Here is a 72,089-nt window from a genome sequence, read left to right on the forward strand (position 1 = left end):
CCCCACCAGGCCCCCACTCATGTCTCCCACCACCCCACCCCCCTGCCACCATGGGCAGCCCCCACCAGGCCCCCACTCATGTCTCCCACCACCCCCACCCCCCAGCAGTGCAGGGTCACCCTCCACCAGGCCCCCACTCATGTCTCCCACCACCCCCACCCCCCTGCCACCATGGGAAGCCCCCACCAGGCCCCCACTCATGTCTCCCACCATCCCCACCCCCCTGCCACCATGGGCAGCCCCCACCAGGCCTCCACTCATGTGTCCCACCACCCCCACCCCCCTGCCACCATGGCCAGCCCCCACCAGGCCCCCACTCATGTCTCCCACCACCCCCACCCCCCGGCAGTGCAGGGTCACCCTCCACCAGGCCCCCACTCATGTCTCCCACCACCCCCACCCCCCAGCAGTGCAGGGTCACCCTCCACCAGGCCCCCACTCATGTCTCCCACCACCCCCACCCCCCTGCCACCATGGCCAGCCCCCACCAGGCCCCCACTCATGTCTCCCACCACCCCCACCCCCGGCAGTGCAGGGGCAGCCTCCACCAGGCCCCCACTCATGTCTCCCACCACCCCCACCCCCCTGCCACCATGGGCAGCCTCCACCAGGCCCCCACTCATGTCTCCCATCACCCCCACCCCCCTGCCACCATGGGCAGCCCCCACCAGGCCCCCACTCCTGTCTCCCACCACCCCCACCCCCCAGCAGTGCAGGGTCACCCTCCACCAGGCCCCCACTCATGTCTCCCACCGCCCCCACCGCCCTGCCACCATGGGCAGCCCCCACCAGGCCCCCACTCATGTGTCCCACCACCCCCACCCCCCTGCCACCATGGCCAGCCCCCACCAGGCCCCCACTCATGTCTCCCACCACCCCCACCCCCCGGCAGTGCAGGGTCACCCTCCACCAGGCCCCCACTCATGTCTCCCACCACCCCCCCCCCCCAGCAGTGCAGGGTCACCCTCCACCAGGCCCCCACTCATGTCTCCCACCACCCCCAGCCCCCTGCCACCATGTGCAGCCCCCACCAGGTCCTCACAATCCCCAATCATGTGCGTAATGGTCAGCCTCCACAGCCAAAAAGCCCTACCAAGTAACCCATTCACCCACATGGAAATGGAAATCATATGTTACACCCCCAATGTTCATGAAGCTAATGAACCCATGTCCGTCACACAAATTTTTTGCAATGGAATGGGAAAACACACAACATGACATGCATGAAACCAATGAGATGAAACCACACAGTGAACAATGGCAACAAAAATGTATTGAAAAAACTTACGAATGCTAAAGAAAGAAAACTAACTACAATGTAAATTTGAAAAAATAAGCTGCATGTCCGCATAAAAACACAAAACTGGAAATCCAAATCAAAAAAATTTTGTCCAAAGAGAAATGTAAAAACTCTCCATGCAACAAAGAACTATGTACAAAAATAACAAGGTTCCATCATCCCAACTGAACTAAGGAAACCTCCTAAAAAACCTACCTAAATATCAACTACATACAAAAAGTGGAGCAGTGTCCGTCGACTCCAAATCATAATAAGAACGAAAGGAAACCTAAAACTAAAGAACTATATACAAAGGCGGAGGGCAAGTCCAGCGGCTCACTCTGTGGTGTCCCGGGCCAGGGCATCATCGAACTCCTGTTCGATGTCCCGGAGGCGGTCCAGGTCCATGGCCCCGAGGGTCCGCAGGGACGACGCTGTGTCCTCCTCCAACCCCCTGCGGATTGCCTCGAGGCACTCGGCCCGCCTCAGGGCCCTCCGCATGGAGTTCTCCGCCCTGACCATTGTGAGCGCGCCTCTTCCGCCCGCCGCCGCTCCGCACCTATGGCGTGGCCCAACCGCTGCCACACGGAAGACACTCTCTGTCCTGGGTCCCCCTGCCCTCCGGCCGATGCCTGCCCCTCCGATGTTGAAAGCCCTGAGCCTTCATGTCTCCCACCATCTTGCTGCTGCTGCTGCTCTGCCTCTGCCCGTGCACTGCCTCCTGCTGCCTGCACATCCTCCGCCGGCTGGGGTGCACTTGTTGATGTGGCCACCCCTGCTGGACCTCCGACTCCCGACTGTGGCAGGGATGCCTCCTCCACCAGCCTGGCCGCACTGTCAGAGGCAGCTCCACAGGGCACCCAGGTGACTGATGGGTGGGAAGATGGCACAGAGGACGACTGGCGCGTAGGGGGTCCAGTTGAGGAGGGGGTCGGAGCAAGCCCCATCAGACAGCGGAATCCGGCCTGGGTGACCTGTCCCAGAAGGCTGATGTGGTCAACGAGCCATTCGAGATGACGTGCAGTCTCTCCATGAAAAGACTGCAGGTCACCTCGCATGGCCCGTTGACGCAACGCCACACCAGCCAGGACAGGCTCAACCCGGACCTGGATGGCCACGTCCGCAGGCAGAGGAAGGCCAGTTGACGTCAGCTCATCCCCTGCCTGAAAACGGGTCTGGACGTAGGCATCCCTGCTGGTGCAAGATGATGCAGGGACAGGATCGGGGACAGGATTGCACACAGGCACCTCCGCGGCCGCCCGTGCTGCCTCCTGTCCCTGGTCCTGCACTGCACCACTAGCACCAGTGGGATCCCCACCTCCAGACCCTGTCTCTGGTGCTTGCGCGGCCCCCTCCTCCACCAAACCCCCCACCAACCTGGATGACTCTGTGCCATCTTCCGCTGTTGGGCCCTGTGGGGTCCCAGCTGCCCCTTCTGCTGCCGAGGAGTCCAACTGCAACCTCCGCCTCTTGGACCTCCCCCCGGCAGCTGCGGCCTGGGACGCGGCACCGGACTCCTCACTCCCCGACGAGATGACAAAACAGGAGGGGAGCCGGGCCTTGCGTCTCCGGCTGGTGGTCGGATCCCCGCCGCTGTGCTCCACAGCACCTTCTCCGCCCTCTTCATCAGTTGACGCTGCAGACAGGGAGAAACAAAACACAGGCATCAGGGCACTGTACAATGGACACATACACGCATGACAGTTGCACATGGGTTGCATTGGCAAACCTCAGACATGTCATCACAATCCCCAACACACATGTCATTGCAACTGGCACACATGAGCCATACCACAGCCATATCGCAACTGCCAGCACCATCCCTACACATACAACAGCATCAGCATCCAAAGGGGAGCCAGACATCACATGCAACACAGGAAGTGCACCACACATGTACACACACCACCACACTTGCATGCATGTCTACACCTCTGCCAAGTGTTGCACTGTTCAGACGGGCATCCATGTCACATCTGCCAATCAGGCTTCCACATACCGCTGTCACATGCATCCATGTAGCATCACTGTTGCACCCTTGTCAAATACACACACATGCACATGTACACAGTGCTCATACATGCAGTCGAAAACAACATACATGCCTGACATCACGGACATGTCTACTTACATACACATTCATCCAAACATGTGTGCACGCACAACTGCATTTGCCATGCAAGCCCACACACACAAGCACCATCCATGTCTCACACATTACAGCCCTCGCATGTGTCAGCCCCACGGCCCTGTACACCCCCACCCATACTCCACCCCATACAAACAGATGTGCAACCGGCACAATTGCGAATGATCACCACACGCCCTGCTCACAACCAGGATGCATGTACACTCACCGCTCGACTCCAGACGGCTCTGCTTCTCTAGGACCTGGACGTGGAGCGCTGGGGATATGCGTTCCAGGACCCCCATCTGTTCTTCCGACAAGTGGCCCCGGTGCCCCTTGGCATCCGCTGCCTTCAAGAGGCGCCGGGCCTTGTTCAGGGTCCTGGACCTGAAGTCCTCCCAGCGCTTCCTGACATGTTGTAAGTCCCGGACTGCCACCCCCTCCGCGTTGATGGCAGTCACGATGTCAGTCCAGATCCGAGTCCGTCCTTCCTTGTCGGCGCGGGAACTTCCATAGAGGGCATCATACTGCCCCAGGACTTGCTCCACCAGGACACCAACTTCGGTGGCACTGAAGCTGGTGCCCCTCTGCCTCTCTGGCCGGGGGTTGTCAGTGGTCACAGATGGTGTTTGCCCCGACATGACAACCCCAGAGGCAGGAGTGGGTGTGCAACTGGGTCCTGGGGCTGGGCTGTGGAGCGATGGAATTCCAGTCGGGAGTCTTCTGTTCCAGCAGGGGTGGCAACAGCACCCCTGGCTGATGTGCAGGCAGCAAATGGCAGTGCACGTGGGCAGCATGCAGTCAGGCAGCAGCAGATAGCAGGTGGGAGCGTGCTCGGTGCTCTGGGGGGCAGTAGTTCGGCCTTCTGGGCAGGAGCGTGGTCTTCCGTGTGCTTACGCGTGGCCAGCTTGGTACGGAGTGATTTGGCACGTGAAAATCCTGCACGTCAGCGTGAAAAACGAGGAAAGGGCCTTAGCGCGTAAGCGCGTCAGCACGCATACGCGATTCTATTGGACCAAAGGCCCTCAGCGCGTAAGCGCGTCTGTGACGTGACCCGCACGGGTGTTTCCCACACAGCACGTGATGACAGAGCACACGTGGAAAGACTGCACGTCAGAGTCTCATCGCGTGTGATTGGTGGAAATGGCCGTACACGCATAAGTCACAAAGCGTGTAATTGGTGGAAATGGCCGTACACGCATAAGTCACAAAGTGTGTAATTGGTGGAAATGGCAGTACACGCATAAGTCACAAAGCGTGTAATTGGTGCAAATGGCCGTACACGCATAAGTCACAAAGCGTGTAGTTGGTGCAAATGGCCCTAGCGCGTACACGCCGCGTAAGTGACGTTGAACGTGTGGGCCTGTATAAAAGGTACGCGTAGAACACCATTTCCTTGCACGTGCTTTTCGTGGAGAGCGAGTGGGTGAATTCTGTACTTCTTGTCGTTTCACACGCGATTTACTTCACAGCGTTTCAAGTTCGTATTCCCTGTTACCTCTGACAGATTTTTCTCTTTTTTCTCTTTTACTGGTTTACCTGGGCCTGTTCCCTCAAACAGTGTTCCCTTCTACTGTTGTCCTGTCTCCTCAGACAGCGTACAAATCTTATTTTGGCGGGGGTGTTGCCAACCAAACGTGCTCCTTTTTCACACTCTTTTACCTGGCAGACGGTGAGTCACGCACGTATCTAACATCTGTGCTTGCCCCGTGTGTAGTCTACCCCTTCAGAGGTCATTCTAGGCTGCGTGTGACACGCATACGTTCATTCTTGTGTTACTGGGTGCCACAGCGTAGTGCAGGTTTTTCTTTCTGCACACGTGGTCTAGGAGGCGTTGCGTGCACGTCATCTCCCTTTTTTGGGGCTCCTGTGCGTAGCGTGACCCGTCATCTTTCCCCAGGGGTTACAATCAGCCTTGCAAGAGCACTAGGGTACAATTACCATCTGGTACCCAACCCCTTTGACCCCCAATTGCCCAGGACAATATTTGACAGCCACTCCCATACGCACATCACCATCAGTGCCATGGTTGGGAGGCGAGGATTCCGTAAGGGTGGCAAAGGTGGAAGAGCCACAAGTGGTGGCCGTGGTGGATCCGGTAGGGGACGTGGTCGTTACTTGCAGGGTGAGCCTGTCCCCCCATGTGTGGAGGACCAGTCAAGGGCACCCATAATCCCCCCCTCCCCCCCTCCCGTTGAGGCTGATGTGGCTGACACCATCCATGCTCAGCCCTTGTTGGACCAGCCCATTGTGGCACCAGACCTGGCTGACTCCATGGCTGACTTCCAGGTCAGCAGGCCTATGACACGTGCGCTGGTGCACGTTGATGTCACCATGCCACGTGCATCTGGGGCAGCAAGGTCATCTGCTGCACCAAGTAGGCAGGGCGGAGAGGCATCCACCCCAGCCCTCACACACCCAGCCAGGACAGTGTCGGTCCTAGTCCATGCTGCTGATATTCCCCCTGACACCATCACACTAGAGCCAATGCGTGCACCAACTCCCATGCTGAGTGTGCAATCCCACACTCCTGATACAGAGTCCACCAGGGCTCCTGCCCCTAGTGTCCAGAGCGGCGCAGGACACTCAAGATCACCACCACCTTCCAAGCGGAAGAGGAAGAGTGCTCGTCCGGCACAGGCTGATGCCCCAGACACGGATACACAGTCCGGCCCGTCCAGGAAGCCCAGCTTCACGGATGACGAACTGAATGCACTTGTCGAGTATGTGTCCGGACATGATAACGAGATGGTCATTGTTGCAGGATCCAAGACCACACCTGCACAACGCCAGGCACACTGGCAGACCGTTGCGGACATCGTAAGTGCCCTTGGAATCGTGTGGCGCACAGCCAATGATTGCTATAAGCGCTGGAATGACCTAAAGCGCAGGGCAAAGAGTAAGCTGGCCTCAAGTCATGCCGCAACTCTAGTGACTGGAGGTGGGTCTCCAGTTGTAGACAATGAACTCACTCCACATGAGTCAGTCGCTGGGACCTACGTCACGGAGGAACAGATCCAAGGCGTGGGAGATCTCCCTGATTACGAGGCATTGTCCGGTGAGTGCACATGCATGTGTGTGTCATCCATGTGCATGGTGTGTGTGAGGGCTTCTGCTTGTGTGCCAGGTGAGAGTGTGTGCGCCTGAGTCGTATGGGTCATCCATGTGCTTCATGCAATACATCCAGCGCAGCTGCATTTGGCCATAGCTGTATCCCTTCTGCCAACAGTAGACATGTAGTCCAACTGCACGCCAGTTGCCCTTGAAGTGTCACCTTGCCACAACATTGTTGCAAAATTTAGCACTGTTCATTTAGTCAGATATTTACCATTCCACCACTTTTACTAGGCATGTCGCATTCCTCTAGTCACATGTCTGACATGGCTATGGTAAAGTTGAGTGACTTAGTTACCTGGATATCATTTGTTCAAACATGTCCCTGTGCAATTGCACCATTTCGGACTGGCAGCTCCAGGTGAAGAATCTGACCTGTTAGAATTAGAAAAGCTATTACATGCGGGAACTGGACAGTATGCATAGGTGCTGCCCTCCTCTCCATCTTCACTCAATAGCAATGGTACATGCCATCTGTCTGATGGCATGTGTGTTTCACCTGCCAATCACAGGCCAATGTGTGATGCCACTGCCAGGCAGCATGCAGAAAATGTGTTCATCTCCAATCTTGGTGTCATCAGTGTGTGCCATTTGCCTGCCCTTCATATGCAGTGAGGCTGCATGCATGGGTGGGTTTTAGTCATGTGGGACATGTGTCAAACAAGTACTGTTTCTCTTGCTTCTCAGCCCTCATTGTGTGCCATGGTGCTAATGCCTGTTTCCATTTCTTTGTTTTTATGTCTTTGCAGGGGAAGACGCACCTGATACTGCTGGGGTTGTGGAGATGGTGCTGACCCAGGAGAGGCCCGAGGGCCGACCAACCACCAGTGAGGGACGTGGTGTGGTGGTGGGTGAGAACCCACAAGTGCTGCAGGTCCTGCTCTCAAGGGGTGTCTCTGGCTGCACCTCCCCCGAGCTGTACTCAGGTGTTGATTCGGATGAGACCTACGTGCCGTCGCAGGTGAGTGTTCCAGGGAGGGATTCTGTTCTGTCTCACCCACCTGCATCAGGGTCAGAACCCTCAATGGGGATGTCAGTGTTGGCAGCTACGCCTTTGGTGGTTACGGATGCAGGGTCACACTCCGCGACATCTGATCCTGTACCTGGGCCAGCAGATCAGAGGGGGAATGCAGTCCTGCAGCCTCAGGCAGTGCCGGCACAGCAAGGCGCAGTTCGCCTTGCCCCAGACAGGTGTGGTGCCCGCCGACGTGGTGGCCGTACGCCACCTGGCAATACCGCATGGGAGCAATCCATTTACGGTATGGCAACCCAACAGGCAGCATCATCCGAGATGATGGCTCAGGCCATGGATAGGGTGGCCACTTCCATTGTCCCCCCTGAAAGGCTGATGGAGCGACTAGAGCAGGCAACCGACTCCATCTGCCAGTCACACAGGGAGGAAATGTTGGGGTCCAACAGGGACAGGCGGGCGGCACTGGCGACTCTGCAGGAGGCCATCTCCATTGAGTCTCAGGGCCACAGGGAAGCCCTGAGGCAGGAGCTCCTTCACCTCAGGACGACTCTTGTTGAGCTTGAGGCTTCTACACACCAAAGGACAGAACAGCAGCTGGAGCGTCTCACCCGTACGCTCTCAGCTGAGATGCAGGCAACGAGGGCGGAGGTCCGGGCATCCCGTGAGTTGTTGCATGGGGACCTCCACACACTCATCCTCCAGAACCAGACCTACCACACCCGCATGCTTGCAGCCATGGAGGAGCAGACTAGGGCCTTGCGTGGGCTGCCTCCCATAGTGCAACCACCTCCGGGTGCAGCTGCACAGGGTGATAATAGCGACGGCAGTGATACTCCCACAATAGGGTAGCCGTGTGGGCCATGAGCCCATGGAGGTGTTTTTTTTTTCCCAGGATCCACGCAGGTGGGTTCTGGTGTGCATCCTGTCCTCGGACGTCCTGGGTGGCCTCCCCAACCCCCCCGGGCCCTTCAATGGCCATTTTTGATTTTTAATTTTTAATTTTTTTTTTTTATTTTTATTTCTTTTATTCCCAAATTTTTTGGGACAATTTGTTGGCTTCCGTGGTTCCTGTGGGCATACACTGCATTGTGGCTGGGCACATGCAGGCTTGTAATGTATTTGGTTCAGATGCTTGGGTTTGAGTCACACACACCCCTCCTGCTTCCCGTTTCCATGGGCTTGCAAAGGGTGTGCCCAAGTGACAGTGAATTACACAGTGACGTTGGACTCCCATGAGCTGTGTGGGCAGTCTGTATTCAATACTGTGTATACATTCCTAGTGTATACTGCTGTTGTGTTGTACACTGCATGTTGCATTGATGTGTAACTCATCTTCTGTGTCTACCTCCAAATTTGCAGGTCCCTTCCTCATGTCTACACAAGGACCTCTACTCTGGAGATGTGGTCCATGTTGGCAGCAGTGCACCTACAACTCTACAGGCGCCAACACTGCACAGTTGGTAGTGGTGGGAGTGCAGGCATTTCCAGGTGGTGAGACTCATAATATTATACATTAGTGATGTCATGTTAATGGTAGTACATGCTCAAGTTTGTTGTTGGTCCGGCATTACTGTGAGCAGTTCAGGTGTTGCAAGTTTCTAATAGGGACACCGTGCATTGTGACACTAGTGTCATGTTGTGGGGATTAATTTGTGTACGTGCAAATAGCATGACATGGCACGGTGTGTCGTGTGGCGGTGCTGGGGTTGGGTTGGCTGACATGGCACAGTCCTCTTGTTGCATTTTGCAAGTGGGTATTCATTTCAGCTGCTTGAATTTGTAACTTCACAAAACTGCATTGGTGGTGTCAGTGTGGGTAGGGATGCACACATTGTGACACTTCCAGGTGAACAATCTCAGGCTGATATAGTTTTCACGGTTCTTTCTCCAGACATTCAGGATCAGTGTCAGGTTGAGTCATCATTGATTGCCAGATGGAATGTGCCAGGGCAGTGTGCACTCCACAGGGGTGTGATTTCTATGTGAAGTAATTAGCCACTAGCTCTATACGGGCTGCCTCCCCCCGTGCCCTTTCCCCTCCCATGCGCAGCGGCTGTGCATGTGGTTGGGGATGGGGGGGCACCAGCATGTCCACGGCCAGGCCCCGGCGTGTTGCAACGTTGTGCAGGACACATGCTGCCACTATGATCCTGCACACTACTGGGGGAGTGTACAACAGCTGACCGCCAGAACGGTCAAGGGAGCGAAAGCGTGACTTCAGCACTCCAAATGTGCGCTCCACTATGCCCCGGGTTGTAATGTGGGCTGGGTTATATCTTACCTGGGGTGGCGTGGTGGGGTTCCGAATTGGCGTCATCATGTGGGGGCTGAGAGGGTAGGCACTGTCCCCTGTGGAGGTGGTGATTGGTATCATTGGTGGGGTTGTGACCTTGCTCAGTATCTGACATGCATGCATGTGCAGTGGCGTTCATACTCACCAAGCAGCCATGTATCGCCATGCCGGCCAGCATCTAGGTCCCGGCTTAGGGTGGACATTCGGTAAATGAAGCTGTCGTGGGTTGACCCAGGATAGTTGGCATATAGTGAGGTGATGATTCCCTTGGCATTACATACTACCTGCACGTTGATGGAATGCCAGTGCTTGCGGTTCCTATAGATGTGCTCAGATGCCCTGGGGGGACGTAGAGCCACATGGGTGCAGTCAATGGCACCTAGCACTTTGGGGAATCGTGCCACAGCGTAGAAATCCAGGGCGGCAGCATGCCTTTCTGCAGGTGTTCTGGGCAGGTATATGTGCCTACGGACTGATGGGCGTGCAGTGATGATGTTCAAGACCTGGTGTAGGCACCGTGACTGGGTGGCCTGTGATACACCACCCACAATGGCACTTGTCCGCTGAAATGATCCAGTGGCTAAGAAGTGCAGTACATTGAGGACCTTCTCCAGGGGGCTGAGTGCTTGGGAGCACAGGGTGGGTGATGTGAGGTCGTCCTCCCACTCACTCGCCAGGTCCAGTATGATGTGTGGTGGAAACCTGTACCTCCCATGCACCTGGTCATCAGGCATCCCGAAAAGGCTGGTTCTGGGTGTGAATATTCTGGCCCTGACTATCCTCCTCCTCCTCCTTTGGTAGGCCACGCCCACTGCTGCTAGGAACGGTATGTTCATCCTGGGTCTGAGCTAGTTATTTTGTTAGCGCGCAAATTAATGCGTTGCGCGTGTTGTAGGCGAGCGTGTGACCCGCGCACCCTTCCAATCCAGTGCCGAGTACAATAGCGTGTGGAAATTGGCGCGCACACCGGGATACAGGTGCGCTGATGTACTTGCGTGTGTAAGTGTCCGCGCACACCTCATATACACGTACATAGACCAATCGCGTGTACACGCACTTTTGTCCAATTACACGCGATGAGACTCTGACGTGCTGTCCAATTACACGCGATGAGACTCTGACGTGCAGTCTTTCCACGTGTGCTCTGTCACCACGTGGTGTGTGGGAAACACCCGTGCGGGTCACGTCACAGACGCGCTTACGCGCTGAGGGCCTTTGGTCCAATGGATTCGCGTATGCGTGCTGACGCGCTTACGCGCTGAGGGCCTTTGGTCCAATGGATTCGCGTATGCGTGCTGACGCGCTTACGCGCTGAGGGCCTTTGGTCCAATGGATTCGCGTATGCGTGCTGACGCGCTTACGCGCTAAGGGCCTTTCCTCGTTTTTCACGCTGACGTGCAGGATTTTCACGTGCCAAATCACTCCGTACCAAGCTGGCCACGCGTAAGCACACGGAAGACCACGCTCCTGCCCAGAAGGCCGAACTACTGCCCCCCAGAGCCCCGAGCACGCTCCCACCTGCCATCTGCTGCTGCCTGACTGCCTGCTGCCCACGTGCACTGCCATTTGCTGCCTGCACATCAGCCAGGGGTGCTGTTGCTGTGACCACCCCTGCTGGAACAGAAGACTCCCGACTGGAATTCCATCGCTCCACAGCCCAGCCCCAGGACCCAGTTGCCCACACACTCCGGCCTCTGGGGTTGTCATGTCGGGGCATACAACATCTGTGACCACTGACAACCCCCGGCCAGAGAGGCAGAGGGGCACCAGCTTCAGTGCCACCGAAGTTGGTGTCCTGGTGGAGCAAGTCCTGGGGCAGTATGATGCCCTCTTTGGAAGTTCCCGCGCCGACAAGGAAGGACGGACTCGGATCTGGACTGACATCGTGACTGCCATCAACGCGGAGGGGGTGGCAGTCCAGGACTTACAACATGTCAGGAAGCGCTGGGAGGACTTCAGGTCCAGGACCCTGAACAAGGCCCGGCGCCTCTTGAAGGCAGCGGATGCCAAGGGGCGCCGGGGCCACTTGTCGGAAGAACAGATGGGGGTCCTGGAACGCATATCCCCAGCGCTCCACGTCCAGGTCCTAGAGAAGCACAGCCGTCTGGAGTCGAGCGGTGAGTGTACACGCATCCTGGTTGTGAGCAGGGCGTGTGGTGATCATTCGCCATTGTGCCGGTTGCACATCTGTTTGTATGGGGTGGAGTATGGGTGGGGGTGTACAGGGCCGTGGGGCTGACACATGCGAGGGCTGTGATGTGTGAGACATGGATGGTGCTTGTGTGTGTGGGCTTGCATGGCAAATGCAGTTGTGCGTGCACACATGTTTGGATGTATGTGTATGTAAGTAGACATGTCCGTGATGTCAGGCATGTATGTTGTTTTCGACTGCATGTATGAGCACTGTGTACATGTGCATGTGTGTGTATTTGACAAGGGTGCAACAGTGATGCTACATGGATGCATGTGACAGCGGTATGTGGAAGCCTGATTGGCAGATGTGACATGGATGCCCGTCTGAACAGTGCAACACTTGGCAGAGGTGTAGACATGCATGCAAGTGTGGTGGTGTGTGTACATGTGTGGTGCACTTCCTGTGTTGCATGTGATGTCTGGCTCCCCTTTGGATGCTGATGCTGTTGTATGTGTAGGGATGGTGCTGGCAGTTGCGATATGGCTGTGGTATGGCTCATGTGTGCCAGTTGCAATGACATGTGTGTTGGGAATTGTGATGACATGTCTGAGGTTTGCCAATGCAACCCATGTGCAACTGTCATGCGTGTATGTGTCCATTGTACAGTGCCCTGATGCCTGTGTTTTGTTTCTCCCTGTCTGCAGCGTCAACTGATGAAGAGGGCGGAGAAGGTGCTGTGGAGCACAGCGGCGGGGATCCGACCGCCAGCCGGAGACGCAAGGCCCGGCTCCCCTCCCGTGTTGTCATCTCGTCGGGGAGTGAGGAATCCAGTGCTGCGTCCCAGGCCGCAGCTGCCGGGGGGAGGTCCAAGAGGCGGAGGTTGCAGTTGGACTCCTCGGCAGCAGAAGGGGCAGCTGGGACCCCACAGGGCCCAACAGGGGAAGTTGGCACGGAGTCATCCAGGTTGGTGGGGGGTTTGGTGGAGGAGGGGGCCGCGCAAGCACCAGAGACGGGGTCTGGAGGTGGGGATCCCACTGGTGCTAGTGGTGCAGTGCAGGACCAGGGACAGGAGGCAGCACAGGCGGCCGCGGAGGTGCCTGTGTGCAATCCTGTCCCCGATCCTGTCCCTGCATCATCTTGCACCAGCAGGGATGCCTACGTCCAGACCCGTTTTCAGGCAGGGGATGAGCTAACGTCAACTGGCCTTCCTCTGCCTGCGGACGTGGCCATCCAGGTCCGGGTTGAGCCTGTCCTGGCTGGTGTGGTGTTGCGTCAACGGGCCATGCGAGGTGACCTGCAGTCTTTTCATGGAGAGACTGCACGTCATCTCGAATGGCTCGTTGACCACGTCAGCCTGCTGGGACAGGTCACCCAGGCCGGATTCCTCGGTCTGATGGGGCTTGCTCCGACCCCCTCCTCAACTGGACCCCCTACGCGCCAGTCGTCCTCTGTGCCATCTTCCCACCCATCAGTCACCTGGGTGCCCTGTGGAGCTGCCTCTGACGGTGCCGCCAGGCTGGTGGAGGAGGCATCCCTGCCACAGTCGGGAGTCGGAGGTCCAGCAGGGGTGGCCACATCAGCAAGTGCACCCCAGCTGGTGGAGGATGTGCAGGCAGCAGGAGGCAGTGCACGGCCAGAGGCAGAGCAGCAGCAGCAGCAACATGTTGGGAGCCATGAAGGCTCGGGGCTTTCGACATCGGAGGGGCGGCCATCGGCTGAAGGGCAGGGGGACCCAGGACAGAGAGTGTCTTCCGTGTGGCAGCGGTTGGGCCACGCCATAGGTGCGGAGCGGCGGCGGGCGGAAGAGGCGCGGCTCACAATGGTCAGGGCGGAGAACTCCATGCGGAGGGCCCTGAGGCGGGCCGAGTGCCTCGAGGCAATCCGCAGGGGGTTGGAGGAGGACACAGCGTCGTCCCTGCGGACCCTCGGGGCCATGGAACTGGACCGCCTCCGGGACATCGAACAGGAGTTCGATGATGCCCTGGCCCGGGACACCACGGAGTGAGCCGCTGGACTAGCCCGCCGCCTTTGTATATAGTTATTTAGTTTTAGGTTTCCTTTCTTTCGAATTATGATTTGGAGTCGACGGACACTGCTCCACTTTTTGTATATAGTTGATTTTTAGGTAGGTTTTTTTAGTAGGTTTCCTTTGTTCAGTTGGGCTCATGGACACTTGGTAGTTTTTTATACGGACATGCATGTTTTTTGTTCTCATTCACATTGTAGTTAGTTTTCTTTCTTTTGCATTCTTAATTTTTTTAAATACAATTTAGTTAGCATACTTCACTGTGTGGTGTCATCTCATTGGTTTCATGCATGTCATGTTGTGGGTTTTCCCATTATATTGCAACCATTGTGTGTGACGGACATGGGTTCATTAGCTTCTTGAACATTGGGGGTGTAACATGTGATTTCCATTTCCATGTGGGTGAATGGGTTACTTGGTAGGGCTTTTAGGATGTGGAGGCTGTCCATTACGCACATGATTGGGGATTGTGAGCACCTGGTGGAGGCTGCCCCTGCACTGCTGGGGGGTGGGGGTGGTGGGAGACATGAGTGGGGGCCTGGTGGAGGGTGACCCTGGATGCTGGGGGGTGGGGGTGCAGGGAGACATGAGTGGGGGCCTGGTGGAGGGTGACCCTGGATGCTGGGGGGTGGGGGTGCAGGGGGACATGAGTGGGGGCCTGGTGGAGGGTGACCCTGCACTGCCGGGGGGTGGGGGTGGTGTGAGACATGAGTGGGGGCCTGGTGGGGGCTGCCCATGGTGGCAGGGGGGTGGGGGTGGTGGGAGACATGAGTGGGGGCCTGGTGGGGGCTGCCCATGGTGGCAGGGGGGTGGGGGTGGTGGGAGACATGAGTGGGGGCCTGGTGGAGGGTGACCCTGCACTGCCAGGGGGTGGGGGTGGTGGGAGACATGAGTGGGGGCCTGGTGGAGGGTGACCCTGCACTGCCGGGGGGTGGGGGTGGTGGGAGACATGAGTGGGGTCCTGGTGGAGGCTGCCCCTGCACTGCTGGGGGTTTGGGGGTGGTGGGGGACATGAGTGGGGGCCTGGTGGAGGGTGACCCTGGATGCTGGGGGGTGGGGGTGCAGGGAGACATGAGTGGGGGCCTGGTGGAGGGTGAACCTGGATGCTGGGGGGTGGGGGTACAGGGGGACATGAGTGGGGGCCTGGTGGAGGGTGACCCTGCACTGCCGGGGGGTGGGGATAGTGGGGGACATGAGTGGGGGCCTGGTGGGGGCTGCCCATGGTGGCAGGGGGGTGGGGGTGGTGGGAAACATGAGTGGGGGCCTGGTGGGGGCTGCCCATGGTGGCAGGGGGGTGGGGGTGGTGGGAGACATGAGTGGGGGCCTGGTGGAGGGTGACCCTGCACTGCCGGGGGGTGGGGGTGGTGGGAGACATGAGTGGGGGCCTGGTGGAGGGTGACCCTGGATGCTGGGGGGTGGGGGTGCAGGGGGACATGAGTGGGGGCCTGGTGGAGGGTGACCCTGGATGCTGGGGGGTGGGGGTGCAGGGGGACATGAGTGGGGGCCTGGTGGGGGCTGCCCATGGTGGCAGGGGGGTGGGGGTGGTGGGAGACATGAGTGGGGGCCTGGTGGAGGGTGACCCTGCACTGCCGGGGGGTGGGGGTGGTGGGAGACATGAGTGGGGGCCTGGTGGAGGGTGACCCTGGATGCTGGGGGGTGGGGGTGCAGGGGGACATGAGTGGGGGCCTGGTGGAGGGTGACCCTGGATGCTGGGGGGTGGGGGTGCAGGGGGACATGAGTGGGGGCCTGGTGGAGGGTGACCCTGCACTGCCGGGGGGTGGGGGTGGTGGGAGACATGAGTGGGGGCCTGGTGGGGGCTGCCCATGGTGGCAGGGGGGTGGGGGTGGTGGGAGACATGAGTGGGGGCCTGGTGGGGGCTGCCCATGGTGGCAGGGGGGTGGGGGTGGTGGGAGACATGAGTGGGGGCCTGGTGGAGGGTGACCCTGCACTGCCAGGGGGTGGGGGTGGTGGGAGACATGAGTGGGGGCCTGGTGGAGGGTGACCCTGCACTGCCGGGGGGTGGGGGTGGTGGGAGACATGAGTGGGGTCCTGGTGGAGGCTGCCCCTGCACTGCTGGGGGGTGGGGGTGGTGGGAGACATGAGTGGGGGTGTGGTGGAGGGTGACCCTGGATGCTGGGGGGTGGGGGTGCAGGGAGACATGAGTGGGGGCCTGGTGGAGGGTGACCCTGGATGCTGGTGGGTGGGGGTGCAGGGGGACATGAGTGGGGGCCTGGTGGAGGGTGACCCTGCCCTGCCGGGGGGTGGGGGTGGTGGGAGACATGAGTGGGGGCCTGGTGGGGGCTGCCCATGGTGGCAGGGGGGTGGGGGTGGTGGGAGACATGAGTGGGGGCCTGGTGGGGGCTGCCCATGGTGGCAGGGGGGTGGGGGTGGTGGGAGACATGAGTGGGGGCCTGGTGGAGGGTGACCCTGCACTGCCGGGGGGTGGGGGTGGTGGGAGACATGAGTGGGGGCCTGGTGGAGGGTGACCCTGGATGCTGGGGGGTGGGGGTGCAGGGGGACATGAGTGGGGGCCTGGTGGAGGGTGACCCTGGATGCTGGGGGGTGGGGGTGCAGGGGGACATGAGTGGGGGCCTGGTGGGGCCTGCCCATGGTGGCAGGGGGGTGGGGGTGGTGGGAGACATGAGTGGGGGCCTGGTGGAGGGTGACCCTGCACTGCCGGGGGGTGGGGGTGGTGGGAGACATGAGTGGGGGCCTGGTGGTGGGTGACCCTGGATGCTGGGGGGTGGGGGTGCAGGGGGACATGAGTGGGGGCCTGGTGGAGGGTGACCCTGGATTCTGGGGGGTGGGGGTGCAGGGGGACATGAGTGGGGGCCTGGTGGAGGGTGACCCTGGATGCTGGGGGGTGGGGGTGGTGGGAGACATGAGTGGGGGCCTGGTGGAGGGTGACCCTGGATGCTGGGGGGTGGGGGTGCAGGGGGACATGAGTGGGGGCCTGGTGGAGGGTGACCCTGCACTGCCGGGGGGTGGGGGTGCAGGGGGACATGAGTGGGGGCCTGGTGGAGGCTGCCCCTGCACTGCTGGGGGGTGGGGGTGGTGGGAGACATGAGTGGGGGCCTGGTGGAGGGTGACCCTGGATGCTGGGGGGTGGGGGTGGTGGGAGACATGCATTGTTGATCAGTAGTGCAAGGTGACATGTGGGTTGGCTGGGGGCATGCCCATGGTGGATGGGCTGCCTGCGGGACATGAGCAGGGGTGCAGGGTAGTCCCCCGTGGTGTGGGCTGCCTGCAGGGGCCGTGGAGGTTGTGGAGCGTACACCTGGGAGGACCCACAAGGCCAATTCACGTGTAGTACTCCCCAGAACCCCTGAAATACACGTACCCTGATGGAATAGCGTGTGCAACTTCCCGCGCACCCATGTAATACACGTACCCTGCTCGCAATGGCCCATTTGCGTGTGGAACTTCCCGCGCACCCTTGAAATGCACGTACCCTGCAGAATTTGCGTGTGGAACTTCCCGCGCACCCCTGAAAGACACGTACCCTGCTCGCACTGGGACTATCGCGTGTGTAACTTCCCGCGCACACATGTAATACACGTACCCTGCTCGCACTGGCCCATTCGAGTGTGTAACTTCCCGCGCACCCCTGAAATCCACGTACCCTGGTGGAATCGCGTGTGGAACTTCCCGCGCACCCATGTAATACACGTACCCTGCTCGCACTGGCCCATTCGCGTGTGTAACTTCCCGCGCACCCCTGAAATCCACGTACCCTGATGGAATCGCGTGTGGAACTTCCCGCGCACCCATGTAATACACGTACCCTGCTCGCACTGGCCCATTCGCGTGTTGAACTTCCCGCGCACCCCTGAAATCCACATACCCTGATGGAATCGCGTGTGGAACTTCCCGCACACCCATGTGATACACGTACCCTGCTCGCACTGGCCCATTCGCGTGTGTAACTTCCCGCGCACCCCTGAAATCCACGTACCCTGATGGAATCGCGTGTGGAACTTCCCGCGCACCCATGTAATACACGTACCCTGCTCGCACTGGCCCATTCGCGTGTGGAACTTCCCGCGCACCTCTGAAATACACGTACCCTGATGGAATCGCGTGTGGAACTTCCCGCGCACCCATGTAATACACGTACCCTGCTCGCACTGCCCCATTCGCGTGTGTAACTTCCCGCGCACCCCTGAAATCCACGTACCCTGATGGAATCGCGTGTGGAACTTCCCGCGCACCCATGTAATACACGTACCCTGCTCGCACTGGCCCATTCGCGTGTGTAACTTCCCGCGCACCCCTGAAATCCACGTACCCTGATGGAATCGCGTGTGGAACTTCCCGCGCACCCATGTAATACACGTACCCTGCTCGCACTGGCCCATTCGCGTGTGTAACTTCCCGCGCACCCCTGAAATCCACATACCCTGATGGAATCGCGTGTGGAACTTCCCGCGCACCCATGTAATACACGTACCCTGCTCGCACTGGCCCATTCGCGTGTGGAACTTCCCGCGCACCCCTGAAATCCACGTACCCTGATGGAATCGCGTGTGGAACTTCCCGCGCACCCATGTAATACACGTACCCTGCTCGCACTGGCCCATTCGTGTGTGGAACTTCCCGCGCACCCCTGAAATACACGTACCCTGATGGAATCGCGTGTGGAACTTCCCGCGCACCCATGTAATACATGTACCCTGCTCGCACTGCCCCATTCGCGTGTGTAACTTCCCACGCACCCCTGAAATCCACGTACCCTGATGGAATCGCGTGTGGAACTTCCCGCGCACCCATGTAATACACGTACCCTGCTCGCACTGGCCCATTCACGTGTGGAAATTCCCGCGCACCCCTGAAATACACGTACCCTGATGGAATCGCGTGTGGAACTTCCCGCGAACCCATGTAATACACGTACCCTGCTCGCACTGGCCCATTCGCGTGTGGAACTTCCCGCGCACCCCTGAAATACACGTACCCTGATGGAATCGCGTGTGGAACTTCCCGCGCACCCATGTAATACACGTACCATGCTCGCACTGCCCCATTCGCGTGTGTAACTTCCCGCGCACCCCTGAAATCCACGTACCCTGATGGAATCGCGTGTGGAACTTCCCGCGCACCCATGTAATACACGTACCCTGCTCGCACTGGCCCATTCGCGTGTGTAACTTCCCGCGCACCCCTGAAATCCACGTACCCTGATGGAATCGCGTGTGGAACTTCCCGCGCACCCATGTAATACACGTACCCTGCTCGCACTGGCCCATTCGCGTGTGTAACTTCCCGCGCACCCCTGAAATCCACGTACCCTGATGGAATCGCGTGTGGAACTTCCCGCGCACCCATGTAATACACGTACCCTGCTCGCACTGGCCCATTCGCGTGTGGAACTTCCCGCGCACCCCTGAAATCCACGTACCCTGATGGAATCGCGTGTGGAACTTCCCGCGCACCCATGTAATACACGTACCCTGCTCGCACTGGCCCATTCGCGTGTGGAACTTCCCGCGCACCCCTGAAATACACGTACCCTGATGGAATCGCGTGTGGAACTTCCCGCGCACCCATGTAATACATGTACACTGCTCGCACTGCCCCATTCGCGTGTGTAACTTCCCGCGCACCCCTGAAATCCACGTACCCTGATGGAATCGCGTGTGGAACTTCCCGCGCACTCATGAAATACACGTACCATGCTCGCACTGCCCCATTCGCGTGTGTAACTTCCCGCGCACCCCTGAAATCCACGTACCCTGATGGAATCGCGTGTGGAACTTCCCGCGCACCCATGTAATACACGTACCCTGCTCGCACTGGCCCATTCGCGTGTGTAACTTCCCGCGCACCCCTGAAATCCACGTACCCTGATGGAATCGCGTGTGGAACTTCCCGCGCACCCATGTAATACACGTACCCTGCTCGCACTGGCCCATTCGCGTGTGTAACTTCCCGCGCACCCCTGAAATCCACGTACCCTGATGGAATCGCGTGTGGAACTTCCCGCGCACCCATGTAATACACGTACCCTGCTCGCACTGGCCCATTCGCGTGTGGAACTTCCCGCGCACCCCTGAAATCCACGTACCCTGATGGAATCGCGTGTGGAACTTCCCGCGCACCCATGTAATACACGTACCCTGCTCGCACTGGCCCATTCGCGTGTGGAACTTCCCGCGCACCCCTGAAATACACGTACCCTGATGGAATCGCGTGTGGAACTTCCCGCGCACCCATGTAATACATGTACACTGCTCGCACTGCCCCATTCGCGTGTGTAACTTCCCGCGCACCCCTGAAATCCACGTACCCTGATGGAATCGCGTGTGGAACTTCCCGCGCACCCATGTAATACACGTACCCTGCTCGCACTGGCCCATTCACGTATGGAAATTCCCGCGCACCCCTGAAATACACGTACCCTGATGGAATCGCGTGTGGAACTTCCCGCGCACCCATGTAATACACGTACCCTGCTCGCACTGGCCCATTCGCGTGTGAGACTTCCCCCGCACCCCGGTATACACGCACACGTATTTTTTGTCAGCGGGTCCGTGTTTGTCGGTACCCCTTTGCACGTCATTTGTCCTGGAGGGCCACAGTATAGGACATTCATCATGGCAGTATATAGGTGCTATTTGTTGGCGCACCTTTTGGCGCACATTTCTTACAGCCGCAGAGACGCTACCGCCTGCTTTCTTGTGGAGGTCGTGTTTGTGCCTGTGCGCTGGTTTGAGCGTGCGCTTTTTTGCCCTATTCTATTCCATGAATACGTGTTGTAGGCTAGCGTGTGGGCGTTCCGCGCACTTGTGCCCTGTACTTCCCCCGTGACGCCCACGTTTTGGCAAGTTGTTCCCCATTCCGAGTGTTACGCCCGTGTTCCGCCTACTTTTGTTGCGTGCGCCGCGCTATGTGCGATTTTCGCTCTGGCCTGTGCGATTTTCGCTGTGACCTGGCGCACGCTGTTAGATGGCCTGTGCGCCAACGTGCGCCGCGCACTTTTTTATCGCACATCTGCTGGTTTTCTGGCGCACGGACTTCCATGAATCGATGTGCGCTGCTTTTCGTGCGATTTTCGCACTTGCACTGCGATTTTCGCTATTCCACTGCGATTCGCACGTTTTTGCCCACTTGCGCCGCGCAAATTATTCCATGAATCGGCCTCTTAATGTTTTTCAATAGCATGCTCAAATTAAAATTGTGTCCTCATTTAACATTTCGCAACAGCATAACAAACACTGCTCTCTTTGATGACATAGTGCTTTCTGTTTATACTGATGATGTCACGCGTGATGTCATTACGTTTTGGGTGCCATTTTGAATTTGGAATAGCCGCATTTGCGATCGCGGCAACGAAACTAAGAGGACTGATGCAGAGCAGCCAATGCACCAGGAATTTGTTCTGGGATCTTTCCCCAATAAGAAGGTAAACTTCTTTTTGGTAGCATACCTGAGCATTATTAATTGGGAATCATGGTTCTATCAAGATACCAATTGGGTTTCAATACCAATTCAACATATGGATTAGTCTTGAAATAATTTAACACAACGTTATAAAATAATTTCAGAAGCCATATGTTTAGGCAGGATTATTAATGAATACTCCAACCTATTTTGTTGGTAGTGCCATAAATATGCAACTAATATATAATTTTAACTCAGTATACATCAAAGTACTCACACACACTGAAATCCTTTTCTCCATAGGATTTCCATGAAAAAAAATGCAACCAGAAATGATTTTCATGCAATTGAAGCCTTGTAGTTACTAGTCACAGCAAGCTAAATATCTACATCATTACTGATTCTAAGGTAAGAATCTCAACCTACTATGAGTCCCACAATATTGTGCAATGTCTCATATCAATAGGTTGTATGTAATATTTCTGGAAATGGTATCACAAACAAATTCCCCTAACTTTGGACCTAGGTGTATCAGATTACCAACTAGTCACCAAGACTAGTACTGGTGACGCCGATTGAGATCAGTGCACCACGACATTTGCCAAAGGGTTCATGACCTTGGACATACTCTAGGTTGAGTCAGATTAAAACATTACTATTTTGTTTCAACTTTCTTCTTCTTGGTCTGACCCAGATTCCTTGGGTAACTTGTCTTCAGCCCTTTGGAGATTTCAACTGAATCTCAGGTGTTTCTAACACAGTCTATAACGGGGAACTGGTGTGTGTGTGTTATTCACGATCTCACAATATTGGCAAATAATGATAACAGAATTCATTTTGTACAATGACTATTTATGTTGAGCCCTTCTTAGGGTCACTATCACATTAAGGGCACGTGGTGCAGTTTATGATGACTCATAAGGACTTCTTTGAAAACTATGAACCATAAATTATGTGAGATTCACATATAATGGTTGCGAATATAACACATTTAAATTTTGCTCAATGTATTTTTCCCTTTTCTTTCTGTTCTCTGAATTTTTATTCTTATCTACAACTGATCCCATCTCTCCGAACCTGGCCTGATGTGTGACACAATATGGTATGGTTTATCCAATGTAATAGCATTTCTTGCAACACATTTATTATGTTGTCATGTATTATATTTGTTACACTTAATGGTATGTACCACATTGGTATTTTCATAATTTGACTATTGCATATACAGCCTTGACAACGACCATAGGTCGAAACACCTGTCGGCTGGCTTTTTTCATATTACTGAAGAATAAAACACAACACATTTCAGGAATTGGACTGTTGTAATAATTGGTTGGACTACTCAAGAGCTTCACCAAAAGACTGGTTTCAGCGTGAGGTACTCTCCCAAATCATAATAATCTTTGTGTACATTTATTCACAAACCTTTGTGGGAAGTTTGAGGGAGTTGGTCATTCTTGCAGCCAAACGTATGCATTTAATTTTCAGGCATTGTTAGTCTTTTTTTTAGGTTGGTGATTAGCGCACCTATGTAGATCGATCCCACAGGTTCAATTCTTATGAGTTATTTATGGTGCCCACGGTTGATGGAGAGGGAAGAAAAGATAAATAGAAGAAAGAAGTAAGTGAACTTGTACAAGTTGGGAAGAAATCCAGGAGAGAAGACTTTGATTAAATGCGTTCTCAATGTTCTTCCATGCTTATTAGATTGTATGCCCTATTCAGGCTCCTATTTTTGTACTAATGGAGTACTTTATTTTCAGTTTCTCCCACATTCTCCTGTTGTGGAAGCCCATGCCCTCGTAAGAGAAGAAATCATAAATCACTTCACTTTTTCCCTGATACATTAGAATAAGTTTTCAATGAGCTATGGACAATAAGATGGGGCTTGCATTTGCAGACCTTCTTCCAGAGACTCTGGAGTGTCTGTGAAAAAAAACATTCCAACGAATAGAGCAATTTAGAGATAGGAGGTTCCTGAGGCATTCCAGTCATTCCCCGAAGTCTGCAGGGATGTAATTAAGGAGTAACTAATGTGTGATGAAGTGAGCAAGAAGACTTGGAAGAATACATCAGTTTATTAAACTTTCCACCATTATGATGATTTGATGACACCAGGCACAGCACCTCAGGATTGAGGACAGACTGGGCAATGATAGAGGGCATTTCCTGCACACACTGAAATGAGAGATAACATTTGTGAGCTGTGAGTCCTTTGTAAAGCCAGATCAACACTCTGTACAGAGGGTAATGGTCAACTCGGAGCCAGTGTGCAGTAGCAAGTGAGAACAACACCACCACCAATCAAGCAAAGACATGCTTGTTTTGTTGAGTGAGAACAGAGGAACAGGATTGCAGAGTGATGCCAGATGTTCGAGAAGCACATATCCACCAAGGAGATCCATGCAGGAGAGGGATGAGTGAGCAGTTGGAAGTTGAAATGATGGGATAGCAGGGAAGTGGCCCAAGAGGGTTTAGGGTTTTGTTGAGGCTGGTTGTTGGAGTAGAGAAAATGAAAGATGTCCAGGGGTTTCCAGTGTGGTGAGGATTAGAGTGGACTCATGCGGCAGTAGGGAGAGATAGTTCCTACAGTTATTTGACACATTACTTGAACAGATAATGGCTCCCTGCTGGAACCAAACGAGAACAGTATTAGAGCTGGCATTGTGTGATTAATCTGGTGGAACAATGCTGGCTGCTCTCAATGCTGGTGTTGTTCTACCAGTCTGTCTGGATGCCAATGATGGTGGATCTATGTGCTACCAGTGTGTTTTTCATTTTAGTGTACTTTTATTTTGAAGACAATACAGTGTAGCCTCTTTAGTATATTGGTACTGGTAGCCACTTGCTCACTGAAAGGGAGAAAACTGACTACCAAGTGATTTTTAAGTCCTTTGATCAGACCATGTTGTTTTTACCCCTCATGTTTGTGGTTTTCACCATTGTGATTTTGGTTGTTCTGCCTATGGGAGCTCAGAACGGGACCTTTATGTGATAGTAATCGAAGCACAAAATTAGCCCACAGGCATGTGTGAATGTTTGTTTGTAGGTGTATCTGTCGGTATCTCAAGCCATTCAACCAACCCTACCTATTATGTATGGCTACTCATTATGTGGCCCTCCAGATGTTTTGGACTACAGCTCACAATACCGCACCATGGACCATGTTGGCTAGTGCTGATGGCAGTTGAAGCCCGCAAAATTCGAACATTCTCCAAAATATTCTACTTCATGTAGAACTAGAATGTAGAAGGTGTTATGAGGGAGGTGGAGACGTGAAAGTAGAGGTGGTTGTAGAGGGAGGTTGCAAAACGAGCAGGTGGGGCTTTTTGCATTTACAAAATAAAGACGTCAACTCACGATTTGGGTGAAGCCTCCTATTTCACTGATGGTGATGGATTCTGTGAACAAATATATTGTGTCGGACATTCCTGACATGTTGGGTAACATAAGTGGAGTGAAAGTGCTAAGAATGATAGACTTGAAATCGGTGTAACATCAGATTGTTTTGCATCTGTCAATAAGGAACATCACTGCGTTTATTTTGAAGAATGCTGGGTTGACACTCAGCAAATAAAAATGCATGTTCCAAAAGGAGTGATAACGTATTTAAGTAATGAGATTTCAGAGTTTGGTATTCACTCAAAGAAAGAGCTGGTTGATAATATTTTGCATTTTTCCAGTCCAAGAAATAAAGAACAGATTGTTTCATTCCTTGGGATGGCAGAGTACTATTTTAAATGTATTCTGAATCTCTCTGCCAAGACTCAAAACATAAGGAAATTGGTGAAGTAGGGAGGGAAGTTTGAGTAGGATCCGGGATGTGACTCTGAGTTTCAGGAGGTCAAGTTGGATTTGAACTGAGTTCTTACCTGGAGAAATTTCAGTCCTTTGAGAAGTCGCATATTGGCCATTGATGCCAGCAATCGTGGGCTAGGAATTGTTCTGTCTCAGAGAAGTGATACACAAGATTATATTATATAATTTGCCTCCAGAGTGCATAAGGATGTAAAAAGGAACTGCTGAACTATAGAGAAGGACTTGTTGATGGTGAAATGGGTGATTGATAAGTTTAGGCCCTTTTTGTAGGGCACAAGATTTACAATTCGCTCTGACCACAAGCTGTTGAAGGAGATAATGACTACAAAGGGTTTGGACAATGTGATTTTCAGAATAAGGAAATGGATTACGGGTTTAAAGGAGTATACATGGGATATGGAGCATGTACCAGGTTTTAGGAATAACACTGCTGATTGTCTTTCATGTCCGACCAATTTGTTAGAGGAGCAGGATGTGAACGAGGAGAGGGAGGATCAGATACTGAAGTTCGATCAAGAAGTGGTATCAGTAGAGGAATGGGAAGATGCTATGATTGCAGATGCTGTGATGATGGATATAAAGGAGAAGTTAGTGGTTTTAGGGGTGAACAGATATGGAAAGGGATGGTACCCAAGGCTATGATAATGATTCTTGATGAACTGCATGCGAAGGGATGCATGATTTTGTGAGGTGATAAGTTGTTTGCTCCTGTGGGAGTGCGGAAAAACATTCTTATTGTATCGCACAAAGAACATCAGGGAATGTCCAATACTAAAAAGCTAACGAGGCAAGACTATTGGTTGACGGGGATGGATGTAAAAGGGGAAAGATTAATAAGAGAATGTAGTGATGTAGTGTGTGTGTGAGGACTCTTCCAAGGGTTTCACCAGCAGAACCAAGCCAGTGACATTAATGACTGTTCCATCCATATAGGTAGGGAATTTATGGGACTGGATACTGTGTGTCCTGTGAGAAGTCAAGGAACTCCTAAATAGTGTATAGTGTTAGTGGATATGTTGTCTCGATGGGTAGAGACATCTTGGGTACACAATATATATACCAGTGATATAATTTGATTTCTGGACACAATTTTTAAGAAGGAAGGATATTCCTCTATAGTATTGAAGGACAACAGGCTGCAGTAGGTGTCTGAGGCGATGGAGCCAGTTTTGAAAAGTAACAGCAAAGAGCATAGCAACAGTGCAGTTTATCATCCAGAAACAAATAATATTATGGAAAGATCCAACAGGGTAACATGGTTATTAAGGACAACATCCAGGGTTCTATCTCGGAAGTGAGAGTTTGGAGGAAGGCAGCTGATGATATGGCGGTGGCTTACCAGTTTACTCCTCAGTCAACCACCGGTGTATCTCCCTTTGAGATGCAGAGAGGGAGAAAGCCCAATGCTGGGGTATGTCTGCCGTGGTTAGGGAGGGCTAAGTTGAGCAAGATTAATATTCATATGGTCAGGAAGAAGGTTAAGAAGCCATAAGAGAATAAGGTTCATTTTGATCTGAGAAAGGCAACCAAGGAAAAGGTTATCAGTGTAGGAGATTGGGCGCAGATAAAACTTCCTCCTGAATGGAATGGAGGAATGCAGGATTAGCTTGATCTGAGGATATCAAGGTGGTGGAGAGCTTGTATGGAGCAGAAAAGACTTCAGATGGCAGAGTTTGGAATGTGCCTAGGGTATACAGGAAGTCTGGAATGAGTAGTGTAGAAAGGGTTGTGATGCGAGTGTAGTTAAAATGGGGTGAAAGTAAGAATGATCATCCCAAGTGAGAGTGTAGCAAACAGAGCTACTTGAGGAAGTATGTGCAGTGAATGTACCAAGGTGAATGTATGATTTATGAATCTGCTAAAAGGTTTATGTATGTTATTAAGGTTTGATGTTTGTTATAAGGTTCTGCACATAGTTATTTTAAATGCTCAGAATTGTTAATAGGTTGTTTATCCTTGTTGTAAGGGATTTTACACAGTTCACACCATGTCAATTGTTTGGGTTATAAGGAAAGGAGGTGTGTACCATTCTGCTTTATGAAGAACTAGAATGGAGAATGTGGAACACGGTATGAGGATGGTGCAGGCGAGAAAGCAGAGGCGGTTGTTGAGAGAGGTCCCAAGAAGAGCTGGTGGGGCATGCAGCAAATACAAAATAAAGACGTCAACTCAGGATTTGGGTGAAGCCTCTTATTTCAGTTACATATCATGTAACCAAGGAACCTCTGCTAAATGCTGCTCTTCCTCCCTTTGATCCAGTGTTACCTGCTGGATATGCATGCACTGCAGCCTCTGGACACTCCTAAAAGCTGCTGAATTTGGTTTGACTGGAACGGAAGTAAAATCTGATGATGTCTCTACAGGAAATCAATGGGTATGTTTCTGATCACTCACAAGAGCCTGCTACATCATGGAACTTATTTGACTTCATCTTCACAGATATCTTCTTTCATGACACCCTTCTGAGTCCTGTCCTGCAGTTCTTTGTCCTGATTGGAAAATCACCGACCTTTCGCCAGAAGGCCAATATTGGTACTGTCTGTTGCTGCTGTCCATTCATCCACGAAATTGATGGACATTTCTGTGAGCCTGCTGACGTTGCCTGCATTGCTGATCCTACTGCTACCAGGGTATCTGTGTGCCATCCTTGGATTAGGAAAAGGAACTGAGACCAGCAGAAAACATGTTGTCTCACCTCACCTCTGCATTCTCTAAACATGGACTGTTTCTCTATTGGTCAGCAGCCTTCCCCATGTCTTTGGAGATCTGGGCTTGTAATATGTTGCTGTTGTCCATCTTCAGTGCCTGGGGGCTCAATGTTCCTGAACTTGTGGGTCACCTGCAAATTCTTCATGCAAAATGCCCTCCTGTCTGGTCTACCATCAGCACCAGTTGCCACCACCGCAACTCCCCCTGAACTTTCATAACACTTAACCTTTATTTTCAGTAAAACTAAGATTTGCCATTCTGAGAGTTAGGCATATCTCAGAAGAATTACAGGCAAACACTATATAGTCATGGTTTTGAACCCTAGCCAGAAGACTTTTAAAAAATGACCCCACTAATTTATTTTTGTCAGGATAAATAGGGTAAACTCCCTTGGGGACTAAGTCAATATACCATTAAAATGGTATACGTATCTTGGAACCATCCAAGGAAGAACGGGATGGGTTAAGCTTTAAGGTATCAGGTTCTCCTATTTGGAATATTGCCCCCCCTATGGATCACCACTCTGCATGCTGTTTCAGGGATATAGCACCAAACATGCTTATGTGTCCAAATCACAGTCTCTGTGCTTTCTATATTCCCCAGTTATTCTTTTCCACAATTATTCTCTAAGGATTTTAGCACACAACTCGCTTCCCTTTCTGCAATCACAAATTCAGGGATGTAGCGTCCAGCGTGCTCTCTGTAAACCATCCAGGGTTATAGGGCCTGGCTCATTTCTTCTTGCCTCAAGGGATTTAGTGACCAACTCACCCTTCAGGGATGTAGTGGCATTTTCAATCTACAGGCATATACTGCCCAGGCCACCCTTTATGGATGTGGTATGCAGCTCACTCTTCAGGGGTAAAGTGCACAGTACATGCTTCGGCAGGCTACCCCCTTGGCTGTGTCAAGCCTTCCCACCCCTCAGACTACTCAGCTCTGATATATGAACATCTGAATCAGTCTCCCCTGCTTTTCCAGGGCAAACAATCATTTTTATTTTTTTTTATTTTTTTTATTTAGCATTTGGTTAAAATACAAACCTTTAGCCAACCTTATTGATATATCGCTATGTCTTTTGAGGAAACAAAAAAAACAAAGAGTAAAAACCATGTTCAATAAATATTTACCAAAGTATGATACATTTGTGCACTTACTAAATAACAAAGAACCTATATATTAGACAAGCTTAGACTTGCTATTTGTTGCATCGCCCTATTCCATACAAGAAAAACAGCTCTTTTTATGACAAAAGACAAATAACAACAGTTATTTCTCCTTTGCAAGCTAGCATATACAAGCCTGGTCCATGCTGTGTGTCAGCTTCCATGAGATCAGGCGTGCCACTCTGTTTGCTGCTGACTGCGGCTGACTACTGTTCCTGTTTCCCTATCTGTTTCTGGCCTATATAGACCTCTCCCTTCAAAGGATGATATCTTGCGCCCCTTCTCCCCTATTGGCTAACCTCTGGGTCCAATTGTGAGGAGGCTTCAGATGGGCCCTAGCAGTTAACTCTAATTTTTGCGGGACCTGTCATGGGTCTGTTGGCTCTCAAGGATCCATAAGCCTTGATAGCCATCTTTAGTGCAGGCAGAAGTACCAATTTCTGCATCCAGCTCTTCTCTGGCTGCCCTCAGCATTTTGGTGGATCCAGTGACTCGCAGAGTGCTGGAGGAATCTGTATTGTATATTTTCTTTTCAGATTGGTGCGCATCCATTGGAAACCCTATTGAAATATATAGATCTCATGGGCTATGCACAGCCGATGAGATCATATGCTGTCTAGTTTTCAGTCCATGTGCCAAGAGCGTGTGTGTGCGTCTCTCTGTGAGGGTCCCTCCTGGCATAAATGATCCCACAGGACCATAGAGCTCTTTACAGTGTTTCCTGTCATCACCATTTGGTGTTTGGGGTTGAGTTTTTACATGGGTTCCCCCTGACATATGAAACCACACAAGGAGGGTTGATCATGGGCTGAGTCCACTTGTCTTGCCCAGGTGCCCCGATGATCTATATTCATATTTATTATACAAGGATGTGCACCCCCAACCACTGACCTCATATGCAGTTGGGAAATAGGCCTTTGAGTACAGGGCGATGGTACCCAGCTACTGTCCAAATCCTCACAGGCAAGGTCACCGGGCCTTGAGATGGGGCTTGGAATGGGAGGGTGACTGTCCCCTACCTAGTACTGTCCCCAGGTTGCACACAGCTCTGCCAGTAAGACCCTCGTAGACCGGCTTTCCCAGGCTGCAGAGCCCACTCCATTCCTAGGGACAGGGTGAGGCACCTGACTGTCTCACAATCAATATAACGTTCCTTCTTATTTCTCTCTGGGAATACAACTCACTGTGTTAATGGACCTTCAGCAGACATTGTGGTGCAACCTGCAGACCACAATTCTAAATGTGCGCAGGGCGACCTAAGCATTTCACCCTTATAAAGTCAATAACATTAGTACCATTGAATTGTGAAATACATCCTATTATTGTTCAGCAGACACAATTCCATTTGTGGGGTGCTCTACATTTATATAGACTTCCTTTTCCATGTAATAGTTTACACTTTGAAGCACAAATTAGCCACAACAGTGAATCCCAGCAGCCTCAACCTATAACCATTGTTTGATGTCGGACCCATGAAGTATGCAGGGTAAAGCTAGAGACAGAATAGTTATTTAGGGTTATAGCTGAAGCGTGATTACACAAGAGGTAAACACGTTATGTTTTCTTCTCTGTGCATTGGTTTCCAAGTACTAAATAGGCAATATTATAATTACGTGTGGTAAGGTTGGAGACCACCTGGAGGTTTGGAGGCCATAAATCAATGGTTATAGGTAGAGATTTATTTTGTTTAGTTTGGTGTGCTGTCTTTGAACACCTCACATAAGGCACATGTAAGATCTTCAGCAACTAGGATACGAATGTTTTTGATCATAACCCAGGAACGGTTCTAGGTCGCACATTTCAGGGTTGCTTTGGTGTGCCTTAGGAAGACCCCAGAATCCTCTGTGCCCCTGTTCAAACCAGTAATGCACGCGGTGCACACCAATATCTGCATCATGTCTGTAAACACACTCAGCAAAAAAAGTAAAAAGTGTTCCATCAAAACACTGACGAATTGTGTTCGTGGACCAGCAACAGAAGTTCCTATTCCCGCAGACTTATTCCAGCCAATGGTTCATCAACATAAAGACCCGAAAATGCTTCTTTCCCCTTGCTCCTGATACTCCTTCACACATGGCAGAAGACAGATCGCTGATTCATACCACGTGGGCAGTACAAGGCATTTGAGCTCTGGACCTACACATGTTCCTGAGCATTTCACTCCACGCATGTGTTGAACCCTGGTCATATCCTGTACGCTCACGTGTGGGTGGTGGAGTTCTGCAATGGTGGCTGCCACAGCAATTAGAGTTCCTGATATTGCTCCATTCGTTTCACTGGATTGTACCTGGTTTCTGCAGGTACAGAACACCCTGTCACAAATTACTGACTTTAGCCAATTTCAGTGGGGGGGGGGTGGTGGGGAGGGTTGGGGGGCTATGAAATTGGCGTCTCTTTTGGCATGGGCAAAGTAACTGTCAGAGTGGGGTTTTGTGATGAATCAGAATGTGCTGTCACATGGTAGACTTCTGCACACTTTTCTGCAAGAGATTCCTTTGCATCTGCAGCTATCAAAATGTGTCTGTTACCGGTCCTCTTTCTATGACTTCATCACACGCAACAAACTTTCCATTGGAACACTGAATATCTCTCAAGCTACCTCGACCTTCCCTTGAGGTTTGGGGTTCGGAAGAAGATGTGTGGAGCTTAGAGGGCCGTTTCATTTGTTCTTGAAATCCCCTTGAACTTCCACAAACCTTAAAACATAAATTTCACGAGCCCGTGTACGAATATTTTGGTTCTACACACGATGACTGATGGGACTTACTTGAGAGGGGAACGTAGAACCTGCTGCCCTGGAGTAGGTACAGACATTGGCAGGAAAGGGGAAGGGAAAGTATTATGGCATACTACAAAAGGCACGTGGCTTCAAATACATAATTTGTATTATTTTTGGATACATCTTCCTTCCCCCGCCCAGTCTACCCAGTCTACCACACTCCCCTTCATTTGAATATAATTTCTTATCTTTTTAAAAATCCTTCCCCTGCTATCCCGGCCTCCTAGCACTCTTTTGGACTTTTAGGATGATATTGACTCTTTTCTTTAGTTCCCTCAGCCCCTCACCTGCACATTCTTACTTTTTGGTGACTTTATTATCTACCTTTCTTCTACCCATTTCCCCCTCTCTCTTCATGATTCCTTCTATTTAACTCAGCTCCCAACTCCTTCACATATCTCTTGATCGTCCTTTGATCTTCTCTTGTCTTTTACCCGTTCCACTGTTCTGGTATCTTCCTCACCCTACTCATATCTCCAATAACCTCCTTCTGTGCTTCTTTCCCATGTTTTCCTCTCACTCAGTTTCTCCTTCTGTCTCTTCTTATTTTTCATATCAAGTTCTTTACCCGTCTCTCCCCTCTCTTAATAACTTCTCCCTGCTTCCATCTGATCATGCTGTGTTACTCTCGAATGTGACTCCCCTTTCCTTCACAATCCTTCTCTCCTTATCATAAACTCCCACAACCCTGGCTAACTCTTTCTTTAACTTCCCTGCAGACTGCCCCCTGCAGGGCTGAATGCCTTTGGAAGATGTCCCCATCCTCCCTGACTAGTCTTTTTTCTCTTCATTCCTCCTATGATCAGTCATTATTGGCTGCTAAGAAGCAACACTTTCCGATCTTACTATCTATGTGTCACATCACCCTTGTTGTCTGTTCCAACTTTAAAAAAATATTCTTCCTCCTTGCACCCTGATCCCTCCTTATGTTCCCCACTGTCTTCTTCTGATTCCAGTGACTATGTTGCTTGTGATGTTTCATCCTTGAACTCTTCTTCTCCCTCCTCTTCTTCCACCTCAGCCAACCCTCTTCTCATTGGTGCATCATCTCTATCCTAATCATCCCAACAAATAGATTCCGAATCAGACACTGCTGACCTCCAACCAAATGGTCACCCCGCAGCCACCCTACTATCTCTTCCATCCCTCCCGGTAAAACATCCAATAGTTATACGTACGCCGACATAAAATCACTCTGGACCCTGACTTATTTCTCTTCCTCCTTTCCTTTCAAAACTTTTTCAGCACGCTTTCTACTCACTGCTTTCCCCCTATTTAGATCTTGCCTGGCTCGCTCCTTTTCATCCTTCTCTGCTATTCAATTCTTCATTGCATCTCTCATCTTCTCTTGCATTGATTATTGATCTGCTTTGCTGGTTGGTGTTTGGTATTTCTAATTGCACTCATATACACTCTATTTATAGATCTGCTTCTCTTTTGTTTTTCACCACATACTTCTTTCGCCCTATCTTTTTCTTTTGACTCCTTCTCCAAATGTCTTACTATTGTCTAATGTGCATCCATGGTCTTGCTCCACTCTATCCGGCGGTTCTCTCTTATCTCCCTGTCCATTACCTTTCGTTCACTACGCACACCATCTCAATTCCTGCATACACGACCTCCTCCGTGTGCTCCTTTGTTTCTATTCTTTCTCAGTTCTAGCAGCTAAACCCTGGACCCTTCTTCTGTTAATCTGCCCCTCTTCACCTATTCCATACTGGTCTTAAGCATCATCGGCTCTCTACTCTTCCGAACGTACCCTTTAATTTGGGCCCAGTGTATTTGTCATTGTCACTTGATTTATGTAAAGAATTTCAATATGTACAGAGTTTCTGAGAAAATACTTTATAAATCCAAATCCACCTGTGTTTATAGAAACAAGAATATTCTTACCATGGAACAATGAAACGATTATCTGTATCCACAATTGCACACATTAATAATAAAACCTTTGAAGTGTATCAACTCATTATTGCTCAATGTTGTCTTAGTCCGGCCATGAAGTCCACCACAATATCCCATTGTGGTTCGCAGAGGTGACTGGGGAGCTGAGAAGACATGCACATGCAAACAAAAAAAAAAAAATAGATAAATAAATCGATATCGAAAATGTCATTTTATGATTAGGAGATGCAATACAAATATCCATACAATTATATTACATTTTAAGATTGCAATATGTCATCAACAGCAACGTGTTTTTGAAGTTACAAAAGTGAAAGTATAAGAACTGAAAGCTGCCTAGTATCTCTCAGTTGATGCAGGCAATTCGCCACAGCATCTCTCTACGGCCCACAGCTCTGAAAGGAGTGTGACGTTGGTAGGAGAGAAGAGAACATGAACCTTTCAGATGTGTCTTTATAATTCCATTTCCACAGGTACCCGTTCTTTTAAAAGAGCACATGGTAATCTGCGCACATTAAAATGAAAATGCATAACTGCACATACTCTGTGCAGGTGATAGTGTTCACACAATAAAGCCCAGTAATCAAATCTAGGCAAACTCTGTTGTTAGTCAAATTGTGTCATTTTAAAGATTTCACAGCTAAATGAGATGCAAAGTGTATTAAAAAAGTATGCACAATGCAACTCTGAACTGCTATAGTTACTGAAACTACAGAAATATTTTTTTTTCTTTCTTTTTTTACCAAACTCTTCAAAGAATTCAGTCTCAAAATCCACATGCAAGTTGCCTCTTTGTCTGATTAATGGCATTTTTTAGAGTTATGCACACCAGATTATGGCTTTGTGTGACCCAGCTGACTGCAATGTGTGACAAGTCCGTTTTTCAACCTGTCTTGAGAGACTGGTGACCTTGCAGGCTGGAGTTCTCCTTCTCACTATTATTTATTCCACTCTTCTGTTCTTTCATTCAGAGATCCGGTGCCCTGCTCAGCCTTCCACACCAAGGGATAGCATGCCCTTCTCTCTCTCTCTCTCTCTCTCTCTCTCTCTCTCTCTTTCTCTGGTGAAGAGCTTTGTACACTGAAATGCACGGTTATGTATTGTCTGTCTACAATTCTAGGGTGGATGTGTTTAAGTTCTCCAAACTGTTAGGGTTAACTGGAAGGTCAAATGTGGCCCTAGGTGTTAGTCAAGGCACCCTAAACTCGGCATTCAGTGATGTTGGACCTCAAATGATGCTGGGACACTCAGCTCCCAGTCACCTAGGAAAGGGGCAAGTAACCGGCCAATTCACTGATTGGCTGAGAGTGACGGGGTCCTGATATTGTTTCTGTTCATCTCAAGGTATACATTCAGGTTTTCCAATGAAACATTTCTTAGAATGAATAGCCCGTGTGGTCAAGCTGCCCACAGGAACTCTTAAGAAGAATTTAGGAATTCAGTCTATGATGCAGATGGTACTTCAGGAATTGCATTCTTTGGGTGTTTTAGTAGATTGCGTTAAGATACTTATCTTTATTTAAGATCATGGACCTTCTGCTTGCAAGTCTCAGTATCCGAGGTCTCCTGTAGGACCAGGAAGGAGTGGCAGGAGTATCTACAAGAAAGAGTGGCAGGGGTGTCGAAATGACAAAGGTGCAGGTGGGTGTCACAAAAAATGTAGATGATGCAGCTAGAGGGCTTTGCAAAGACCCTCTTTGCAAGAGAGGTGGAGGTTTCGTGGAGGACGGCTACAGGAGGACTCCAGAAATGCCACTTCGGGTAAGTAGACATTCCTCCTGCAAGTGAAATGTGTGGGTACTTTGTTTGGGTTTCATGTTATCGTAAGCACCTTCTATGTTCAGGCTCTGTCAGCTGCCAGTGTGTCTGAGTGCAGTTATTTTGCCACTTTGCAGTTTGGATTGACATAATGACCAGGTCAAGCACGTCCTTTGGAGGCCACAAGTGCAGAGGCATCCATCAAGGCTGGTTCAGCCAAAAAAGAGGGGTTCCATGTGTTAATATCCTTGCAAGAATATCACCATACAAAAATACTGCCTTTATTACTGCCTTATTTTTGCAGCGATATTAAGCCATGGAACATGTGGGGTAACCACTGCAACCCCCATAATTTATTTTTTTAACAGAGCGGGGGATACCGCCACAACCCCTGGTCCCAATAACCCCATAAATTATCCCCAATAATAATATTCTCTATGGCCTTACCCCACGACCATATATATGGCAATATTATTGGTGGGGATAATATTACCTGATACCAAAAGAGGAAGGTAAGCTCTATATTGTTATGATCCAGGCAGCCAGAGAGTCACTTGCCCACAAGTCTTACACCACCATTTTAAGTCTGGAGTTTCTTAGCAAGTTGCAGAAAACAGTAGAGCTTCCTCATCTCCTTTCCTGGGATCTGTATCCTCTTTAGATCCTAGCTCTTCTACAAATTACATATTGCTCATCCTCCATATTTATGTGGAATGGGGGGTCACCTTCCTACAGCGTTATATCGATTCACATCCATTTGTAGCCCTGGAACAAATGGGTGAACCCACATAGAGACTTTACCGGCAAACTCTCCAGATATGCAAAGCAGACTTATGTCTGTGTTCCCCTAGTCATGATGGTCAAATTTTGCTCCCGATTTGTTTTTATCAACTTTCCCTGCTACTTGTCTTTTATGGTGATTACAACCACCATGTCCTATGTTATTGCACTTTCCCCTCCCTAACCATTTATAACGACTCCTTTTAGCCAGCTAATGTGTTCTCCCTTATTCAAAAGGGTTCTTGTTGGATCTAAGGGAGTGTTTTTCATTCCCACTATTTATTCATCATTGGTGGAATCAACCTTAAATTGAGACATCCAATTAGAATCAGTGTTATCTTAACATGGCAACTGCAGCCATTAAACCAACTGGCTTTCCAATCCATTACCATATATGGCTATGTCTGTATTTCATTGAGTCTTCCATAATGTTAATGGGCCTCATTCTGGGTGTGGCAGTCCAGAAATAAGGGTGTGAATGCAACTACCGGCACCCTATCCAGACCACCAGACTACGAGAATGCCTGCAGGGGACGGATCTCCCGGCAGGTATAACCTGCCACGAGTACGCGCTGCTGCAGGCATGTTTCTCACTGAAGCACCGGCAACGTTAGCAATGTTGGTGGTGCTTCCGTGTCCCCATTTCCATGGAGTCCTATGGAACTCCACAGGAATGGGGACTTACAGTTCCTGCCGTCTGACATCCCAGGCTGCATGACTTGTAATGTCCCGGTGGCTCCGGGATATTAGGCGGTGGGGATGGTGTAATGAATGTAAAAAAATCAATAAAATTATACCTCGTCCGTGAACAATTCAAAACTGGTGAATAGCTTTGCATCTACCATGCAAGTCTCAGAAGATGTTATATCTGGGAATGGATTGCTTGATAGGGCTGGTGGCTTGGAATACTGTACCAGTGATGAAAAGTTGTCATGTGAAAGAGATTGTTGCCTGTCCATCCAAACTTTGCAAACACAATTCATTTGAACAGCAACGGTCCTGATGCCCTTACATGTGCAACTCTGGTGAAGACTCTACTACTTATTCTTTCAAGATGCCAGAGTTCTCTAGTAGAAGCGCCAATGACAAGCATTTCAGAGACACTCCTATACTCCTGTATTTTTCTATTTTCCTATCTTTCCTCTCTTAGAATCATGATCTACCCAGGCTTAACTGTCTTTAACCCTTATGTGTGATAAACCCAGCCTTCTTTCCTTCTGTCTTTATACTGCTTTGTGAATGTTGACCAAATCTCTACACAACTGTGTTGGGCATGTCATCTGAATGTCATTCATGAGCCATTGCCAGGTCTAGAGGTGCATTGGACCTGTTGTACTGGAAATTGTAAAGGGTGGCAATGCCCTCATGAAGGGAGTCCAGTTTATTTGATAAAACGTTATTTGCTAAAGGATTGCAAGATTCCTAGAGGAAGGTACATTTGATGTTGATCAGTGTATTTAAGACATACTACAGTCTCTTGGATGGAAGGTTCAAAGAAGATATTGGGGTTTGTACTTTGAATGGTACACAGAAGCTACCAAAAGATGTTTAGAATCTAAGACTTGAGCCTCGAAACAAATGCCCACAAAAGCTCTGAGAGCAGCTAAAGGAGTTAAAAGCAGAGCAAGTTAATTTGACAGTCCCTAAAATCAAAAAGGTTATAGTTGTATTTTACTGGTGTTTTTAAGAGGTCCCAGCACTGAACGACTCTCCAGAAGATATCCTTGATTTATAAAATCCCGTTAAAGTGAATCCTTTATCTGATGAGCCACTCAATCAACCTCAAGTGGCAACATCTGCTCATCCATCTGTGGCTGATAGGCAGGTTCAATTTCAGAGTTTGGACTCATCTGACAGTGAACAACCTGTATATAGCCAGTCTACCCCTAAACGATCACTGATAAGCTTTTCTTCAGCATCACTTTCAGCTATTGATAAGTGATATATAACACATCTCTAATCGTTTTGCCCTTCATCCATGCCCATTAAGACATTTTCCTGGGGCACGTAACACTCTAGTGCCTGTGCATTCCCCATGGAGCACTACTGATTTCTTTAACATTGTCCAAACATTACCCAAAATATGTGAGGATCCTGTTAAATTTCAAGAAGTGCTTTATGTAATAATAAACACTTATAACCCTACCTGTGCTGATTTTAATCAAGTGTTTTGAACCTGTGGGGTCTGTAATATTGTTGCACCAATGATACCACATGGCCATCAGCTACCTATGTAAATTGTTCTGTGGGAGGGAAGAATGTTGCATGTTTGGTAGACAGTGAAGTATCTCATTCAACTTTGAAAGCTTCAGAATCTTCATATGTTCCTTGTTCAGAAGTCGTGGGGAATGTAGTGTGCATTGGAGATCAGCTGATGCCACACACAGTTACACGAGTTGTGGAACAGTTACTTTTGGTCCCATCTGTGAATATCATATGTTTTTACTTAGTTAATCTACACTAGTGAATTTATGAGAAGTGTATCTACTGTTTAAAATGTGTAGCACTATCGACTGTTCTCATGTTGCTATTTATTTATATGGTAGAGTATACAGAGAATTGGAATTGTTGGCTGTGTCTCCAAATCTGATGCAAAAAAAGGACAATACTACCTTGTTGCAATAGGGACTGTTGGACCAAGTTCTTCCGCAATTATCCATGCATGCAAATGATTCTGGGCGAAGCCTGCATGTGGAACCTGCACAGATTACTGTGAGCCAAGCTAAACCTCTTCCATGCATTATAGTATCCCATATTTAAAAGAGCAGACGGGGGAACACATCCTGTTAGTGAATCCTTAATTCAGCAGGTATTTATTGTCTTTATTTGTGGCCCTTGTGATGTGCCTTTTTTGCCTGTTAGAAAGCCTGGCAAAGAATTTAGAGATGTGTGCAAAACATGTGTGCTTTTAATGCAGCTGTGTCTGACACACGTTTCCTCTTCTTCCTAATCCCACAACATTACCACCTTGCTTTCCTTCAATGCCAACACATTTTTAGAGTTTTGGATTTATTTTCCACACTTTTCTCAATACCTGCACATCCTGCTCAACAACATTTAATCACTTTCACTTATAATATGCAATGCAAATTTACAAGATAACCACAGGAGTTTAATGAAAGTCCAATTCTCTTTTCCCAGATTTTGAACCAAGCTTGATTCACATTGTCTCATATAATTCAGCAAGTCGATGAGTTTATGCAGGCATCCCCCTCATTAGAATCTTGTCAATGGGATTCTCTTGATTTATTAACTGCCTTTGCTTTGAAAGGACATACAAAAATGAAAGACAAGCTTCAGTTGCACCAAATCCTACTCCATTATCTGACACAATATCTCCACCAGGAAGAGACATTTGTCAAAAGTTCAATGAATGTGGTTCTCCAGATGTCTAAACCCTGATTCAGAAAACAAATTGGAGGATTTCTTGGAATGGCTAGTTAATGCCATCAGAGATAGTGGGCTATGTGTCTATTGTGAAACCCCAACAGAACCTTACCATTGAGCACACTCTTGTTGCTCTTGTGTGGTCTACCAAGGCAAAGAGAAATTGTTTTAAAATCAAGTGGAGCTGATAAAGTGTCCTTCCTTTAGGTTTCCAAATAGTCAACTATCTTTATTGTGATAAATGTGACGGATGTGCTTTAAGAGTTCTGACTGAAATGCAAGGTGATACGTGTACTATAGTGCAGGATTGGATCCTGTTGCAGTGGACTTGCCACATTGTTTAAATTCAATGGATGCGCTGTTAGTAGAACAATCGGATACTCCAGCCTTAGACCACCCTGCCAATATAAGATGAGCTCATGCTGTTATGGATTTGCTATTGAAAGGTAAAACAAAGTATGCTTCTAATTCTGGTTTGATCAAGAATGAACAACTGATTCTGTCTGTTGCAATGTTATTGTGTATTGTTGCTGTACTTCAAACTCCATTTCCTTTCTCCTGATGTCATTTGATGGGGAACCCGATGGCTTTCTGTTAATCACTGAACATCTTATTTCTCCTAAGTTGATTTGAAAGATGTACCACTGCAGAAACCAGAGATGATATTGTTTATGGACGGGTCTTGTTTGAGGAGTTCCAAAGCGCAAATCTCTTTGGATTATGCAGTTTGTGTGTAGTAGTTTCTTGAGGCACATCAATTGCCAAATGTTCATTTTGACAAGGTTGCCTAACCAGTTGTCTTTACCCTTGCCTGTATTCTGGTTAAGGGTAAATCTGGAATGATTTAAACTGATTCCTGTTTTGCCTATGGGGGTGCACATGATGCAGGCATCGTACTGTGGAAGCAATGTGGCTATCTGATGCCAGTTATGTGTAAGAACCTGTATTCCTAACAATTGATTACATAAAGAAAGCTATAAGGCCAAAAATATTAAGCTTGGTCATAAAAATATGTTGATTGATCAACATGTAAAATAACTTTACATATACTCAACAAAATCCCCCAAATCCTTCTTCTACAACAAATAAGAGAAAAGCATTTAAAAACAGAAATGTTTATTCAGAGAAAAAAACACTAAAGTGTGCCTGCATCAGGCAATAAGATGCTCGACCTCTTTTTACACTTTCTTTAAGCCACACAAAATGTATATAATGGCCTACATGTTTCGACTAATAGTGCAGAAATAGGGTCAGTAAGCAATCATTTAAAGGTCATCCACAATACAAATGTTAGGATAGTGTAATCAAAATGTTGCATCTATTTTCTGCCTTTTAGGTTTAATTGTACAAATACAAATAAAATAAAATGTCAATATCAATGTCAAGCAAATTAAACGCATGCGTTCTTGAAAGTATGGACATGTCAAACGCATTTGATCATGTCAAACATGAAAACCATGTGTCAAAATTAAGCATCTGGGATATTCCAGAAGATCTAGTCAACCTCCTAACACTGGTGAATGAGAATACACAGGCTAGGATTAGACTGCCCAATGATGGTATCCTTTCATGAACTATTAAAATGTATATTGGCCTTAGATAAGTCTGCATCCTGTCTCTGATGCTTTCAACTTGTACATATTTCACATTAATAATGTATGGGATTCCATAAATGCACTCCCTGTGAAAATGGGTGCATTGACTGGTCACTGGTTTGATTTTGCAGATGGCCTGCTCCTTTTTGATCTTACCCCCATCGAACTTCAGAAGAAATTGACTATATTTTCATCCTATGCCTTCAATAAGAATATTTTGGTAAATGGAAACAAGTCAAATGTCATTACTTTTTCTAACAAAAGATCTGCCAAAAATGATTTCTCAAATATCTGGGATTTACCATCTCAAATAGTATTTCAATCAAAGCAATTAAGGAGTGACTGTGTGCTAGGATGCTGCCTCCGGTGGCACAACTAAAAAGGTTCTACCTTAGCCTTTGCAAGTATTTTGTACTGTCTGCATTGACATTCTACACACCTAAAGTTGTCCAAGCTCTGAACTATGGACTTGAAGTGATTCTTACAGATTTAGACCCCATTCTAAACTCTATTCAAGAACATATATGGAAAATAACTGTAGGATTAGCTATATCTATTCCGATTTGTGTGTCATGAGACATGAGGTAGGACTCATATCCTTGGAATCAATTGTCAGGTGAAAAAACTGTGCTTCTATGCTAAAACGATTTCCTACCGTCTAAATCCCGTTTTTTAATCTTAATTTAGCCTGCTTAGATAAATCTATCCCATCTCTGTATGTATTCAGATTTTCCTTAGATGAACTCTTGAATAATATTGCTCTCGAATAATATTGGCTCTGATATGAAAGAATTGGCTAATAATCCAAATACAACAAAGAGAATACTTTACCAGGTGGACTGGGTAAAACAACAGAACACTTGGGTCAGTATTTGTTAAACCTAGAATACTCAAGGCTTGTTTGAAAGTGATCTTGTTTACCTAAGTACATCTATATCTTTCATTGCAATAGTGTACAATCTATCTACAGTATATTGAAATTGAATCACTTTCCATTTCTAGAATGTCTATGTCCTAGGATGGGACATAGTATGGAGGACAGAACTTGAAAGCTGTGAAGAGTGGACAGAACTCTCGGAAATTTTCAAACATCTTGTCATTTATTGTCCAAAAACTGGAAATATTAGGCCACAATATTTTGCAAATTATGTCCACTATTCTTATAGCCAAGCAGGAGAAAATGTGTGTTCTAGATAGATGGAAGGTCATACTTCACGAATATTAGCACTTTACGGATTGTATTGAAACGTTATGAACTCTTGTAATCCACAACTATTTTTATGAATTGTATAACTGCCTATGAAATAATTCACTGTTTAATATGTTTACAATAATTGTAACTCTGATAACTGTAACTGCTGTCAGTGGGGGCAAAGTAAAGTCTTTAACATTTTAATTTAATGAAATGTGACTAAATGCATTCTCCTGTGGGATACATTAAAAGATAAAAGGATTACCTCAAAGTAGTGGGGCCAAGTTTTAAATAAATATATATATATATGGTCACAGAAGATTTGCAAAAGTGTATTCACTTTTGAATAGTAACATTTCTTTGTGAACATTGATGCTCTTCATCCTGTATCAGCTAACTTTTGGATATAGATATATTTAAAATAAGTAGATAAGAAAACCACAATGTATGTCTATGAATCCATAATTAAGTATAAGGGGCTCTCACCAATGCTTTCACTGGTATTGGAAACACTGGATGTTTCCATTGGTACATTTTAGCAAAATATAGTGAAGCAAGTTACTTCCATTCATTTTAGAACTCCACCATGCTAGAAATGCAACATAAAACAAAATCCGTTTTTGCTAGTTGATTTAAAACTAACATTACCAACTTCCAGATAATTAAAGTGGGACATCTTAACCTTTATTTCGTGTGAAGAATTACACATTCATGCCTTTTTGATAGTCTAAGCTTACCTTTTTAGAATATGTAAATATGACAGCATCACAGTCATTTACTGGCATATTCGTATTTGGTGCCACATTTGGAAAAAAACAACTCTAAATCCACCTGGACTTAGCAATCACTGTTGAAAACAAAGACAATTGCTCCCATTCTGCAAACTGGAGTGTGAATATACTTCAATTGGTTCCACTGCCAAAAAGGTGCCCTCTGCTATAAATAAGCAAGATATTACTTATATTGACTACTTCTTCAATACAACTTGCCACCATTTTGGATGAAGAATAGACTGTGTCAATCATTTTACTGCCATATTGAAACATATACACACCAGGTTATCTTTAAAAAAAAAAGATGAGAAAGATAAGTTGAGTGGCTGTCACTTAGTGTTATGCCTAGGGCAAAATTTATTAATGAACAAGTAGTGCAGCTGTTGATTTAAATTTGTCACAGCACATTTTGAACACCAAGCTATAAAGAACCATACAAACTGTCTCTTATTTTTTTGTTATTTAAAATTGAAGATAACAAGCTCATGACTATTGAAGTAAACATCAGTCTAAAATAAGTTTTACAATGCTGTACACTCCATCATCTCATTATACCTGCCTTATGGGTCTTTCAATTTCAGGATCCACATTTGTTCTTTCACGTTCAGTATATTTTCCATGATTTGAAGACTGTTAACTTTCTCATGACTTTCAATATATTCAATTCAAGGTTGTTGTTCTATATACTGTGATACAAGTGGACCCAGTTATTTCTTACACCATATATTCAACCTGTGTTTGTTGTTTGTTTATTCATTGATTTTGAGATGTTTCCAATAAAAAGTGCATTGCAATGACATTTAATATAATAGACAATATTCTGTTCTTGTAGTTTGAGAAGGCATTATATTTACACATAGGGCCTCATTACGCGGTAGGCGGTGGCCATGGTTCTATTAGCGCCATGGCTACCCCCTTACCGCATTCCGGGTCTGTGGGATGTTTTTACCCATGCATCCAAGCCCTACCATAAAACTGTGCAGTACTGGCATGGAAAACATCATGATGGCCAGAACTCCCCAGAGAGTGCACAGGGAAAACATGAAGAATAGGCTGCCACCCATTTTTGCCTATGTGGTGAACACAGGAGGGCACTGCCTAAAACCACCATTGGGCTACACACACATTAGCCTGAAACCATTGGGAATGGCAATGCTGATTGCCAAAAAGCAACTCAGAACTGTGGGGAATTCATTTTCTTAATCCCAAAAATGGTTGCAATACCGGTACTCACCACTATCAGAAAGCCGGCGTTTTAAAACCACCAGACCTTTGTGTAAAACTGAACAGAGGAACCCAAACCAGACCAAGGAAAGACTTGCTAAGAGGTGGATACAATGTAAAACTATATTCTGAAATGACTTGAAGGAAGTAATTATTTAATGTATAGGTAAAAATTGTAAGTTTGATTTAAACTGGGAACTAAAGTGACATTTAGCTGAATTCTGCCTGACAACTACCCCCGACAGGAGAAACCTGCTCAGCCACTCTTCCCAGGCCTAGCTGCATCCTGCTTCCCCACCAAAAGGAGTCGACACCTCTCTGATTAGATTAGGGGCGGGGCACTGCAGGAGGTTGAACAAAGCCTTGTCCTGGACTCAGGCAAATGTTATATTGGGGGGGCCGTAAAGTGGCTTCCTCTTGGGAGAAGTGGGAGGAGAAGTGCCTCTGGGAGCCAACCGAGCTGGAGGCCGGGGCAGACAGAAGCTTCCATGTGCTTTGGAACCTAAACCACACCCATCTGGACAACAGAGCATAATTTTTAAAAAAGATGGATAATTCATAGTAATTGAAATGATATTTTGCCTCCTATCGCAGTATTTGAATGTGTGTTGGCCTACGCCAAGTTGTCTAAAATATCATGGAAATAGACTCCGCGGCAAGGTCTTGACCTTAACGAAAATTGTGTAAGTCGCCATCTTGGATTTAGCCGCCATTTTAGGTTCTCTTGTAATGTGGAAGTCACCCTGAACATCAAAATGGAGGCCGACATTCCGAATGACATTCTGAGTGAAATTCTGGCTGTTGTGACCTCCGCACACATGAATAAGTAATATGCCTGCAGGCCACTTGTCGGGGTCGCGAACTGAGACCTTGTCCTATCCCTAACCTATGTGTAAATGAACAACTGTATCAGCGGAACTGATCAAAATGCATACATTATGGGATTGACCTGGCAAGGAACCCTAGGCCTGGTCCCAAGAATGGTGAACCCGCGAGGGGGTTGGCCAGGGCTGGATAAAGAATATAAAAGCACAAGTATTCCAATGTACGTTCTCTCTACTAATGCATCAAACCTTCGTTGAAGTTCGTTACGTTACTCTGAGAGCCGAATAGCTATCCGTTTGTCAATTGACTTTTTGGTAACTGTTGTAGCTTTTAAATAAAGCACTTTATATGTCCTTTGTAACCTGTGTTGGTGTGTTTCCTTTGGGCTTCCCAGCCTCATATCAATTTCTTTGTTTTCACACAGACTTGTCAGAATTATATAAGTAATATCATTATTCTTGTGATTTTTCTGTGCACGTTTTAAGAGGTGTTAGGACCCGTTGGTGTATGCTGGGGGGTTGCTAGCGGAAAATAGGGTCTTACTCCAAATGTCTGCATGTTAAAAATCTGAAACTTCATCAATTAATGTCCATACTCCTTGCGCACATGTGTGTAATTTTTGGTAAATGTCCGATATTGGCAAACCAGTCAAAAAGCACAAAATGTTGTCATTTTTGAATGCAAGCCCCCAGGAAGATCAGAGGCGGACAAGCATGGACCATAAGGAATATATGATGTGTACATGTAATTTCAACAAATTGGGTATCTGGGAAATATGTATTTGAATCAAATATAGATTTGTGGGCAAATTGACCAGGGGAGGATCCTCTGACCCATAAACAGACCTCATCATGATGACAATCCATTTCCTTCCCCCAATCATGGGCGAGGGGAGAATTGGGCCAATGACAAGTAGAGAGGGGCAGGCTCAGTTATGCCACGCACACACCCACTTCCAAAACACATAAAAAGAGACTGCCGGGACAGGTAGAGACATTCAATTCCATTTTCTGCGGGACGCTCTGCCGGGAGACTCCAGACTTCACATCCATCAATCTTCAGAGACCAGAAATGTACTTCAGAACTTAAAGCAAGGGCCTAAACCCACAAACTGAGAACTCTTCTCAGCAGGCCTCAGCATCCTTAAAATCATTTGCAAACTATTCCACAGCCGGGCGAGCTGTCTGAATTCTTTTGCCATGAACTTTTGCCAGTACCCAGAAAGCAGTGTTACATCCAGGATCCACTTGATCTGGACCGGAAAGCAGAGCAGTATCCAGAACCAGAGGCCGCTGTATCCAGAGAGGCTAGACCAGCAGAGCAGAGCTGTCCCAGACCACTGTGAGCAGAACCAGAGATCCGGATCGCTGTGAGCAGAACCAGTACCTGATTGACCTGCCGAGCAGACAGAACCGCCGCCGGACATGTTGACCAGATCCGTGACGAGGCCTAGTTCAAATTTATATTGTGAGTACCTAGCAGAACTGTGCAGAACCAATCTCTTAGTTAAAACAATCTAATTCAAGCTATTTTAACCTACGTAGAAGTGCCTCCTAGAAATCGTGTCATCTGTCATTTTTAAAGCTGCGAGCTGTCATCTGTCATCCTAACGCTGCAAACTGCCACCTGTCATTTTGAGTTTTTCTTTAAATCCGAAAATCTACCTTTATTAAATCGCCTGTATCTCCGGAACCGTTTGTTTAACTTTCATTTTAAAGCTGTGATTCTAGGCTTTCCAACGAACCTAGAACCGACTTCCTACTCCCTATACTTTTTCCGCAATCGCGATTTACGCACTTGAGAAATTTACCGCGATTTGCAATTTTGGCTCAATTTCTCCACTTGTCAAAATAGCAGCTCCATTCTTTCCTTTGATAAAAATCAGTTTGCAACCTGGTAATAACTCTAGAGCATTGCTAAAGTGAGCCTGAACTAATACTAACAAGCATCTCTCACTCACCCTGAATCTCTAGACGGAATTAAGATCAGTTAACACATTTTCCCATCCATTGCCATCACATTTAAAAGCATTTTGGGCCTGTGTTTCAAACTTCTACCTGTTTCCTCTAAGGTTGCTAGCGGGGAACTGAATTCCGTATTGTACTTGATTGTATTCCTGAAGACTGTGTGTGTTACTTCCATCTCCTTGGATTGCATATAGGTGGGGGGTGAATTGCCACCAGGGGAAAAGTGAACGTATTATCTCTTGTGAAGCCATATCAAGTTATTTTCTGTACTGCATTTCATTCATCATTGTGTTTCCTTGAACCATATAAAGCATTCTTTCCCACCTTATTCTTCTGTTCCTATTCATAAGTTACCTCTTGCTGATTACTTCTCATATTCACAAGTGTAATATCCATTATCAATTTATTTATAGAAGTGTGACATATATATATATATTGTTTAAATTTTCAAATAAACCTTTTAATTTGCAAAACAAACCTACTTCTTGGCTCAGTGGGGTCAGGGGGATTCTAAGAGGGGGGTGTTATACAAGGGTTGTCATCCAGAGTACTGAACTGGACATAAAAATACATCAATAAGGGTTTTCCCCAGCATCCCAGACTAGGCATTGACTTAGCTGTAGTGTTGATTGAATATCGCTTACAAAGTGGGGGCTCGTAGCTGGAGATTCTGGGTTAGATCTATCACTTGTGCAGATTAATACAGTGTGCTAACTGACAGGAGACATACATCCGGTCGGATCACCACGCTGCGTTACACTGTAAAGCACTCCTCAAAGGAACGCTCCAAGGAAACGGACTGTTTTGCAAAAATGAAATACAAACTTCTGTAAGTCAGGAAGGAACTCAAATTCCAGAATGACGACACTGGTAGACATCAACAAAGCCAGAGAGCACTTCTTACATAAGCTATTTGTGAGAGGTGAGTGGACTCATCAGGACCAAACGGTCTGGTTGCAGGCAATCGCGCAACAGGTCACTGAAACAGGGTCAGATGTTGGAGAGATCAGGGTCCCCTACATGTGGCCCTGAGTGAACTATATATGGCCCCTAAAGCCAAAGATGAACATAATAAGATTGCCAGGATAGCGGCATATTTGTACCTATATATGGGAGCCATGCAGGACAAATGTGCTGAAGGCCAAGATCTGGCAAATAGGCAACAGATGGCGTTAGAGAAGGCCCAAGATGATCTGGACTCTTCTGAGCAGAGGCTGCTGAGGAGACAGGAGTCAGAAAAGGACAGCAGACAGTACATCACTAAAATAAAGGAGGATATGGATGTGCTGCAACAGGAAAAGGTGGACCAGGATACCAGATTTCTGGCCTTGCAGAAGGAGTACCAAGAAGGTTTGGACTCCCTACTGCAGAGCCAGAAAAAGCTGGAGCAACAGTTAGACTTCAATAGGGCATGTGCTGAGCAGGTAGTCACCCTGCAAAGCCACCTAGATAGGGAGAAGGCAGAGAGCAATAAACTGATTTTGAAAGACCTGGATACCCAGGCAGAGTTTGACCAGGAGCGCCAGAAAGCTGGTGCCTTCCAAATGCAAAGGGACAACATGGCGGCACAGATGCAGGCTCTTAGTCAGGAAAGGGATACCTTAGGCCAGGAAGTCTGCCACTTAAAAAGGAAAATGGAAGAAAATCACCTGGCCCACCAGGGACTGGGTGACCTCCAAAAAGAACACCAGAACTTGTTAGAGCACACCAGGAGGGTGGAGGATGCTCTGGCACGAAAGGAGCAGGCCAATAGGGACACAGCTCAGGAGGTAACCCTCCTGCAGCAAAGACTGTCCCAGTACTCCAGGACCAATCAGGAGGCACAGAGAGAGAATGAGGCTATCTGCCAGCACAATGATAGGCTCCAGCAACAGGTAGGGATGCAGGAGAGACTGATAGAGTCTAGTAAGGGCTTAGTGGAGGAACTGAAAGCGCAGGCTCCTGCATTGCAAAAGGGAGCAGGTGCTGATAGAGACGAAGTTCGCTGGGAAAGGGAAACACCTGAGCATAACCTCAGGAGCCCTAGTGCCAGAGGCCTTCACCTCTACCAGTCCCTGGACTCTGCCACCCCCATGTTCCCTGGCGCACATTAGCACGGGGCCACAGGGATGGCAGATTACTATCCAGCTAAAAGTATGGGGCTCATAGGCCAGTACCACCCAGGAATGGAGGGGCGGGCATCCGGGTATGGGCACCCAAGCACAGTGCAAATTAGTGGGGAACCCCAGGAGAGTAGGCCCATTAAGGGCATCCTGAAACCTCTGCCCAGTTAGGTCAGTGGGGGGTACCCAAAAAATCCTGGCAGCAAGGAGGGATCTGAAGACTCCTCTGAGCATTACAGGACACAGGAGACCAGGTCCCCACATTCTGCCAGCCATTCCCAGGCTCGCAGAATCCGGGAAAACCTGAAAGATCAGACAGGCACCTCTGGGAGCAGTGCTTCAGAGTCAGAGGATGAATGGACGAGGGTGACCCAAACCAAAAAGGCCAATAAGGCAAAAAGGGCCTTGCTTAAGGACCCATTGAAACAAATAAAGGCAATAAGGAGTGTCATCACGCCTTATCACAAGAACGCCAAGTATTCTGTTTGGGAACACTTGGAGCTTTATGAGCAAATGATGGAGACTTTCCATTTGAAGGACAGCAGTAGCTGCATTAAGTACATCAAATGGACATTCTCCCCAGAATACTCCAGTTTCTTTGCAGGGCTGGAGGTCCAAAACCATTCAAATTGGTCCGCATATAGGGCGGCCATCTTGAAACATTTTTCTGTGCACAGAAATCCTCAAGAGGCTCGCAAGGCAGCCTACAATTTGCAATGTGGGGAGGATCAGGCCCCACAAGAGTTTGTGCAAGAATTAAAGCGTGCTTTTGCGCAGACCACCAGAAGGGTGCGCACAGATAGCAGAGAATTTATCAATACGTTTTTCCATGCCTTACCCAAATACATAATGACCCAGCTCGTGAGAGATTTTCATGAGAAAAGATCTTTAGACTGGGTCATTGAACAGGCTACCCGGATCTATGAGGTGCAGAAGCCCATAGAAAAAATAAAAGTAATGCGCAGAAAAACCCCAAAACCAACAGTACCACTGCAACTGCTAAGGTGGCAGAGGTAAAGGTTGCCCCCATTTTAGATTTGGAGATGGGGGGCCTAAAAACCTGCCTGCACCAAATAATTCACAGCCCAGAAGGCCCTCGGGCCAGTCACAGACAGGGAGTCGAGGAGGTAGTCCCACAAATGGGGTCCCTCGCTCGCCTGATTATGTAAGTCCCTGCTACAAGGGAAATCGACCCATCCTGGGTCATGTGTGGACTCCTCCAGCCCAAGCGGGGGGATCCAGCCAAGCACATGACCCAGGGAACTTCCCTCCCAACTTCCCACAGGAGGGCAGAAATTCCCCAAACACTGAGCAGAACTTTTTTCCCAGGTATCCACCCAATTTCCAACCCCAAAACCATCCATCCTTCTTTCCCCAATTCCCTGAGCCCAGACAACCTAATCCAGGAGAGGGGAGGCCAAGGGTGGAGGGGTACCCAAATCTTCCCAACCCAGGGTATTACCAGAGAAGGGATAGCTACCCTTCCCGGGATCAGCCCAGGGGAGAAAACAGGACCCCGTATCAGCCTGAGCGGGTTTCCCAGTTAGAGCGCCAGTTCCAAAATATGGCACGGGATCTGGGTCACATACTGAGGGCTCAACTGAACCCTCAGATGAGCATGCCACCACAGAATGCCCCAAACTCTGGACCTGGTGCTCCAGAACAATGACGGGGGCAGCACCCCGATAACCCACTGGTTCCCAGGGAGGAGGCACAAGGGGAAGGGGGGTGTAAAGCCTTGGAGGAAGCTTCCTTCCCAACTTGTAAACAGCCCCTGGGAAACCAGGAACCGGAAACAAAATCTCTGACCCCAGAAAGTCTGCCACCCAAAGAGCAAAGAGGAGGTAGGAGAAACAAAGGACCCAAACAGACCCATTTTGTGGAGGAGGTACAGATCTTCCAATTTGAGGGAGAGGGATCCTCAGAGGATCCTGGGGAAAGGATCTTCTCCTTTAGAGATGGGGGAACACCTCCCAAAGAAAAATGGGTCCAAAGGGATGCCAAATCAGACTGGGGAGATGTAGAGACTGAGCTACCGCCGCCCATCATCTCATCCCAGAACCGACAATACCAAAATCCCATGGGTCAAACCCATCCTGGTGACTGCCTCCAAAAAGGTGGGGGGGGGCGGCCCAGAACCGGAACCAGGGGAACCCACAATGGCTCTGATCTCCAGTTGCCAACTTTTTCTTTCAGATTCCCCAGGCTCTTCACAGAATTCTGCCCAAATCTCTTCGCTAGCAATGTCCAAAACCAGAAAGTTAGCCCACCAGTTGTCCAAAAATTTGCATTATCTGTGCCCCCTTGAGGAGAAGGAGGGAAGTTACTATGCCCCGGTACAAGTACAGGGGCAGGGTACAATTTTGGTGCTGGTGGACACTGGATCTCAAGCTACCCTTCTGTCCAGAAGGGCCTTTGATGAGCTAAATGCAGGAAGGGGGGAGAGTTAACGTATTCCTCTCACCTCTCTTCCTGGGCAACTTCAGAACTTTGACTGGAAGGAAATTCCTGTCGAGGGGACTGCAGATTTGGACATCAAAATTGGGCGACACAAGGTGAAACACCCGGTCATAGTAGTAACTCCAGAGGTCACCCCTTGTTTACTAGGGAATGACCTCCTGAGAAGGTTGTCACCCCTAATAGATTGCGTAAACAAGGTCCTCTGGACCCAGACTAGCCGACCAATAAAATTAAAACAGAGTGTCAACCATGTTAGTTTAAATGGCACCTGCCACATGGTTGAACAAAAATCTGACCAAGTAGAATTTCACTTCCAGAACAACCAAATTCCAAACGTGACAGTAATAGCAGTAGGGCAACAGACTGGTGATGGGGGGTCCTCTCTATTTCTGAAAATCAACCTTCCTTCCAGTTTAAGGTGGTATTCCACACTGGAATGAAACACTCTGAAATTCTTTACCAATCCACAATCAGACACTCCCACTCGTATAGTCCAGAAAGAGGTGAAATCAGCTCAGAGCCTGGCTGATATTCAGCAGATTGGAGAGCAGTTGTTCATCCCTGTTCAGTTAAATGATGGGAAGGACTCTGTTCTCGCCCGAGTGTGCATGAACAACGGTAAGAGCTTCATCAGCGAAGCCATGTTCCGCCAACTCCCAAAAGATCCAGCCATTCCCACATTCAAACTGATAGACAAATGGGAAATGGACCTGGAAGCACCGAATTCGAAACATCTCCTGCCAAGCAGGTGTATGCTCAAAATCTCCGTGGGCCACAAGAGCATAGTCCATAATTGTTGGGTCGTGCGAGACGTCACTGCTGCCTTTTACATAGGCAGTGACATTCTCAATCGCTTTGCCATTAGTTTGGACCTAATAAACTTCAAAGCTTGGTCCCGATTAGCGGATAATCCCATGGGCTTTGATGATCCAGAAAAAGCATTTAGGTCAGCTCAATTGCTACCTTATGCAGTTGAAATTCAGATTAAAGAGGAAGTCACCATCCCAGAAAGGACCCGACAATTCTCCCTGGAAGTGAAAGTTAAAAGAGGACATAAATTGAAAAACCCTGATGCTTATATACATCTAAATGCTTCTCTCCAACAGCAAGGGTTGGGGGTAAACCCAACACCATTAGTCAACATAGAACATGACACCATTCCAATAGAGATGGATAACAGCGACTTAAAGAGTATTACTCTAGCCGCAGCAACATTATTGGAATGGCGGTTGATGACCGACATTTTTCCATTGATCTAGGAAATGAACTGTTAGGACACATCCCCAAGGACTGTTTCGACAGTGACAGTGATGAAAACACAACACCAGACAGGATTTTCACCCGGCATGGGGGGGACTTCCTGGTGTACACTTCTTGCCCTTATGGTAAGGAAGATGTGACTTGTGACTTCAGGAGGGATGAGGTGATTTTCCAGGTCCATGAGGGCTGCCTTTCCCACCTGAAGCCTCCAGTCCAAATCAGCACTCTGACCAGGGGCTTCTCCACCCAGCTGGAGGAGGCCGCTGAGATAGCCAAACCAGAAGTCTTTCCCGGCTTCAGGCAGATGGTGGAAGAGAGGGTCAACCTAGCTGATGCCTGCGTGACTCTGGAACAGAAGCAAAAGTTGAAACAAGTTTTCTTGGATTTCCAAGATCTCTTTGCGGTAGACTCATATGACTGTGGTCGCACCGACATCCACACCACAACAATTCCCACGGACCATGGAATGACTCCAGTGTTTGTGAAGCAATATCGTTTGCCTCTCGCATCCATGGAGTCCCTTACTGAAATAATTAAGAACCTTGAATCCCGGGGAATAATCTGTCCAGTCCACAGCACCTTCAATAATCCGGTGCTGGGAATATTGAAGCCAAACGGCCAGTGGAGACTCTGCGCCGACCTTAGGGAGCTCAACAAACGGGTCCATACTTCCCGATGGCCTCTGCCCTACATTGACCAAGGGCTGGCCCAGATTCAGGGGTCACAGGTATTCACAGCAATAGACCTCACCAATGGATACTGGACCATGCCTGTCAGTAGGGAGGACCAATACAAACTGGCTTTTACCTTTGGGGGCCAGCAGTACACATGGACCCGGACTCCCTTCGGATACCTCAACTCCGGCAACGAATTCAACATTTTCCTACATAAGGCCATGCCCGACCTGGGTGCGAGGGGTAACCTGGCTTATGTAGATGATGTCCTCATCAAAAGTTCATCTTTGGAGGAACACATAGCGGAGATCCGTTATGTTCTGACACAGTTGAGGGCCGCCGGAGCAAAACTTTCCTTCCAGAAAGCACAGTGGTGTAGAACCCGTGTTAATTTCTTGGCGCATGAGATAACTCCTCAGGGTCTCTGTCCCCAAGAAAAGAAAGTGGAAGCACTTCAGAAACTGAAGGATCTATAAAAGGAAGGAGATATCGGAACACATAAGAGTTGTAGATAATATAAAATTATTGGTGATAACATCATCAACAAGTGTGGAAATACCTTAACTCTATTTTTTTCACTGACATACCACTTTCATTTATGAATATTGTTTTAGGTAGTCTGGCTATTACCACCCACTTGCCCTCTGGTGCATCCAAGCTCTATGATCTTTTTATTTGTTTGACTAAGGAGTGTATAACTGCCAATTGGAAAGATTCTCGTTCCTTGTGTATAAGAAGCTGGTGGAACAATATATGTCTCACGCAAAAGATGGAAATGTGCATGGCAAACAATCTTAATTCTATACCCAAGTTTAATGCTAAGTGGTCATTTTTCATTCGCTATCTGAATCACTTTAATGTAACCACGCACGGAATGTGACATCCTCAAATATCTGATACTCCTTTGATGCTCCCAAGATCTTTACATGTGAATATTGATCCGATCACTCAACTGAATAGTTACTGTAATATATGCCAATGTGCCTCTCTTCATTAATATCTACCTCCCCTATTTTTCCCCCCTCCCCTCACATCTCGTGTTTGTCAAATGTCAGTCTTGTGTTTGTCTTCCCCCACTTAAGACATCATAATGCAGAAATCGTTCTACACTAAGTTTAGCACAACACTGTACTATAGTTGTTTCGCGTATGTTTTCAATTGTATTGACAATATGTTCCTCAAATGCTCAACTCCTAATTATACACAGTGTACTCAATTAACTGCTCTTTCGGAACACTTTCTTTTACCATTGTTTAACCTATACTATTGTAAAGGTTTCACTGCATTATGTTTATGAAGTTATGACTTTATGATTGTATACTAAATACCTTAATAAAAATTATTAAAATAAAAAAAAAGAAACTGAAGGATCCCACAACTCTGCAGGAACTAAGGAGCCTCCTTGGACCGACTAATTACAGCAGAAAGTTCATTGAGGGCTACGCAGAGATCACTAGACCCCTGATTCATCTCCTGAAGGGGGGGGTCAAGTGGGAATGGGGTCCAGAACAATCCGAGGCAGTAAGACAACTCAAGAGAAGCCTCTCACAAGGGCCTTGCCTAGCTTACCCTGTCAGAAACAAGGAGTTCTTCCTGGAGACAGGGTTCTCTAATACGTGCTTGACGGCAGTATTATACCAAAAACATGACAAGGTCAATAAAGTAATCTCCTATGCGAGCAAAACTTTATCCTCTGTGGAGGAAAAATTCAACGATTGTGAGAAGGCACTCCTGGCCACGATATGGGCATTGAAGAATTACCGCCCGTTCATCCAGGGGGAACACATCATAGTGGAGACTCCACACCAGCCTCTGAAATACCTACAAAGTGACAGAATCCGGGCCGGAAATGTGAGTAATTCCCGAATTGCTTCCTGGATTCTGTCAATGCAAGGCTTTCCTGTAGAGGTCAGATATGGCCAAAACAAGAAGAGTCCCCTCGCGCAATGTCTCGCTGACTTGCATGATTGTGCCAGAGAAAACTGTCTCGAGGCTGAAAGTCTAAAAATCAAGGACAACATGGAGGCATACCTCAATTCCCCACACAAAGTCTTTGAAGAGGAGAAGTGTGAGGGAATGCCCACTGTCTATGTGGATGGATGCTCTTACCATGTTGACAACCACGGGGAGAAAGAGCTGGTGGCCGGCGTAGGGAATGCATGGGTGAATGAGTCACCAGAACCCTCCGCTGGATACAAAATTGGTCCCCGAAGTAGTCTGGTGGCAGAATTGATGGCTGTGTATCAGGCCATCCTCACTGCTGTCCAACATCAACTCCACGAACTGGTCATAATCACAGACTCAGATTATGCACGGAACGGGTTCGTGGAGCACCTGGTTAATTGGAAAACCAGAGGCATGTTATGCGCTAATAAACCCTTGAAACATGGGAAGTTAATCCAAAACATTGATGATCTGGTCACCTCGATTGGGATGACCATCTACTGGAAAAAGATCAAGGGTCATTCCAAAGTAGAGGGACCAGACAAAACTGGAAATGACTTAGCTGATCAGCTGGCCAAAACCGGACCCATCCAAGGGGATCTAATAGAAACAGAGTACCTGTTGGGGGAACTCCAGGTCACTGCTATCACTAGGTCCCAGACAAATGCTCACAATGATCTTTCAACTGCACAATGGAGTAAGGAGACCCCTGATGCTGATTTGATTACGGCTCAAAAGGTGGATCCAACAATTGGTAAGTTTTATCAACACATTGAGGACCCTGAGAACTTTCCCCTGACGGATACCGATTACATTGGGAAAGAGGACCTAAGAGTGTTGATGAAATGTCCAAAGATGTTCCGGATCCAAGACGGGCTGTTGGTAAGTAAATCCCAAGCTGGCCATGATCAGTGGGTGGTTCCTACCTCATTCCGAAGCCTGATGTTAAGTCACACCCATGATGCGGCCACAACCGGTCATAGGATGTTTCACACAATACTGGAAATCTTAAGAGAGGTTGCATACTGGCCACACATGGGGCAGGACCTCGACCAATACTTGAAGGGGTGTCTTGTGTGTGCACAATTTCAGCCATCATCCCTCACACACTGTGCGCCTCTCCAAAAGAGGGGGATGACACTGCCATGGTCAGATTTGCAAATCGACTTTGTAGGCCCTGTAATTCGCTCATCTAGATGAAACAAGTACATGTTGACCGTTACATGCTTTTTACCAAGTGGGTGGAATGTCTCCCGGCCCCAAACTGCAAGGCAGAAACAGCAGCTGCCCTGATGATTAACCACATCTTTTCCCGTTTTGGTCTACCTCAAAGGATTGAGTCAGACAGAGGTAGCCACTTCACCAGTGAAGTAATGACAAAGATGTGGGAGATACTGGGGGTTAAAAGGAAGCTACACATTGTTTACAGGCCAGCTCCTTCTGGAGCAGTGGAGAGATACAACCGAACCATTGTGGGCATATTAAAAAACGTTTGTGGCAGATTCTGGGCCAAGTTGGGATATCCGATTACCTCTGGTCCTAATGGCCATCAGATCTACCCCTTCATCTGCAACTAAAATGTCACCATTTGAGTTGATGACCGGACGCAAGATGGTGCTTCCCCAGCATTTGCTCTACAGGACCCAAGAGCAGACACTGATAAATGCCTCCACAACTCATGAGTATGTGGAGAATTTAAGGTAACACCTCCAACATGCGTTTGCCTATGCTCAGCGGAATCTAGAAAGATCAGCTGAGAGTACAATTTCCAAAGGAACCAGGCCAAACAGCGAAAATGTTTGCCTACATGGAAGGGACCCTTTGAAATTATAGATAAGATCTCCCCTGTTGCCTACAAAATCCGTATCCCCAAAGGTAATTTGGCGGAAGGGGAAGATAAGTGGGTCCATATTAATCAGCTGAAGTGTTGCCATCCCAGGCACACTCTGCAGCAACTGGAGGAGTCCTCTGCAATACCAGAGGGGGCCGCTCCAGAGTAATTCAGTTCCAACCCTAAAATATCCCATATGTAGTCTCTAAAATATTATGACGCTTGTAAGCCACTGCCTCTGAATTATATCTTGTTTTTAAAAATTGGAATGCTATGTCTATTAAAGTATAACATGTATCTGCCGCCCCACTATATCAATAGTGGGGGAGAAATGTCTATGAATAGGTATTGCCGCTTTCCTTTGTCGTCCTAGGAGAAAGAAAACATAGAGACTGACCACGGAAGGCGACCTGGGGACCGGGAGCGAAGATCCGAGGGGCCCGGGGTACCGCCCAATCCTCCCATCAGGACCAGCAAGGAGAACTGATTGATCGACTGGAGGGAGGAAAAGATGCCGAACTGTGCCATCTATGGAATTGGAAGAAGAGGAGGCAAACATCACAGATCGTGCGAGTTCCATCAGTGAAAGGACAGAATGGCCATCGCAAGAGGGGGGGCTTGTAGGATGTTTTTACCCATGCATCCAAGCCCTACCATAAAACTGTGCAGTACTGGCATGGAAAACATCATGATGGCCCCACAGAGTGCACATGGAAAACATGAAGAATAGGCAGCCACCCATTTTTGCCTATGTTGTGAGCACAGGAGGGCACTGCCTAAAACCACCATTGGGCTACACACACAGTAGCCTGAAACCATTGGGAATGGCAATGCTGATTTCCAAAAAGCAACTCAGAACTGTGGGGAATTCATTTTCTTAATCCCAAAAATGGTTGCAATACCGGTACTCACCACTATCAGAAAGCCGGCGTTTTAAAACCACCAGAGTTTTGTGTAAAACTGAACAGAGGAACCCAAACCAGACCAAGGAAAGACTTGCTAAGAGGTGGATACAATGTAAAACTATATTCTGAAATGACTTGAAGGAAGTAATTATTTAATGTATAGGTAAAAATTGTAAGTTTGATTTGAACTGGGAACTAAAGACTGAATTCTGCCTGACAACTACCCCCGACAGGAGAAACCTGCTCAGCCACTCTTCCCAGGCCTAGCTTCATCCTACTTCCCCACCAAAAGGAGTTAACACCTCTCTGATTAGATTAGGGGAGGGGCACCGCAGGAGGTTGAACAAAGCCTTGTCCTGGAATCAGGCAAATGTTATATTGGGGGGGGCCATAAAGTGGCTTCCTCTTGGGAGAAGTGGGAGGAGAAGTGCCTCTGGGAGCCACCCGAGCTGGAGGCGGGGGCAGACAGAAGCATCCCCCATGTGCTTTGGAACCTAAACCACACCAATCTGGGCCAGAGCATAATTTAAAAAAAAGATGGATAATTCATAGTACGGACTTGTCAAAATTATATAAGTAATATAATTATTCTTGTGATTTTTCTGTGCACGTTTTAAGATGTGTTAGGACCCTGTGGTGTATGCTAGCGGAAAATAGGGTCTTACTCCGATTGTGTCACTCGCAGTCGCGGTCATCATCACGACTGGCGATTTCTTTCGCGTTGGAGTTTGAGAGGACGTAGAGGAGGATTACTTTAGTCCTTTTTCTGTGTTTCGCTCCGCAGCTCCGAACGCGGGACGCGACGCTGCCGGGAGTATTTAAATCCCCGCCTCCCGGCAGGTCGTTGCGTTGCAACCCTCCTCTGTTGTTTACTTTTCAACTCTGGGTCCTTCGCTCTTCCTCTGCACCTCGCTTTGGAATTTCTCAGGGGATTTTTCCCCTTGGATACTTTACTCCGGGGTTCCGGCTTTTCAGAACACCGTACTTGTTTCCTTTTCTTCTTCGCCGCCGTCCCTGGGTGGCACTAGCTGTGCTTTTTCTCTGACGGGCTCTCGTGCTCTCTCTCTCTCTCTCTCTCTCTCTCTCACTCTTTCTCCTGTTCCCTCACCTTGTCAGCGTGGGGTTCCTTCCGTGCTCCTCCGCAGTGCCTTTCTGGAACATTATCGAGCTCCACTGCAGCCTCCTCAGCCGCTGCCTTCTCCGCCTGTGCTTCAGGCCTACAGCTATTGTTGGACTTGGACATTTATTGCCCCCGTCAGTTGTTGGAGATCCTTCGCTTCCTTCCTTTCATCTGGGAACAACTGGCCTTCACCAACAAGTCTTGGCACCTCTTATCAGGGTTTTTTCCCCTTTGCGGGTTTTTCCCTGCATTTTCTGGCTTGGTCCCGGAAAGGAGGTCACTGTGCCGCTGTTCTCACCCAGCGGTCACAGTGGCTTCTCCCCGTGACAAGCACACGCACCAGAGAAAGGAGAGAGACTACCTGGCACATCGAGGACTGCAAGGAACCATTGACTCGGAAAGCTCAGGTGAGGAGAACGTGGGTACAGGGGAAACTCAGCCAAGGGTTCTTGTCAAGTCACAGATTGCAACGCCAAAGAGTATCACGATGTCAGCTGAGGAACAGGTCCAAGAGCTGTGGAAGGCTTTTCAAGCTATGTCCCAGGAGCTACAAGGGGTCAAGACTGAAAACGCTTTGCTTAAACAAATGGTTACGGCTAGGGAACCGACTCCCTTGGAATTGCCACCCATGGCACTGTCCTCTGGGAAGTTTGATGGCTCCCCCAAGAAGGTGAAGGAGTTTCTTGAAGCAAGCCTGGTTCATTTCACGTTCAGACCTCGTACCTTTGCTACGGATCAGGCCCGGGTAGGTTTCCTGATATCCAACATGACTGGAAACGCTCTGTCCTGGGCCACCCCATTGGTGACTAGTGGAAACGCCATTTTGCAAGACTATTCGGGGTTTCAGAATCTTCTTAAACAGGCCTTTGAACGACCCAAGCTCTCCTTCACAGCCTGCGAAGATCTGTTGGATGTCCGGCAAGGCTCGCTAGACGTTTTATCATATATTTCCTCTTTCAAGACGTTAGCAGCCGGAGCAGGATGGCCCGAGACAGCACAATATGCCATTTTTAGAAGAGGACTGAAGGAGGAAATTAAAGACGAACTGGCCAGATCTCCTCGTTCCCCTACTTTCTCAGATCTACTTTCTGCTGCGCTTCATATAGAGTATCGCCTTCAAGAGAGAAGAGTTGAACGTCGGAAGTAAAGGATTCCTGGCCATATCACAGACCCCTCTGTACCCGTTCTCCCTAGTCGCTCTACTAACATCGATACTGAATAACCCATGCAGATCGGTGCCACCAGGGCGCCCTTGTCCGCAGCTGAAAGACGTCGCAGAAGAGAGAAAGGACTGTGTGCCTACTGCGGATCAGATCAACATTTTCTCAGAGACTGTTCAGAGCTGTCCAATAAGAGGTCGGGAAACGACTACCCTCGGCGTCAGTAGGGACAAGCGACCGAGGGTCTTTGAGCAATCTTCATCGTCCCTATGTCTCTCTGTCAGTGACCTCCTCTGAAACTAAGGAGGACTCCAGGCTGATGGTCATTCCAGTACAGCTCAACCTCGGAAAACATCAGGTGGAGACACTGGCCCTATTAGACTGTGGCGCGGCAGGAAACTTCGTTGACACCCTGTGGGCAGACAAGGTGGGTCTCCGTAGGATTCCCCGGGCAGAAGGTCAGAAGGTGGAAGGCGTGGACGGTTCACCTTTGTCCTCAGGTCCCATCACCCATACCACCGAAGATCTCTCCTTGACGATTAACCAACATAAGGAAGTCATGAGTTTTGATATTATCAGGGCCACCCATTTCCCCATCATATTGGGCATTACTTGGCTCCGTCGACACAATCCTCTGATCAACTGGACGGAAAATCAAATAAGTTTCAGTTCCCCGTATTGCGCAACCAACTGTTTTTTACTGGAAGGTCGAGCTGATCTGCAGCCAGTCAAGGTGTTTTCCAACAACCATGTTGGTATCCATGCTTTACCCAATTTCTGCTCTGGCTTCTCTGAGGTAATTCAGGAGTGCCTCCATGCCAGACTTCCACCCCATCGGCCAGAGGACTGCACTATTGATCTGGAGCCCAATGCCTTGGTTCCGTTTGGACGGATGTTCGCTCTCACCCAAACCGAGAGACAAGTCCTACAGAGATACTTGGATACCAACATGGAAAATGGTCTCATTCAACCTTCAAAGTCTCCAGCAGGAGCCCCTTTGTTTTTCATTAAAAAGAGAGATTCCACCGATCTTAGACCCTGCATTGACTACAGGGGCCTGAATACAGTGACGGTCCGTGACCGGTATCCGATGCCCCTTATTACGGACATTATTGAGGCGGTGCAAGGTGCTCGAGTATATACCAAACTGGATCTTCGCAACGCATACCATCTGTTGCGGATTGCCAAGGGTGACGAATGGAAAACCGCGTTTCGTACCCCCCTGGGCCTATTTGAATATAAGGTTATGCCGTTCGGTTTGGTGAACGCCCCAGCAGTGTTTCAGAGGTTTATCTCGGTTATCATCTATTTAGATGATATCTTGGTTTTTTCCCCTAATATGAGAGAACACATCACACAAGTACGACGAGTTTTGGAGCGTCTTAAGGTGAACAATCTACTGGTCAAAGAGGAGAAATGCAGATTCGCTGTACCATCGGTACATTATCTGGGATATGTTCTATCAGAAGGAGGGATAGCCATGGATCCTGACAAGGTACATGTTATTCTTGACTGGCCGGCCCCGACCTCCGTCCGGGAGATCCAGAGGTTCCTGGGTCTTTCGAATTACTACAGGAGATTCATTCCTAACTTTTCGGAGGTGGTATACCCCATCACCCGCCTACTCAAGAAGACGGCCTATCCTTTTTCCTGGTCTACTGAGGCGGAAAAGAGTTTCTGTTATCTAAAAACCCTCTTCTGCTCTGCCCCGATTCTGCAACATCCCAACCAAACTCTTCCATTTATTCTGGAGACAGACGCCTCTGCCATAGCTGTCGGAGCAGTGTTGCTTCAGTCCTTTAACAATGTGGAGCATCCGGTCGCCTATCTCTCCAAGACTCTTTCCCCCAGCCAACTCAACTACTCGGTTCTGGAGAAAGAATTGTTAGCAATGAAACTGGCTTGTGAGGAATGGAGGCACCTTCTCATGGGTGCCCGCCATCGGTTCCTCATTCGCACCGATCACAAGAACCTAAAGGCTTTACAGGACATGGAATGTTCAAACTCCAGACAAGCCAGATGGGCCTACCTGTTTTCGCAGTACGACTTCCAGATCACGTACATCCCTAGGTCTCTCAACCGTCTGGCTGACGCTTTGTCTCGCAAGGATTCCCACTTGGAAACGGTAGCTGTCAAGTCTGAGCCAATGTTCCACAGAAATCGGATCCTAGCCATGGTGGGTTCTTTTCTTCAGGAGGTCAAGGCAGCTGTTGCGCAAGAGGCTCCTCATATCTCTTTTTCTGCTGATTCCCCTTTCCAAATCAAGGACGGTTGGGTCTTCTACAAGAAGAGGTGGTATATCCCTGAAGGGTCATCGCGCCAGAAGATCCTTAAATGGTGTCACGACTCTCGTCTAGGCGGACACAGAAGCGGAAATGGTACGATGGAACTTATCTCAAGGTCATTCCTTTGGCCCAACATCAGGAGAGACGTGTTCAACTACGTAAAGACCTGCCCCACTTGTGCCAGAATCAAATATGCCTCGGGGAAGCCCCTAGGACTTCTCACCCAAGTGGAGATACCAACTCGCCCATGGGGACTCAACTCCACCGACTTCATAGTGGAGCTTCCTGAGTCTGAGTCATGCAAATGTATCATGGTTACGGTGGACTCTCTAAGCAAGTTAGCCCATTTTTCTCCTCTTCCTGGACTTCCCTCTGCCACCAAGATGGCAGAGACGTTTGCCCGAGATATCTTCAAACATCATGGCCTCCCCGACAAGATAATATCCGATCGAGGAAGCCAGTACATTTCAAAATTTTGGACAGCTTTGTGTTCTCATTTGGGAGTGGAAAGGGCCCTTTCCTCTGGGTTTCACCCACAGACGAACGGCCAAACGGAGCGACTCAACGCAACCTTAGAGCAGTACTTGCGATGCTTTATATCCCAGCGTCAAGATAATTGGGTTTCTCTACTCCCTACTGCAGAATTCGTCTACAACAACTCCAGGCACACTGCCACAGGCCTATCCCCTTTTTTTTGTACCTACGGTGTTCACCCGCGTTATCTAATGCCCGAGGTGCCCAGGTTCTCTAACTCTCCGACTGCAGAAAAGGTGCTAAGAGATGTCAAGGAGGCCAGGGACAGTGCATTGCTAAGCTTGAAGGTTTGTAGACAGCGGAATAAGACTGAAGCCGACAAACACCGCAGGGAAGCACCTTCATGGAAACCCGGGGACAAGGTGTGGTTGTCTACCAGATTCCTTCCCAGATGGACAAGACCTTCTAAATTGTCTCCGCGGTTCTTGGGACCTTTCCCCATCCTCTCCAAGGTCAATCCTGTTGCCTACCGTCTAATACTCTCTCCATCTCTCAGACGCATACACCCTATCTTTCACACCTCTCTTCTTAAGCCCTACTACTCTGATCCACATCACCGTCCTCTCAACCGGAATCTTCCTGTCACTGCTGCCAATCAGGAGGAATACGAAGTTTCTGCCATCCGCGATTCTAGATTTCTTCGTGGCCGGTTGGAATACCTCCTGTCATGGAAGGGCTACCCGGCATCGGAGGATTCCTGGGAGCCTGCTTCTCAAGTCCATGCCCATCAGCTGTTGGCTAGGTTCCATCGCCTGCACCCGGGTAAGCCCGGGTGGTTGCACTCTAAGGGGGGGCATACTGTCACTCGCAGTCGCGGTCATCACCATGACTGACGATTTCTTTCACGTTGGAGTTTGAGAGGACGTAGAGGAGGATTACTTTAGTCCTTTTTCTGTGTTTCGCTCCGCAGCTCCGAACGCGGGACGCGACGCTGCTGGGAGTATTTAAATCCCCGCCTCCCGGCAGGTTGTTGCGTTGCAACCCTCCTCTGTTGTTTACTTTTCAACTCTGGGTCCTTCGCTCTTCCTCTGCACCTCGCTTTGGAATTTCTCAGGGGATTTTTCCCCTTGGATACTTTACTCTGGGGTTCCGGCTTTTCAGAACACCGTACTTGTTTCCTTTTCTTCTTCGCCGCCGTCCCTGGGCGGCACTAGCTGTGCTTTTTCTCCGACGGGCTCTCGTGCTCTCTCTCTCTCTCTCTTTCTCCTGTTCCCTCACCTTGTCAGCGTGGGGTTCCTTCCGTGCTCCTCCGCAGTGCCTTTCTGGAACATTATCGACCTCCACTGCAGCCTCCTCAGCCGCTGCCTTCTCCACCTGTGCTTCAGGCCTACAGCTATTGTTGGACTTGGACATTTATTGCCCCCGTCAGTTGTTGGAGATCCTTCGCTTCCTTCCTTTCATCTGGGAACAACTGGCCTTCACCAACAAGTCTTGGCACCTGTTATCAGGGTTTTTTCCCCTTTGCGGGTTTTTCCCTGCATTTTCTGGCTTGGTCCCGGAAAGGAGGTCACTGTGCCGCTTTTCTCACCCAGCGGTCACAGTGGCTTCTCCCCGTGACAAGCACACGCACCAGAGAAAGGAGAGAGACTACCTGGCACATCGAGGACTGCAAGGAACCATTGACTCGGAAAGCTCAGGTGAGGAGAACGTGGGTACAGGGGAAACTCAGCCAAGGGTACTTGTCAAGTCACAGATTGTATGCATGTTAAAAATCTGACACTTCATCAATTAATGTCCATACTCCTTGTGCACATGTGCGTAATTTTGGTAAATGTCCGCCAGTGGCAAACCAGTCAAAAAGCGCAAAAAATTGTCATTTTTGAATGCAAGCCCCCAGGAAGATCAGAGGCAGACAAGCATGGACCATAAGGAATATATAATGTGTACATGTAATTTCAAAAAATGGTGTATCTGGGAAATATGTATTTGAATCAAATATACATTTGTGGGCAAATTGACCAGGGGAGGATCCTCTGACCCATAAACAGACCTCATCATGATGACAATCCATTTCCTTCCCCCAATCATGGGAGAGGGGAGAATTGAGCCAATGACAAGTAGACAGGGGCAGGCTCAGTTATGCCACGCACACACCCACTTCCAAAACACATAAAAAGAGACTGCTGGGACAGGTAGAGACATTCAATTCCATTTTCTGCGGGACGCTCTGCCGGGAGACTCCAGACTTCACATCCATCAATCTTCAGAGACCAGAAATTTACTTCAGAACTTAAAGCAAGGGCCTAAACCCACAAACTGAGAACTCTTCTCAGCAGGCCTCAGCATCCTTAAAATCATTTGCAAACTATTCCACAGCCGGGCGAGCTGTCTGAATTCTTTTGCCAAGAACTTTTGCCAGTACCCAGAAAGCAGTGTTACATCCAGAATCCACTTGATCCGGACCGGAAAGAAGAGCAGTATCCAGAACCAGAGGCCGCTGTATCCAGAGAGGCTAGACCAGCAGAGCAGAGCTGAACCAGGCCGCTGTGAGCAGAACCAGAGATCCGGATCGCTGTGAGCAGAACCGTTGCCTGATTGACCCACCAAGCAGACAGAACCGCCGCCGGACGTGTTGATCTGTGACGAGGCCTAGTTCAAATTTATATTGTGAGTACCTAGCAGAACTGTGCAGAACCAATCACTTAGTTAAAATAATCAATTCAAGCTATTTTAACCTAAGTAGAGCTGCCTCCTAGAAAGCGTGTCATCTGTCATTTTTAAAGCTGTGAGCTGTCATCTGTCATCCTAACGCTGTAAACTGTCACCTCTCATTTTGAGTTTTACTTTAAATCCGAAAATCTACCTTTATTAAATCGTCTGTATCTCCTGAACCGTTTGTTTAGTTTTCATTTTAAAGCTGTGATTCTAGGCTTTCCAACGAACCTAGAACCGACTTCCTACTCCCTATACTTTTTCCGCAATCGCAATTTACGCATTCGCAAAATTTACCGCGAGTTGCGATTTTGGCTCAATTTCTCCACTTGTCAAAATAGCAACTCCATTCTTTCCTTTGTTAAAAATCCGTTTGCAACCTGGTAATAACTCATAGAGCATTGCTAAAGTGAGCCTGAACTAATACCAACAAGCATCTCTCACTCACCCTGAATCTCTAGAGGGAATTAAAATCAATTAGCCCATTTTCCCATCCATTGCCATCACATTTAAAAGCATTTTGGGCCTGTGTTTCAAACTTCTACCTGTTTCCTCTAAGCTTGCTAGGGGGGAACTGAATTCTGTATTGTACTTGATTGTATTCATGAAGACTGTGTGTGTTACTTCCATCTCCTTGCATTGCATATGGGGGGGGGGGTGAATTGCCACCAGGGGAAAGTGAACGTATTATCTCTCGTGAAGCCATATCAAGTTATTTTCTGTACTACAATTCATTCATCATTGCGTTTCCTTGAACCATATAAAGCATTCTTTCCCACCTTATTCTTCTGTTCCTATTCATAAGTTACCTCTTGCTGATTACTTCTCATATTCACAAGTGTAATATCCATTATCAATTTATTTATAGAAGTGTGACATATATATATATATATATATATTGTTTAAATTTTCAAATAAACCTTTTAATTTGCAAAACAAACCTACTTCTTGGCTCAGTGGGGTCAGGGGGATTCTAAGAGGGGGGTGTTATACAAGGGTTGTCATCCAGAGTACTGAACTGGACATAAAAATACATCAATAAGGGTTTTCCTCAGCATCCCAGACTAGGCATTGATTTAGCTGTAGTGTTGATTGAATATCGCTTACAGATCTGGGTTCCCGAATTAGGGACTTACCGTGTCATTCCAACCTTGGAGGACCCGGTAAGTCCCCATTCCGAGAACCATTCCCCATTCCCATTCGAGCCCCATAGGGTTCAATGGGAATGGGGATGGAGGTAATAAAGGTACCGCAATTTGCGGTACCGTTATTAGCTCTGAAGTCCCTTAACAAGTCGCGTAATGAGGCCCATAATGTTGGCATTCTGCAATTTTTTGGTCTTTTTTGTGAAATAACATGCTACGCATGAGCAGCGCAGATCTTGAGCCTTAATGTTTGGAAGGCCCCACCTGGAGATCACAGTGGACTGGTTCAAAACATAGGTTGGCACAGAGTGCACTGGAATGTCTTTTAAGGGGTTTGGGAATTTTTTAAAGCTAGAAGTGTTTTTTTCTTAATGTCTTTGAATGTTTCCTGTATTGACCAATTCGTAAAAAGGTTCAATATGGGGGGGGTAGAGTCAGCGTCTACCCGTTTCATAGACCCACTGTAGGTCGACTGTATTACAGTAAGGAAAGGTACATAAATAGCTTATCCAAGGATCACAAGGGAGGAAGGAAATGTCATAAAATACAGTTTAGTGAATGACTCATTTATTCAAAAAGTAAAATAAAAACACAACAATTCAAGAGAATGTTATATACAGAAAGCCTGCAAAAAGGGTTAAGCTAGAATTCCAAAGAGACTAGTTCATGTGGTAGTGGGTTAGTACCAACCAAGTTAATAATTCATGCACTGTTTTTGTCAAATAGCAGCACGCTTTTGTTGTCAATTTCTTAACCTTTCCTTACTGTAATACAGGTGCACTCACTGTGGGTCTATGAAACGGGTAGCCGTTGACTCTACCCCCATATCAAATCTCAGTTCTCACCCTCTAGAGTCAGGCCCCCATACAAAAAAAAGGGTCCACTGCCCCTTTATACACCAATTCGTAAGAATAAATATTCTCATGAATGTATTCTGTTTGTTAAAAGTCCTAACACAAACCTTTTCCTTGTTTTTGTTTATCATTGTTTCAGGTATGAGGAGCTCTTACCTGTCTCTGTAGCATGCTTTTTAGTACTCTAGTCAGGAGCATCTCTGTAACCGCTATGGTTTTGTCTTGCTAGTAGTATTTTAGAATGATTTAAATAATCTGATTTGTTCTTAAAGTTATGATGAAGACTTATAAATTGGACTAAGGGTTGATTATCCATTACATTTTGTGAATGTTGACTTGAGTAGTTTAGCAGTGTGTTCCTGTTTGTCTCTTTTTACTTTACTTTGCTCTATTTATTGTAAGGTGCTACCAAAGAGGCCCAGAGGCATACGGATGCTGAGAACTAGAGTCCCTATTGGTTGGTTATAGACAGGGAAAGGGAACAAAGCAGAAACCTAAAAGGTATAGTTATCTAGATAGGTGTGTTTGGAGTTTTTTCTTAAAGCCGTCCAGGGAGGTGCAGCTTCGGAGCCCAGGGGCATGGCATTCCATCTTGCAGGTGCTGCAACCCAGAAAGCACTCTTTTCAACCATGATCAGATTTACTCTGGGGAAGTTTTTGGTTATTCGATCGTAGAGTTCTAGTTTCCGTTTTTTTGGTTCATCTAAGTGCCATGTACACTGGTTATTGCCCTGCCAAACATTTGTAGGTTATGGTAAGTAGCCAAAACTCAATCCTAGCCTCTATGCGGGGCCAACTGAGGCATCTCTGAATGTTGGAAACATGCTCACATTTCCTCATCCCCATGATGGCTCTGTTGGTGCTATTTTGTACTACCTGTGATTTAGCAATTTCTCCTTTTCCAATACCCAGCAGGAGGCTGCTAAACTAGTCAATTTTAGATGCAATGATTGCTCGAGCTACTGTCTCCCCACTTGTTTGGGACAAAAGTGGGCAGATGTGTGAGAACAGTCTGATATAATATGCAGAAGACGAGATCAGACTATTCACTTGAGCTTTCATACCAAGGGTCCGATCAAATAGGACTCCAAGTGTTTTTATCTTATCTTTCGTGGGAATATCATGATCTGCAATTTCGAAACCTTTGTATTCTCCATTCAACATATTCAGTCTAGGCCTGGTTACCACGACCATTAATTCAGTTTTGTCATGGTTAAGAGCCAACCCACTCATACACATCCAATCCTGAATGAGGTCATAGATTTCTTTAACCAATTTTGCATGTTCCTCATAGTTGCCGGTCTGAGGGAATGGGCATTGTGTGGTAAAAATGTCATATAGAACTGGTGATAGACAAGCACCCAGCAGGACTCCAAAACTCAGAGGGACTGCCTGAGCTTCTGGTGTGTTACTACAAACTTTCATTGTTCTGTTTCCCAGAAAAGATTGCATCCATGACACAGCTTGATCACTGAAATTGGCCACTTCTTGCAATCTATTGAAAGTAATGGATGATCTACTAAATCAAATAAGCCCAACAAATCCAAGGCCATCAGCATCATAATTTGGCCTTCGTTTATCTTGATCAGCATAATTGGATTTTAAATCCAATAATGCTGATTCTGAACTACAATCTGGTCTGAATCCAGACGGCCAGTTATTGAGAATAGTGTGGCTTTTTAGGTGTTTCAGTACTTGTTCATAGGCCACCCTATCCAGTATTTTTAGCAGGAATGGGGAGTTGGTTATGGGTCTATAATTGGTGGGGATTGTAGGATCAAGACCATGCTTTTTTAGCAGGGGTGATCCACGCTCCCTTCAATCTTGTAGGTATATGGCCTTCCTATATGGAGCCATCAACAATATTAGGAATGGTGCTGATCAGTAATTCCGAACATGCCTGATAGCTGTAGCTTGAAAGATATCCCCTTTACATGACAATGGTTTAAGTTTGAGCAGGATGATTCTAAGTTCATTCTCTGTGATGCTCCTAAAATTAAAGACTGGGATTCCCAAATGGTCTTTATTCTTGTCTTCTTCCTTTGCTTCTCCCTCTTTGGATCTGCTAACCTGTGAATCTTGGGCGTCTGCTTTCTGAATGGAGGTTTTCATCTTTTCTACTGTATCCATCATGTTTTTTTGCATACAGGCACACCGGTTGGAATCTTTATAGGTATTTCCCTGACGATTAGTCAACGGTTTTTCCAGTTCCTTCAGGATTGCAAAGATTTCTCTAGACTGTACCTCGGCAATCCGTAGATCATAGGATTCTTTCTTGGCTTTGATAACAGCTACTTTATGTTAGTATAGCTAAGTTTATCATCTTTGGCCCTGGAAACCTTACAGTGATAAAAGTCTTTCCTTTTGCATACTATTAGGGCTTTAACTTCTTCTGAGAACGAGGAATTTTGGGGATGACTGTTCACCTTCCCACTTTTTAGTGGCACCAAGCTGTTTGTCACCTTTTCTAAAGCATCCATAAGAGTATTAGTCATATCCTCTGGAGTGTGCAAGAAAGAGTTATTGCGAGTAGGGGACGGAATCGACTCCTTAACTGACTCGGGATTGAGTCTCTTCAGATTTCTCAAAACACACCAATTTTGTTTAGTTGTCCTGTTTTTAATTTTTGACTCCTGTGTGATAGCAAACTCAATGAAGCAATGATCCAACCAGGGGCATGGGGCAATGTTGGTTTTGCTCAGAATCACATTATACAAGGCCACCCAAACCATCATATTTCTTTTGACGTGAGTGGGTTCATCAACATGTTATATGTAAGCCATACTTGTCATAAACCTTTCTATGTCCATCGCTGCTGCATCATTAGAGTCTGCTTTCCAAAGATTAAAATCGCCCATTATAATCCATTTGGAGGAACTTTTGATATGTGCTAATATCAGACTTTTCAAGTGTAACAAAGTCTGACAAATGTTTTTGTAAAGTTTACCATTCTCATGTGCAATACCCCCAAATGTGGTTTTTGTTTGCCACTGGTCATGGTAAAATTGAGACTTTGATTTTGTTGATTTAACCAGTCATGAAAAGTAAGCACTCCTTCTTGATTACCACTCAACGTTTGGAGAATATGTCTACATATAGTTTTCACAGCCCTATTTTTTCAGAACATGTATTGTCATTTTAGAAGCACAAACTCCTCAAACAATGTAAGTTTGCCAAATTATTTGCAAAAGCTGCTTGCATGGCTGTGGCCTTCACATCTAAATGAGATTCACCTTTGTAGTAAAACATATTTATTGCAATGCTATTTTTAGGCAATCAATCAAAGATTCTATAGGCTCCTGATGTGAATGGATTCTTAAGTCAAAATATTCTCTGTATGCGTCTATTGAATTGTCATGTGGGTTACTGGCAAGTATTGATTCATTCCACATCAAGTGACACCAATATCTCTTGCTTGCATTTAAAGTCCTTGGCCCTCATTACAACTCAGGCGTTAAGGGTTTAACGGCGCAGTCGGCGCCGTTAACCCTTAACGCCTGATTCACATTTTAACGCCTGCTTTTTGCAGGCGTTAAAATGCAAGGCGCTAAGCCACCTTAGTGCTAATTACGGCACCGTAATTTACGGTGCCGTAATTAGCGCCTTCCCCACTCCCATTATGCCCTATGGGGCAAAAATGGGAATGGGGAAGGGGCCATTGGTGAATGGGGAATTACCGCCCCACTCCCCTTGTAATGGGGTGGTAATTCGGCCATCCACCATGGCGTAATTGTAACCTTAGCGGCATGGACCATGGTGCTAATAGCACGATGGTCCTCCGCCAAGGTTGTAATGAGGGCCCTTGTCTTCAAGGAAATTAATCACATCTCTTGTGTCCAACAAGTATGCTCTTGTCTCAGATGCCAATTCTTTGAAAATCTATCAACATATTTACACTGGGCTCAATAATAAATCCACATCTAGATATCAAAGGCTTTCCTGGTGGCTCAGTTGCAT

General features: G+C 47.9%; 1 long non-coding RNA gene across 1 annotated transcript; it reads left to right on the forward strand.

Moving 5' to 3' along the window:
- Positions 1–21,628: 21,628 nt before the first annotated feature.
- On the forward strand, positions 21,629–45,600 carry LOC138521332 (uncharacterized). The gene is made up of 2 exons (XR_011283016.1): positions 21,629–21,735; positions 42,228–45,600. It is a non-coding gene; the product is annotated as an uncharacterized lncRNA (long non-coding RNA).
- The last annotated feature ends 26,489 nt before the right edge of the window (positions 45,601–72,089 follow it).

This window comes from Ambystoma mexicanum, chromosome 13 (assembly GCF_040938575.1).
Source record: "Ambystoma mexicanum isolate Mex_15411 chromosome 13, UKY_AmexF1_1, whole genome shotgun sequence".
NCBI classification, from domain to species: domain Eukaryota; kingdom Metazoa; phylum Chordata; class Amphibia; order Caudata; family Ambystomatidae; genus Ambystoma; species Ambystoma mexicanum.